At 31.8% G+C, this 72,089-nt stretch overlaps 4 protein-coding genes across 5 annotated transcripts in view; 3 read left to right on the top strand and 1 right to left on the bottom strand.

The window, feature by feature from the left end:
• Window positions 1-1,097, top strand: part of LOC141342462 (catenin delta-2) — a 72,023-nt gene extending 70,926 nt beyond the window's left edge. The window contains exon 9 of the mRNA XM_073846909.1: window positions 1,083-1,097. Coding sequence (XP_073703010.1) covers window positions 1,083-1,097 — 15 coding nt within the window. The remainder of the gene's footprint in view (window positions 1-1,082) is intronic.
• On the top strand, window positions 1,089-26,211 carry sacm1lb (SAC1 like phosphatidylinositide phosphatase b). The gene is made up of 18 exons (XM_073846706.1): window positions 1,089-1,180; window positions 3,644-3,718; window positions 3,799-3,926; window positions 5,606-5,755; window positions 7,579-7,638; window positions 7,771-7,804; window positions 9,340-9,441; window positions 9,517-9,602; window positions 11,646-11,732; window positions 13,637-13,785; window positions 13,866-13,964; window positions 14,038-14,176; window positions 17,668-17,737; window positions 17,831-17,903; window positions 17,991-18,084; window positions 19,220-19,312; window positions 20,879-20,936; window positions 22,290-26,211. Exons 1-18 carry the CDS (start codon window positions 1,168-1,170, stop codon window positions 22,424-22,426), a joined length of 1,647 nt encoding a protein of 548 aa, XP_073702807.1. The 5' UTR covers window positions 1,089-1,167; the 3' UTR covers window positions 22,427-26,211.
• Window positions 26,212-28,615: 2,404 nt separating this feature from the next.
• On the bottom strand, window positions 28,616-57,381 carry LOC141342275 (sodium- and chloride-dependent transporter XTRP3-like). Of its 2 annotated transcripts, XR_012356681.1 has the most exons (12): window positions 57,129-57,381; window positions 50,054-50,194; window positions 49,878-49,969; window positions 48,830-49,057; window positions 46,049-46,159; window positions 44,059-44,300; window positions 41,909-42,071; window positions 40,388-40,592; window positions 39,419-39,578; window positions 36,984-37,149; window positions 33,382-33,853; window positions 28,616-32,940 (listed from the first exon to the last, which is right to left on the bottom strand). XR_012356681.1 is itself a non-coding variant. In XM_073846692.1 (11 exons), the coding sequence occupies exons 1-11, from the start codon at window positions 57,250-57,252 to the stop codon at window positions 33,680-33,682; spliced, it is 1,806 nt and encodes a 601-aa protein (XP_073702793.1). In that variant the 5' UTR covers window positions 57,253-57,381; the 3' UTR covers window positions 28,616-33,679. The 2 variants fall into 2 exon arrangements, 1 of the variants encoding a protein (XP_073702793.1); XM_073846692.1 differs by having other exon boundaries at window positions 28,616-33,853.
• Window positions 57,382-64,237: 6,856 nt separating this feature from the next.
• The window catches only part of ggctb (gamma-glutamylcyclotransferase b), a 12,156-nt gene continuing 4,304 nt past the window's right edge, over window positions 64,238-72,089 (top strand). The window contains exons 1-4 of the mRNA XM_073848013.1: window positions 64,238-64,376; window positions 69,452-69,606; window positions 71,466-71,611; window positions 71,710-71,842. Of these exons, the coding sequence (XP_073704114.1) occupies window positions 64,304-64,376; window positions 69,452-69,606; window positions 71,466-71,611; window positions 71,710-71,842 (507 nt within the window). The 5' untranslated portion in view covers window positions 64,238-64,303. The remainder of the gene's footprint in view (window positions 64,377-69,451; window positions 69,607-71,465; window positions 71,612-71,709; window positions 71,843-72,089) is intronic.

Here is a 72,089-nt window from a genome sequence, read left to right as displayed (position 1 = left end):
TCCAAATTACACCCTGCGGCTCGTGACGATACATTGATGTCCTAAGACACGAAACGATCGGTTTTTGCAAGAAAATGAACAGTATTTATATAATTTTCTTTTTACCTTTGATACAAACCCACGTCCATCTGTCATGAGCACGAGTTTAGCATATCTATGATTCGACTCGTCACATGTGAACGCGCTTTGATGTAGTATACGCAAACACCGAAAGGGGAAATATGTAAAAAAAAGTCCAGGATGAGTTTGCGCAAGCAAACGTAATCTTTTTCAGCTTTAAATGGGTTTGAACAACCAGGGCAAGCGCAAGTAATTACCATTTTGAATAGCCGCTATATCCACAATCTCTTGTGCTGTGTAAACAATGAGTGTCGTATACACGCCACAGATCGCTTCCGGTGTTTGCGTATTCTACACCACAGCGCGTTCAGATGTAACGAGCTCCTGCTCAGGACACATGGACGTGGCTGTGTATCAAAAGTAAAAAAAATATATAAATACTGTTCAGTTTTCCACGCGTAATTCACGGAACCAGGAATTCATGTCTGACTGAACTTATGGTCGCAGTTCAGTCGTCATCATGTTAAGCCCGCCCACCGACTCGTGATTGGCCCGGTACATCTTGGATTTTTCGGAAATTTAAGTGAATTGAGAGTAACTAGACTGACCTTAGAAGCAAATGTAATTTGCTGCCGCTAGGGGCGCGTCTAGATTCTAGGCTATATTTATGGTAGAAAATTTACAAAATATCTTCATGGAACATGATCTTTACTTAATATGCTAATGATTTTTGGCATAAAAGAAAAATTTATCATTTTGACCCATACACTGTATTTTTGGCTATTGCTACAAATATACCCCAGCGACTTAAGACTGGTTTTGTGGTCCAGGTCACATATGCTATTTTTATATTATGATAACAAATAATACATACCAAAATTTCTAAAAGCAAAAAATAAAAATTAAGAATAAGGGAGTTTGGGAGAATAAGGGAGAATTCAGCTGCTTTAAGAATTGAAATAAAAATAGTGCATTAAATGCATTAAACAACTAATAATCCTCTCTTTCCTCTTTGTTTAAAGTCACACGACTCCTGAGAAGTTCTACATCGAGGCGTGTGACGATGGAGCCGGAGACGTCCTCGCCATTGACCGCGTGTCCACAGAAATGACCCTGACAGGTACTGAAGACAACAGGCTGTTGATGAATAGACAGACGCTATCAGTTTCTGCACACACCGAAACCTTTATCTGCTGTTAAATAGCTCACTTTATTTTATGACCATAAATGTGTCGAGTTCGAGATCTTTTGTGGTCACAGAAGCATTTGAGTGAATGGTGTGTTTCTGAGTCATTCTTTAGTTAAATATCAACTGAATTTTCAAGCCAAATTAGGATGCAAATGCAAGACATATTTAGAAATTGTTAGAAGGGAAAAAGATCATTCATTCTGCTGGGGTGTCAAGCACAGTTATATATCTAATATTAACCCAGAAAACATTTTTTGTCATTTTAACATTATGCAATATAATTAATATATTTTTTTATAATAATAATTGTTTTTATTATTATTAATTATAGTATAGTGTAATATTATAGTACTGTATAATATACAATTTTATATTATATTTTCCAAAAATGTAATAATAAATACCAATATCTAACAATAAATATCCAGTATAATACATTTATATTTTATAATAACAATAATTTTAGTTATTATAGTATAGTATAGTGTAATATAATTAATAGTATATTATATTTTCCTATCATTTAATACAAATAAATACCAATGTCTAGCATTTAAACAATAATTATACAGTATAAAACATTGAAAATAATAATATACAGTTAACAATGGTCCAACATTTAACCACATCAATTTTTTGAATAATAACATTTTAAAATATAAAAACATTATATTATATTTTTCAATATTGTAATAATAATAAATACTGATATCTAGCAATAAATGTCCAGTATAATAATTTTTTAATAATGTTTTATAACAATAATCATTTTAAATTATTTATTATAATATAGTATAATGAAAAATTATGCTATTTAAGTATGGTGTAATATAATAAAAAATTATATTATATTTATTCAATAATATAACACAAATAAATACCAATGTCTAACATTTAAATAATAAATATCCAGTATAATACATATCAAATAATATTACACACAGTTAACATTAGACTAACATTAACTAATCAATTTTAGTACAATACAATTCATTTTAATATACATTTTGAAATATAATGTAAATAAATTTATATTTTCCAATAATGTAATAATAAAAAATACCAATATCTAACAATAAATATTCAGTATACTACATATAAAATATAATACATTTTTTATTTAATAATGTATTATAATATTATTAATAATAATTTTTTTTATAACAATAATCTTTTTAAAGTATTTATTATAGTATAGTATAATAAATTATTATAATGTTATGGTGTAGTGTAATTTAATAAAAATGATGTTATAATTTCATATAATATAATACAAATAAATACCAATGTCTAACATTTAAACAATGAATATCCAGTATAATACATTTAAAATTATTATACATAGTAACATTAGTCTAACATTAACCAATCAATTTTTAATGTAAGATAATAAATATTTTAAAAATCGAGTGTAATATTATTATTATTATTATTGTTGTTGATTATTATTTAATTTATAGTGTAATAGTAATATTTTTAATTAAATGGTAAATATTACTATCATTTATTATTATTATTATTAATACAATATTATAAATTATTTAATTTATAGTGTAGTACAAAATAATTCTATTTTTCTGTAATATAGTAAGAATAAATACAAGTGTATAAATGTATAGAAATATTATTAATAATAATAATAAAGTAGTATAATAAATGTAAAATAATACGCATTAACTAATAAATATTTAGTATAATATAATGTATTTTTAAAATTAAATATTATATAAAATTATTATTAATAATAATGCATTCAAATGTTATTATAAATTATTTAATTTATAGTGCTGTATATTAAGAATAAATATGAATGTCTAGCATTTAAACAATATTTAGTATAATCCATTTAAAATAACAATGTTGTCAATATTATAATACAATACAAATGTATAATATGTGACCCTGGAGCACAAAACCAGTCTTAAGTCGCTGGGGTATATTTGTAGCAATAGCCAAAAATACATAGTATGGGTCAAAATTATTGATTTTTCTTTTAAGTCAAAAATCATTAGGAAATTAAGTAAAGATCATGTTCCATGAACATTTTTTTGTAAAATTCCTACTGTAAACCTATCAAAATGTAATTTTTGATTAGTAATATGCATTGTTAAGAACTTAATTTGGACAACTTTAAAGGTGTTTTTCTCAGTATTTTGATTTTTTGCACCCTTAGATTTCAGATTTTCAAATAGATGTATCTCGGCCAAATATTGTCCTATCCTAACAAACCATACATCAATGTAAAGCTTATTTATTGAGCTTTCATATGATGTATATATCCCAGTTTGGTAAAATTTAACCTTATGACTGGTTTTGTGGTCCAGGGTCACATATATGTTATAACTACTAATACCAGCCACTAACCATAGTATCTTGTCCTCTGTTCTCGTTCAGTGAGGAAGGACGTCCCTCCGTCAGCAGTGACGCGTCCGATATGTGGCATCATGGGAACCATACGGCTGGTGGCAGGTTTGATCTCTTCTTCTTTTTTTTTTCTTGTATTTTGACTGATGTTGTATCACAGAGTTTAATGCCTCTTGTTTTTTCAGGCATGTATCTCATCGTCATTGCAAAGAAGAAAAAGGTGGGCGATTTGCTCGGTCACGCCGTCTGGAAGGCCACTGACTTTGATATCATTTCCTACAAGAAGACGGTTCTGCATCTGACTGATACTCAGGTCGGTTCTTCAACAATGTTTTTCCATCTTGTGCGTCTCAGCTGTCACTGCAGGGAGATGTTATTTGGACTGGATGTTTGCCCTCTGGTTTTATGGGACGTTTGAGCATCTCTTTATTTAAACACAAGCAAACCACAATGTTGAACCAATGAATGCCTCAAAATGTATTTTGAGCGGCGATATTTTTGTGTTGCTGGAAATGTATTTTTTATTGGCAATTCTCAAAGGTTGTTCACTAAAAAAAGAGATTAAAGTCTAAATATTTCAAGAATAAAAATTAAATATTACGAGAATAAAAATGCAATATTAGGAGAATTAAGGTGAGATATTATGGGAATAAAAACTAAATTATATGTGACCCTGGAGCACAAAACCAGTCTTAAGTCGCTGGGGTATATTTGTAGCAATAGCCAAAAATACATTGCATGGGTCAAAATTTTTGATTTTCCTTTTAGGCCAAAAATCATTAAGAAATTAAGTAAAGTTCATGTTCCATGAAGATTTTTTGTAAAATTCCTACTATAAATATATCAAAATGAAATTTTTGATTAGTAATATGCATTGTTAAGAACCTAATTTGGACAACTTTAAAGGTGATTTTCTCAGTCTTTTTGATTTTTTTGCATCCTCAGATTTCAGATTTCAAATAGATGTATCTCGACCAAAATATTGTCCTATCCTAACAAACCATACATCAATAGAAAGCTTATTTATTGAGCTTTCATATGATGTATATATCTCAGTTTTGTCAAATTTAACCTTATGACTGGTTTTGTGGTCCAGGGTCACATATGGGAATAAAGTTTACATATTTAAAGTTTAAAGTCAAAATACAACGAGAATTAGGTCGAAATATTACAAGAATAAAGTTGAAATATTACGAGAATAAAATCGAAATACTACGACTATACTAAGTACTATAATATACTCTGACTAATACTTTGAAATACTAAGTTGAAATGCTATGAGAATAAATTCGAAATACTACGAGAATAAAGTTGAAATACTACTAATAATTTTTTACGTGTCACTAAAATGCTGTCGTAATATGTGACCCTGGACCTCAAAACCAGTCTTAAGTCGCTGGGGTATATTTGTAGCAATAGCCAAAAATACATTGCATGGGTCAAAATTTTTGATTTTTCTTTTATGCCAAAAATCATTAGGAAATTAAGTAAAGATCATGTTCCATGAAGATTTTTTGTAAAATTCCTACTGTAAACATATCAAAATGAAATTTTTGATTAGTAATATGCATTGTTAAGAACCTAATTTGGACAACTTTAAAGGTGATTTTCTCAGTCTTTTTGATTTTTTTGCATCCTCAGATTCCAGATTTCCAAATAGATGTATCTCGGCCAAATATTGTCCTATCCTAATAAACCATACATTAATAGAAAGCTTATTTATTGAGCTTTCATATGGTGTATACATCTCAGTTTTGTAAAATGTAACCTTATGACGGGTTTTGTGGTCCAGGGTCACATATATACACTACAATATGTTTGAATGCATTGACAAATGATTAGATTTTGATTGAAAGTGACATTATAAATGTTATTCTACAAGTGCATCCAAGTAAGCTGGTCTGCTTTCTCCAAATAATGTATATCTGAATGCTGCCTAGATTGAGAAACTTTGTCTTATTGAATCTAATAAAGTCTTTATGGAACTTTCAGATGCAAGACAACAAAGCCTTCCTGTCCATGCTCAACAGCGTCCTGAATACGGACGGTTTCTACTACACCACGGACTACGATCTGACGCACTCGCTGCAGCGTCTGGCCAACACCAGCCCTGAGTTTCAGGAGATGACGCTGCTGGAGCGGGTAAGAGAGAGACAAATTAATATATCTGTCAAAAAACATATCATTTAATAATACGCATTGCTTAAAGAGATCATATTAAGTTTGGTTAAACTCTTTTTATTGAGCTTTTTTTTAAGTAAACAAAACAAAAGATAAAAAAAACAAGGTCTTAAAACACAAACTAAGGCCTACAAAGGTCTTCAATCAGAGCAGAAAGGTAAATTCATGAAGTCATGGTAATAAATGTTGCATGCACTGGACGAAATTAGTATGAATTCTCAGTATTTTTGTCTTGATTTCCAGTACAAACATCCATAAATCAAGATACATCTACTGGAGATACAAAATGGACATATTAAGTCTTGTTTTCTGAAAATTGACGGACATTTGTCTTAAACATAAAGATAAGCATTTCGATCAGTTCTCATAAGTGAGACTTCTTATTTTATCCCATTTTGTTTCTCAAGTAAATGTGACCCTGGACCACAAAACCAGTCATAAGGTTAAATTTGACAAAACTGAGATGTATACATCATATGAAAGCTCAATAAATAAGCTTTCTATCTATGTATGGTTTGTTAGGATAGGACAATATTTGGCTGAGATACATCTATTTGAAAATCTGGAATCTGAGGGTGCAAAAAAATCAAAATACTGAGAAAATCACCTTTAAATTTGTCCAAATTAAGTTCTTAACAATGCATATTACTAATCAAAAATTACATTTTGATATATTTACAGTAGGAATTTTACAAACAATCTTCATGGAACATGCTCTTTACTTATTTCCCTAATGATTTTTGTCATAAAAGAAAATTCAATAATTTTCACCCATATCATGTATTTTTGGCTATTGCTACCCCAGCGATTTAAGAATGTTTTTTTGGTCCAGGGTCACAAATCTTTAGACATTTGCACTGGAAAACAGGACAAAAATACTCTCGAAAACATTACTATTATGCAATCTTATCAGAGGGTACAGTACAGTCAAATTTGAGATTTTATGCTTTTCAAGCCATGCTCTTTTGCTAATACAAGGCATTTGCATTCAAAGATGTAATGTTATGCATTGTGTTCCTTTTCATTTACTCCTAAAAAATTCTTTCTATGGTTTTAAAAAGGTTTTAAAAAGTCTTAAATTGACCTTGAACAGAAATCCTGAGTAAATACAAAAAGTAATCAAAATATATAAATAATCCCTACTGTGATTTAAAAATGAAAAGAAATCCTATAGGATGAAAAAAGTAAATAAATAAAACAAAACCATTACATTTTTATAAAAAAAAAAAAAAAAACTTTTTATTTTATTCTGGGCCTATTTAGAATTGGGTATTTTCATGAGGTATGAAATTGCATTAACCTAATATGTGACCCTGGACCACAAAACCAGTCATAAGGTTAAATTTGACAAAATTGAGATTTATACATCATATGAAAGCTCAATAAATAAGCTTTCTATTGATGTATGGTGATGTTAGGATAGGACAATATTTGGCTGAGATACATCTATTTGAAATCAGAAATCTGAGGGTGCAAAAAAATCAAAAAGACTGAGAAAATCACCTTTAAAGTTGTCCATATTAGGTTCTTAACAATGCATATTACAAATCAAAAATTACATTTTGATATGTTTACAGTAGGAATTTTATAAAAAATCTTCATGGAACATGAACTTTACTTAATTTCTTAATGATTTTTGGCATAAAAGAAAAATAAAAAAATTTGACCCATGCAATCTATTTTTGGCTATTGCTACAAATATACCCCAGCGACTTAAGACTGGTTTTGTGGTCCAGGGTCACATATGATAATTTTTTTTTTTTTTTTTTTTTTTTTTTATGCAGGCGGATCAGAGATTTGTGTGGAACGGTCATCTGCTCAGAGAATTCATTGCACAGCCTGAGGTAAACGCAGGATTGTTTTAACTGTAGCTGCTATTTTAAGACTAACCCATAAGAAATACCAAGTTTCCAGTCCTGATTTTATGTAGAAAAAGCATGAATTCTAATGTTCTGACGTTGTGTTTTCTCTTACAGCTGCACAAATTCGTCTACCCTGTTATTCACGGCTGTATCCTTTAACTAGACAAGCATTTTCAGAAATCAGATTACAATGATGTGTGAAATAGAGCTTGTGTAAAAGCATCTGTGTTCACATTTAGTAGTATAGCAGTAGTTTACCCCAAATATTCTGTCATCATTCATTCAACCTGACGTCGTTCAAAACCTCTTTGAGTTTGTTTGTTAAGATATTTTTAATTTGTATTTTTGGGTGAACTGTCTCTTTAACTGTTGCATGTGTCAAAGACGAAAAAGGGTTTAAGCATAAAAACAATAAGTGTGAGACTGCTTTAAATTGTTGTTTTTCCAAAAAAAAAAAAATATTTAAAAGTTTTCTCTTTAATTTAATTGCATTTTTGTTTTTTGTTTTCTGAGCAAAAAATAAATATCATACATTTTTCTCTAATTTATAGAAGACACCCACTAAAATGTCATTGAGTGTCATAATCTAAAAAACAAAAAACAATTTATGACATATTAAAAGACAAATTACTTTCACCCCAATTACTAATTCATTGTAATTCATTTGAATAAAAATGTGCCACTATCCTAGGTTTTGCCCATTTGTCAGTAGGAATTTGTAACTCATTTAAAACACAATCAAATTTAATATGCTTCCTTATTCTTTTATATATTTTAATATGCACATGTCAAAATAAGCATGTTGTTTAAATTTTTACATAAATATTGTGTTACACTGAATGACAATGTAACATTATTTCAACCAAATTTTGACATTTTATTCTCCAAAATGTTTTTGAAACAGTAAAAGTAGACACTTTACATTTACTGTGCTTTTTATGGACATAAAATCACTCTTTTGATGTGGACATCTTAACATCTTTGACCCATGTGCATTACATCTTTATATGCATTATATAATGTAGCGCAGTATATCTTATAAATAATTGCAACCACAGTTAAAATGCGTTATAATATTTGAAGGTTTGTTTTGATGCATTTTAGTTTGTAAAGGTGTAAAGTGCATAGAAAAGTATTTAAATGTTTTATAACTTTGGTTGCAATTATTCATGAGATCATGCAACATGTTATGGGGTGAATTACAAGGCATATTTAATGCTTAATCAATTTATGACATTTTAATATATTTGTATATAAATATATTATATTTGCCACTCTCCTAGGTTTCGCCCATTTGTCAATAAGAACTTTTTACTTATTTAAAACACAATAAAATTTAACATGCTCGCTTATTCTTTTACATATTTTAATATGTGCAAGTCGGAATAATCATGTTGCTTGAATTTTTACATAAATATTGTGTTACACTGAATGACAAAGTAACATTATTTCAAACTAATTTTGACATTTTATTCTCCAAAAACGTATTTGAAACATTAAAAGTAGACACTTTACTTACATCTAATGTGCTTTCTATGGACATAAAATCACTTTTGTACATTTCTTTTGATGTGGACATCTTGACGTCTTTGACCCACGTACATGAATACTGTATGTTTAACATCTTCAGACATACATTGACTTCCTCTTCCTCACGTCACAGTCCTTAACCTCCACTCTCAGTCATCACCATGAAGTCGTGCTGCATCAACGGTAAAATCTTCGACTGGAACATCATTTCCAGGAGGAGTTGTTTCCGCGCTGGCGTTCGCTACTACGTCAGAGGTAACACTCATACAGTTTGATATGGTTTGCCTGTTTTTTTCAGCATATGCTGCTAAACGCTTTGTTCTTTTCCAGGCATCGACTCTGAAGGTCATGCGGCCAACTTTGTGGAGACAGAACAGATTATTCAGTATAATGGAGCTAAAGCCTCATTTGTTCAGGTAAGCCTCTGAAACTGTAAAATATCGCCAAATATCAGTTTTCATGCGCTTATGTTGAGCCGTTTGTTGAGGAATTACTTTGTTCTACCAATATGAGAAATTCCTAATGTCTAAATCAGTAAATCAACCAGTTTTGGTCAATAAAGGGGAGATATGATAATTAAGGAACAAAAATATAAAAATTATTTCATATTTGAAAGATTTTAGGCTGACATCTGACTATGTTCTTGACTGGTTTTGTGAGATTCAACCTTTAATAGTTTTAGTTTCTCAAATAAATCAACCTAACCTCACTAGAGAAACACTGTGAATATGTTTAGAGGAAGCGGCACTTTTGTGGCTTTAACATATTTTTATTTATATGTTGCATAAAATATGATTTCTTTTAGTCAGGAAGTGCATTTTTTTTAAATTTCTGTTAATATGCAAACTAAAATCAACATAAATCAGACCTTTTTTATCAATAAAGGGGCAATACATTAGTCAGAAAAACTATAAAAACGAATATTCAACATATATCACCACAAACAGAAAATATACACAGCCAGTCAAAAGTTTGGACACACTTGACTTAATTTATTTTTTTATTTTTTTTCAGTCAAATATTAATTATTTTAAAAAACAATACTATATATATAAACTTTTTTTTTTTTTCGTATTTGATTTCCAAATTGTGAAACAAACTGAGAGTCATTCTTTGGCACAAATTTGTATTTGAAAATAAAATATATAAATATATTGTATTGTATTGTTGTTGTTTTTTTTACATAATTAATATTTGGCTAAAAAACAAGTCAAGTGTGTCCAAACTTTTGACCGGTAGTGTATATTATCCTCCGCCTATATTAAAATAGCATTTGCTATTTATTATAGTGATTTAAAAACATTTCAAGGTTTGTGCGCTTGTTTGTAGGGCCAAAATTTTGTGTTTGTATAACAATATGGCTATAAAATAATAAGAAAAATATTAAGAAGAAGAAGAAATTATTATTACTAAAAAAGACAAAAAATAATAATTATTTGATATTATTACGACTGTTAAAATTACAGATAAAAGCAAAATGAGAAATCTTAATATCGCAAACCAAGTGAAATTTATATTTACCGTTATAAAACTAAACACAAGGTAAAACATGCAGCGCAAATATTTATTTAATGAAATCACAGTTTTTGGAATTCGATAATTGTACTAAGCTACAATGTAATTTCAGTTTTATTTCAATTAATTGTGCAGCTCTCAATACATTTTTAAATAAGTAGGACACAGTTTACGTCCAACATTTTTAGATTGATGTGCAGAGTTGTATGACAGTGTTTCATAAATTTCTTCTATTTTACTCTTTACTCCAGTTTATTCTAACATTTCAGAAACAATATGTGACCCTGGACCACAAAACCAGTCAGTAGGGTCAATTTGTTCAAATTAAGATGTTTACATCATCTGGAGTAATTAAGCCTTCTATTAATGTTAAGATACAACTATTTAAAAAAAAATCTAGAATCTGAGGGTGCAAAAGAAAAACCAGCTTTAAAGTTGACCAAATGAAGTTCTTAGCAATGCATATTACTAATCAAAAATTAAGTTTTGATATAGTTATGGTAGGAAATTTACAAAATATCTTCATGAAACATGATCTTTACTCAATATCCTAATGATTAGATCATTTTGACTCATACAAATTTATTTTTGACTATTGCTACAAAATATACCCATGCTACTTGAGACTGGTTTTGTGGTCCAGGGTCACATATTATTAGAATATTAGGTTGTTTCTCAAGGGTACAAACGCAAATATCATCTTAGGGCATCATAAACCACAGATATCACATAAATAAACTCCTGTTTTTGACCTGAATCCATGAATGGTCAAAAAACAGATTCAGATTCAGACCATGAAGCTGTCTTTTTCCACAGTCGCCAGAGGAAACTTACTGGAATGTTCCTCAATTTTTTGTTTTGTTTGCTTTTGCCATTAGAGAAGCCTTAATTCCAGTATTTCTATTAAGACACACTGTTAATGAATGAATTTTCCATTTCCACAGACTCGAGGCTCCATCCCGTTCTACTGGTCTCAGAGACCAAACCTCAAGTACAAACCAAAACCACAGATCAGCAAAAGCGTCAATCATGTGAGATTCATTTTATTCATCTTTATTTCTGTTTTAATGGTCGGTAACAAATAAGGATGTGTATATGGTCACAATAAGGTCTCATTTGTTTATGTTAGTTCATGCATTAGCTAACAGTGAGCAATACAAATATAATTGTTCATTGTTCATGTTAGTTCTCAATGCATTAACTAATGTTAGCAGAGAGAAAATAATATTAGAGGTAGAAAATAATATTCACAAATTATTGAATGCCCTTGAAGTATTATTTATTGTTAGTTCATCTAATGTAGTTAAATAATTTTAACATAGAAACCTTATTGCAAAACCTTTTATGGTGTTTTTAGCTAAAGTTTTGAGCTATTGAAACTTAAAAAATTTGATTTGACACACAAATGTAAATTTTATTTTTCAAATGGCAATTTTTTTTATAAAAAACTGCTTCAAACTATATAAGAAGAAGAAATTATAGTAAAAGATTATGCCATTACAATCTCAGAATGACTAGCCAATTTTGAAATAATTATGATTTGATTTACGTCTTTTCTGCTCACAAAGGCATTTATTTGATGATAAATAACAGTAAAATCAGTAATATTGTGAAACATTATTGCAATTTAAAATAACTGTTTTCTGTTAATATATTCTAAAATTAATTTCAAATAATATTGCAATTTATTCTTGTGATCAAAGCTGAACTCCAGTCTGTAAACTGTTTTCATCATTGATAATAATCAGAAATGGTCGAATGATTTCTGAAGGATCATGTGACACTGAAGACTGCAGTAATGATGCTGAAAATTCAGCTTTGATCACAGAAATAAATTACATGTTAAAATATATTCAAATAGAAATTATTAATTTTAAATAGTAAAAATATTTAGTAATTTTTACAGCATTTTTTAATTAAATAAATGCAGCCCTGGTGAGCAGAAGAGACACTTTTGCCATTGTAATTATTCAGAACTTTTGGCCACCAGTGTATATTTGAATGCATTTACAGTTTTTTACAATCGTTTTTGCACTAATAACACAACCGTAACGTAATTTTCAAAACTCTAGACACATAATTCACAACCAGTGATCAAAATGCACATTTTTCAAACCACTTAACACAATGCTTTCAAATGCTTGGATACAATACATATAAGCCAAAGATCATTTGTTCATTAAACTTAAATCACCTCTTCAAAATGACACAACTTAACATCAAAGTATTACTTTTTCAATTTTTTGGGTACATAATTGCACAATAAGGACCCATTGTGTACCTTTAAAGGTACTTTTATATGTTTTGTTGCCCATGAACAAAATTGTACCTCTGCACATTACAGTATTTCAATGATACCACTGTGTCTGTACTGTTCTCAGTCTACAGTAAAAAAAAAGAAACCTGAATCACATATTTTGTACAACTATATTTAATGATTGTACTAGCAAAAACACATTGAAACTATGGGTAACTTGTGCATGGGTGATCTAAAGTAATGTTCCTATAATATTTCATAATAAATTCGTTTTTTGAAACAATGCTTCTGCTAATGCAAGGCTTCTTTAAAGATATGAACGCAATATGCAATGTTTTGAACACTGGACAGCCTGTGTTACAAATAATGACTGTTTTGAGTTTTGTATCTAGAGTTTTGCAAAATGACATTAAGGTTCAGTTATTAGTGCAAAAACGATTGTAAAAAACTGTAAATGCATTCAAATGTGTGAAATTGCAACAGATTTAAATGTTAAAATTAGCTTTTTTGTTTTACTTTTAACCACTATTATCTCAATTGTGTTAATATCTGTATCCTATTAGGAAATAATACGTTTCTATGGCAAATGTAGGCCTATTTGTTAAATTGATTAGACGGTTCTTGTATTAGTCAGATTATTATTCTGTGTTTATTTGTGTAACGTCTCTCCTCTCACAGTTGGATGGTTTCCAGAGGCATTTTGACTCTCAGATCATCACATACGGCAAACAAGTGATTCTCAACCTGGTGAATCAGAAGGGCTCAGAAAAGCCACTGGAACAGGCCTTTGCGAAAATGGTGGACAATCTGGGCAACGGCATGATCAAGTGAGTTAATGGGAGAATCTGATGATGTATCGCTGATGATACTGATGCACAAGACATCTCACATCTGTGTTCATCCGCAGATACATCGCGTTCGACTTCCACAAGGAGTGCAGTCGTATGAGGTGGCATCGCCTGCAGATCCTGGTGGACACAGTGGCAGAAATGCAAGAAGAGTTCGGGTAGGTAGTGTTTTAGATTGCATGCTAAAATTGAGATTTTTGAATGCTCTAATTATCTAATGTTTTTCAACAGCTACTTCCTGGTGGATTCAGACGGGTCGGTCCAGAAACAGCAGGACGGGACGTTTAGAAGCAACTGCATGGACTGTCTTGACCGAACCAATGTCATCCAGAGTTTGCTGGCCCGACGCTCGCTGCAGTCACAATTAGAGGTGCGTATTATGATGCGATTCGTTATTCTTACTTAGTTTATCATTGGTGAATATATTAACATTCAATATCGTTGTTAAAAAAAAAAGACTAAATGTAAACACATTTTCTGTCTGTGTTTAATTCATCTTTACAACACACTGTATCTTACACTGCACTGACTTACTCAATCTGTTCAAGCAGCCAATTCTTCCAGAAACAAAGCAAGCAACTGTCTTTATGAACGAGTCACTGAATTCTTGACTCACTTGATTAATTTAAACAGTTTATTTATTCAGAAACGAAGCGACTGTCTTTGTAAATGAGTCATTAAATAATTGACTCACTTGATTTGTTCAAATAACTGATTTATTCAGAAACTAAGCAAGTGACTTTCTTTGTGAATGAGTCACTGAATCATCGACTCACTTGATTTGTTTAAACAGCTGATTCATTCAGAAATGAATCGACTCTCTTTATGAATGAGTCACTGAATCATCGACTCACTCGATCTGTTTAAGCAGCTGATTCTTTCAGAAACGAAGCAAGCAACTGTCTTCATGAATGAGTCACTAAATTATTGACTCACTTGATTTGTTAAAATAACTGATTTATTCAGAAACTAAGCAAGTGACTTTCTTTGTGAATGAGTCACTGAATCGACTTACTTGATTTGTTTAAACAGCTGATTCATTCAGAAATGAATCGACGCTCTTTATGAATGAGTCACTGAATCATCAACTCACTCGATCTGTTTAAGCAGCTGATTCTTTCAGAAACGAAGCGACTGTCTTCATGAATGAGTCACTAAATTATTGACTCACTTGATTTGTTCAAATAACTGATTTATTCAGAAACTAAGCAAGTGACTTTCTTTGTGAATGAGTCACTGAATCGACTCACTTGATTTGTTTAAACAGCTGATTCTTTCAGAAACGAATCGACTCTCTTTATGAATGAGTCACTGAATCATCGACTCACTCGATCTGTTTAAGCAGCTGATTCTTTCAGAAACGAAGCGACTGTCTTCATGAATGAGTCACTAAATTATTGACTCACTTGATTTGTTCAAATAACTGATTTATTCAGAAACTAAGCAAGTGACTTTCTTTGTGAATGACTCACTGAATCGACTCACTTGATTTGTTTAAACAGCTGATTCTTTCAGAAACGAATCGACTCTCTTTATGAATGAGTCACTGAATCATCGACTCACTCGATCTGTTTAAGCAGCTGATTCTTTCAGAAACGAAGCGACTGTCTTCATGAATGAGTCACTAAATTATTGACTCACTTGATTTGTTCAAATAACTGATTTATTCAGAAACTAAGCAAGTGACTTTCTTTGTGAATGAGTCACTGAATCGACTCGCTTGATTTGTTTAAACAGCTGATTCTTTCAGAAACTAATCGACTCTCTTTATGAATGAGTCACTGAATCATCGACTTACTAGATCTGTTTAAGCAGCTGATTCTTTCAGAAACGAAGTGACTGTCTTCATGAATGAGTCACTAAATTATTGACTCACTTGATTTGTTCAAATAACTGATTTATTCAGAAACTAAGCAAGTGACTTTCTTTGAGAATGAGTCACTGAATCGACTTACTTGATTTGTTTAAACAGCTGATTCATTCAGAAATGAATCGACTCTCTTTATGAATGAGTCACTGAATCATCGACTCACTCGATCTGTTTAAGCAGCTGATTCTTTCAGAAACGAAGCGACTGTCTTCATGAATGAGTCACTAAATTATTGACTCACTTGATTAATTTAAACAGCTTATTTATTCAGAAATGAAGCGACTGTCTTTATAAATGAGTCATTAAATCATTGATTTACTTGATTTGTTCAAGCAGCTGATTTATTCAGAAACTAAGCAAGCAACTGTCTTCATGAATGAGTCACTGAATCATTGACTCCGTTGATTTGTTTAAACCTGTTTCATTCAGAAACAATGCAAAGTGAATGTCTTTATAAATGAGTCACTGAATTCTTGACTCACTTGGCTCGTTTAAACAGCTAATTCATTCAGAAATTAAGCGACTCTTTAAGACTGAGTCACTGAATCATCAACTCACTCGATCTGTTCAAGCAGCTGATTCTTTTAGAAACTAAGCAAGCGACTGTCTTCATGAATGAGTCACTGAATCATTGACTCACTTGATTTGTTTAAACAGCTGATTCATTCAGAAATAATGCACTGAATGTCTTTATAAATGAATCACTGAATTCTTGACTCGTTTAAACAGCTGATTCATTCAGAAATTAAGCAACTTTTTATGACTCTTTTAGTCACTGAATCACTGACTCATTCAGTCTGCTTAAACAGCTGATTCATTTAGAAACAAGTCTTTGTGAATGAGTCACTGAATCACTTGATTTGTTTAAACAGTTGATTCATTCAGAAATAATGCACTGAATGTCTTTATAAATGAATCACTGAATTCTTGACTCGTTTAAACAGCTGATTCATTCAGAAATTAAGCGACTCTTTAAGACTGAGTCACTGAATCATCAACTCACTCGATCTGTTCAAGCAGCTGATTCTTTTAGAAACTAAGCAAGCGACTGTCTTCATGAATGAGTTACTGAATCATTGACTCACTTGATTTGTTTAAACAGCTGATTCATTCAGAAATTAAGCGACTCTTTAAGACTGAGTCACTGAATCATCAACTCACTCGATCTGTTCAAGCAGCTGATTCTTTTAGAAACTAAGCAAGCGACTGTCTTCATGAATGAGTTACTGAATCATTGACTCACTTGATTTGTTTAAACAGCTGATTCATTCAGAAATAATGCACTGAATGTCTTTATAAATGAATCACTAAATTCTTGACTCGTTTAAACAGCTGATTCATTCAGAAATTAAGCGACTCTTTAAGACTGAGTCACTGAATCATCAACTCACTCGATCTGTTCAAGCAGCTGATTCTTTTAGAAACTAAGCAAGCGACTGTCTTCATGAATGAGTTACTGAATCATTGACATTTGTTTAAACAGCTGATTCATTCAGAAATAATGCACTGAATGTCTTTATAAATGAATCACTGAATTCTTGACTCGTTTAAACAGCTGATTCATTCAGAAATTAAGCAACTTTTTATGACTCTTTTAGTCACTGAATCACTGACTCACTCAACCTGTTCAAACAGCTGATTCATTCAGAAACAATGCAAAGTGAATGTCTTTATGAATGATACACTGAACCATTGACTCACTTAATTCATTTAAACAGCTAATTCATTCAGAAATGTAGCGACTCTCTTTATGATTGAGTCACTGAATCATCGACTCACTCAATTTAAGCGGCTGATTCTTCCAGAAACGAAGCAAGCAACTGTCTTTGTGAATGAGTCACTGAATCATTCACTCACTCGATTCATTACAAACCAAGTCATTATTTGTGCTCTGTTTTGCCAAAAGAGAAAGACTGTATGTTTAACATGTGTATGTGATTAAAGATGATTTTTTAAGCTTAACTCATGTTTGATGTCTTGTTGATCTGTAGAGGATGGGAGTTCTTCATCTGGGGCAGCGGATTGAAGAACAGGCGGATTTTGAAAAAATATACAAGAATGGTAAGCAAACATTAATGCTGATTGATAGTCAGTAATCTGGCTCTTTGAGACCGCCTCATTGAGACTGTTTGTGTTTCTGCTTTATTCTCACAGCATGGGCGGATAACGCCAACGCCTGTGCCAAACAGTACGCCGGAACAGGAGCCCTGAAGACCGATTTCACACGGTAAGCAGGAACATCTTCTGCTTTGCCTGTGTTTGAGATGAATGTTTAGATGGTTTGTGGAAGATGATTGGTTCTCTGTGTTTTTAGGACAGGAAAGAGAACGCAGTTGGGTTTGCTGATGGACGGATGGAACTCCATGATCAGATACTACAAGAACAACTTCTCAGATGGATTCAGACAGGTCAGAAAAACAGGGATGAACGAGCTCATCACATTCAAACCTCCTTTAGATTAAATGTGACTTTGGACCACAAAACCAGTCATAAGGGTCCATTTTTTTGGTGTATGGTTTGTTTTTGTAGAAAACATGGAAACACCAAATACGCTTTAATATGTTATGCATTTTATTAGACAAATGGGATTTAAACTCAATTGTGAAAAAAAAAGATTTTTTTTTTTTTACATTTAAACTCAAAATTGCAACAAAAAAAATTGTGAGATATTAGAACTTAAAATTGCGAGAAATACATCTGAATTGTTGGATATAAACAGAATTGTCATTTTTTTTTTTTTCCAAATGTTTGGATTTAAATTTAGAATTTATGAATGAGAAAAAAAAAAGAATTGTGAGATATAAACTTAAATTTGTGGGAAAAAGTCAAAGGTTTTTGGTTTTCAACTTAGAATTGTTTTGGGAAAAAATGCCAAATTTTTGTTTTTAAACTCGGAAATGTGGAGAAAAATACAAATGATTGGATTTAAACTTAAAATTGCAAGGGGAAAAAAATGCCACAATCTTGAAAAAAATTGTTGTGGGCTAAAAACTAAATCTTGTAAGAATAAAGTAAAACTGAAGGTTTAAAAAATCAAAAAAATTGCTTTTAAAGTTGTCCAAATGAAGTTCTTAGCAATGCATATTACTAATCAAAAATTAAGTTTTGATATATTTACTATAGAAGATAAATTTACAAAATATCTTCATGGAACATGATCTTTACTTAATATCCTATGATTTTTGGCATGAAAGAAAAATCTATACTTTTGACCCATACAATGTATTGTTGGCTATTGCTTCAAACAGACCTGTGCTATTTAAGACTGGATTTGTGGTCCAGGATCACAAACAGTATTTTATTAAATATTACTTTATTTTTTATGATGTAATAAATTTTGTATTTATGTTTTTGTATTTATTCAATTTTTAATTTTTATGTTTAAATTAAATGTTTGATTTTCTTCTGCTATTTTACTCACAAACCCTCAGTTTGTAAACTCTTCTCTGGGGAATAAAGTCATTAATGAAGTTGCTGCAGTAGGAACGTTGATTGATTATTTGATAGGCTCATAGGTTTTTATTATTTTCTGTCTTTATTCAGGACTCCATTGACCTGTTTCTGGGTAACTATGCTGTGGAAGAGGCAGAAATGAACACTCCTCTACACGAGCCCAAAGACTGGAAGTTCCTCACGGTAAGCTGTAAACCCAGAAAAACATGTTTTCTTTGCAGTCAATGTCAGATTAATGGGTCACTGTGTCCCAGAACACACTGACCTTCTTGTCTTAGACGTCTTTGGCATTTGTTTTCAGCAGCAGAATACAATAGAATTTAATTAAAGGCACAATATGTAAAATTTTTGGATTAAAATATAGAGAAAAAAACCACTAGAACAGTGTTATATATTTTACTGACTGTATTTTCAGTATCCCAAATATTTCCAAGACTGAGAAAAAAAATCCAAATGTTTGGATTTAAACTTAGAATTGCAAGGGAAAAAAGGCCAAATTTTTGGATTTAAAAAAATTGAAAAAAATTGTCGGAGGCTTAAAAACTATATATTGTAAGAAAAAAGTAATATTGCAAGAAACAATTTTTTTCCACAATTTTGAGTTTAAATGAAATAAAGATTTTTTTTTTTTGCTATTTTTGCACAATTCTGTTTAAATCTAAAAATGTTGCAATTTTGCAAATTTCGTAATTTGAGTTTATATCTCACAAATCTTTTTTTCCTGCAATTCTGATTTTAAATCCAAAAATGTGTCCTTTTTTTCCTTGCAGTTTTGAGTTTATATCTCACAAATCTTTTTTTTTTTTTTCAAAATTCTGAGTTTAAATTAAAAAATTGAAAAGAAATGTCTTAGACGTCTTTGGCATTTGTTTTCAGCAGCAGAATACAATAGAATTTAATTAAAGGCACAATATGTAAAATTTTTGGATTAAAATATAGAGAAAAAAACCACTAGAACAGTGTTATATATTTTACTGACTGTATTTTCAGTATCCCAAATATTTCCAAGACTGAGAAAAAAAATCCAAATGTTTGGATTTAAACTTAGAATTGCAAGGGAAAAAAGGCCAAATTTTTGGATTTAAAAAAATTGAAAAAAATTGTCGGAGGCTTAAAAACTATATATTGTAAGAAAAAAGTAATATTGCAAGAAACAATTTTTTTCCACAATTTTGAGTTTAAATGAAATAAAGATTTTTTTTTTTTGCTATTTTTGCACAATTCTGTTTAAATCTAAAAATGTTGCAATTTTGCAAATTTCGTAATTTGAGTTTATATCTCACAAATCTTTTTTTCCTGCAATTCTGATTTTAAATCCAAAAATGTGTCCTTTTTTTCCTTGCAGTTTTGAGTTTATATCTCACAAATCTTTTTTTTTTTTTTCAAAATTCTGAGTTTAAATTAAAAAATTGAAAAGAAATTGCAATTTTTTTCACATTGTAAATTTAAATCCAAAAATGTAATTTTTTTATTTTTTTACAATTCTGGGTTTTAAGTCCAACAATTCCGTTTTTTTTTTTTTTTTTTTTTTTTTTTTTTTTTTTCAATTTTAAGTTTAAATTAACAAAAAATTCATTTTTTTCCCCTCGCGATTAAACAATATTTAATATGTTGCTAACAATTTTTCACTATTCTGAGTATGAATCCAAAAAATTCTATTTTTTTTTTATTATTATTTTTCTAAATGTATGTTACTGATCTTATTAAAAAAACTAAAATAACTAAATCTTCCTTTTTTCATGTTTTCAGCTGCCGATCATCATGGTTGTTGCTTTCTCAATGTGCATCATATGTCTCCTGATGGCTGGTAAGAGACTGATTTATACGAATATTAAGAATATGAATAGTAACCTTATAAAGTCTACTGTATCATGTTTGACAGGCCTCTAATTGAACATGATCAGCTTTGCTGTTGCACACAATTTGCTCCATCTCTTCTGTCGTCTGATTGATAGTTTTTTTTTATGCAGCTATAATTGTACAAACGTCCACATTCAGCTGCTGATTCACGTGTCTTTTTGCTGTCACATCTTGACTGATTTTGATCAAGTAAATGTAAGAATAACTGAATCCAAAATTTTGAGCTTATAGCTGACAATTCATATATATTTTTTTAAGTTTAAATCTAAAAATATTTAATTTTTTTTTCATAATTTTGAGTTTCTAGCTGACAATTGACTTTTTGCAATTGAGTTTAAATCCAAAAATTAAGATTTTTTTTCTTACAATTTTGAGTTAATATCTCACAATACATTTTTTTTAAAGTTTAAATTAAAAAATGTGGATGTTTTTTTATCTTACAATTTAGTTTGTTTTTCATAATCCTAAATTTAAATCCAAACATTTTTTATTTTTTTTTCTTACAATTTTGTTTGAATATCACAATTAAATTAGGGTTTTTTCACAATTCAGTTTATATACAAAAAATGTAGACTTTTTTTTTTTTCCCTCACAATTTTGTTTATTGCCCGCAGTTTTTTTTCATGCAATTCTAAGTTTAAATCCAAATATTTTTCCTTTTTTCCTTTTCGATTTAAAATTTTTAGCCGACAATTTTTTAATTTTAAATCTAACAAATTTTTCACAATTTTAAGTTTTTAGCTGTCAATTGAGTTTTAAATCCAAAAAACTCCCTAAAGCAGTTTTTCCTCCATATTCTCACTTTATCAGACTGTATGAGTCATAAAAGCCTGATGGATCAAATATGATGGTAACACTTTACAATAAGGTTCATTAGTTAACCACATTAGTTAACATGAACTAATAATGAACTGCACGTATACAGCATTTATTAATCTTTGTTAATGTTAATTTCAACATTTACTAATACATCATTAAAATCTTGTTAACATTAGTTAATGCAGTGTGAACTAACATGAACAAACAATGAACAACTGTATTTCCGTTAACTAACGTTAATGAAGATTAGTAAATACAGTAACTAATGTATTGCTCATGGTTAGTTCATGTTAGTTAATACATTAACTAATGTTTAACTAATGAACCTTATTGTAAAGTGTTACCAATATGATACTCAACAAAAAGCAGATTTTTAGATTTTGTCATGACTATTTTTTCATATGTCACGCTTTACAGGGTTAACATTAGTATTTATGTAATTATTAGTGTGTAAACAGTTGTTTATTGTCATATTTCCCAGGTGACACGTGGACGGAGACGCTGGCGTACGTGTTGTTCTGGGGCTCGGCGAGTGTGGTGACGGGCGGCGTGATCCTCTTCAACGGCCGGGATTTCGTCGACGCACCCAAACTGGTGCAGAAGGAGAAGATGGACTGAACCTGCGTGTGTGGGAAGCAGCTTGGTCCCGCTGAGTCTTCATCCTCCTCCTCCTCATCTTCAGTCCTGTCCTACTCTCAGCCTCGTCGGGCCTGGAGCCTGTACTGACACCGGCGCGCGGCGGGAGGAAGAGGAGGGGGACGAAGGCCGTGGGCGGGGCGGGACGCGCCGCTGCTCTCCACACGAGGATCGTATCACGCGGGACCATCCCACAGACATCCCATAATTCCGTCGGCACACGGGCGGCTTCACAGACGCACCGCTGGAAACCGGTTTGACGCGTGGACCGCGAGTGGCTTGGGCCCGTCCTCGTGGTTCACTGCACGCAGCTCTCGGACGGTTTGTGTGAAAGCAAACGCCTTTGTATCGGATCTGCCGTCACCTCAGAATCATTGTCTTGTTTTCTAATTAAAAAAACACAAAATGCGTTTAACATGAACATGTAACACTTTACAAAAAGGTTTCATTGGTTAACTACATCAGTAAACTAAAATTTAACAGCAATGAAATTAATTTCTATCTGTATTACTACATTTTCTAAAATTAAAAGTTGCTTCTGTTGACAACTAGTTAATGCACTGTCAACTAACATGAACAATTGGGTTTTTATTAACTGACTGACAAAGTATGGAAGTCCATTTCCACCACAGAATAAAAAAAGTGGCTTTTTATCAATACAATATTTTTCTAGAATTTATAGACTGTAATTCAGACTTTTTCTCGTAATTCGGAGCTTATATCTATGTTTCAATCCAAACTTTTGGACCTTACTTTGAAATTTTGAGTTTATAGCTGACAATTCTGACTCTTTCACAATTCTGAGTTTAAATTACACAGTTTTAAGATTTTTTTTGCTATTCTGAGTTTATATCCACAAAATTTTAACTTTTTTTCCACATTTTAGAGTTTATATCCTACAATTCAGTTTTTTTTTTCTGCAAGTTTAAATCCAAAATTTTGGACTTTTCTTGCAATTATGAGTTTAAATAAAAAAAATAGACTCTTTCTCACAATTTTGAGTTTATAGCCGACAAATAACTATGTCTCGCAATTTTGTGTTTATATCTCAATGCATTTTTCGCAATTTGCAGTTTAAATCCAAAAACTTTTTTTACTCTGAATTTTGAGTTTATATCTCAGAATAAATTTTTCACAATTCGCAGTTAAGAGATTAAATGTCACAATTAAATTGTTGGTTTTTTGCAGTTCTAAGTTTAAATCCCCAAATTTTTTGAATCGGGTGGTTGAAATTTTTTTGGCGGTGGGTAGAAAAAAATCGGGGTAGTGGAAAAAAAAAAATCTGGGTGGGTAGAAAAAAAAATCAGGGTTGGAGAAAAAAATATTTTTGCGTTCTCTCTCAAAACCAGTTGAGTTTGGACAAACACCTCCCGTTTACTTTACAGCTTGCAGTGCTTCATACAGCTCACAAATGTTCACAATGGAGCAGTTCATAGAGCTTTATTTTAAACTTGGACCCAAGTGTAAAGAAATACAGTCAGTGCTTTGTTCAAGGCACGGCTTTGGGTTATTCTAAAACGCAAAAGACCAAATCCGGTGCACAATTTATTAATAATTTAAATTACGCACAGGAAACACAGACGAGCCGAACATGAACGGAACGTGCAAAAGTTTCACGTGTTTAAAACATTAAAACATGGCTTAATGGATTACTTGTCTGTACCTATTTTTAATAAAATATAGGATTAGTTTTTTTTATTTTATTTTACAGTCTTATTATATTAAGCCATGTTAAGTAAGGTTTTATATGGGGAACAAAAAACGCTTATCATGAAACTCAGCATCTGCTTGCATGTGCTATATTTTATATTTTTATATAATTTCTATAGCATATTTGGTCTTCTTTATCACCGTCTTCATTAAGACGCGCATTCTTTATGGGGGGAAACCCCTAAACGTGCAATTGAACACTTTCTGTTAATATTTTGTATGCTGTAAAGGTCATCTGGTCATCCAGTGTTTTACATTAAGCGTTTTAGAATGTCCTAATACCGTGCTTTGAATGAAGCACTGACTGTATTTCTTAATAATAATAAAAATAAAGCTCTTTGAATCACTCCATTGTGAACATTTGTGAGCTGTATGAAGCACTGCAAGCTGTAAAGTAAACAGGAAGTGTTTGTTACAACTCAACTGGTTTTGTGAGAGAACGCAAAAAAATATATATATATATGTATATATATAATTTTTTTTTTTTCTCCAACCCTGATTTTTTTTTTTTTTTTTTACCTCCTACCCAGAAATTTTGCAATTTGCAATTGAGTATAAATAAAAAAATGTTTTACTTTTTACTAGCAATTGTAAGTTTATATCCAAAATTTTTTACTTTTTTCTCATAACTTGAGATAATTATTTTTTTTTTTTTGCTCTGAGTTTAAATAAAAAAAAATACTTTTATCTCTTTTTATATATATATATATATATATATATATATATATATATATATATATATATAAATAAATATATAAATAAATAAATTTACTTTTCTATCTCTCTCTCTCTATAAATATATGTGACCCTGGACCACAAAACCAGTCTTATGTCGCTGGGGTATATTTGTAGCAATAGCCAAAAATACATAGTATGGGTCAAAATTATTGATTTTTCTTTTATGTCAAAAATCATTAGGAAATTAAGTAAAGATCATGTTCCATTAAGATTTTTTGTAAAATTCCTACTGTAAACCTATCAAAATGTAATTTTTGATTAGTAATATGCATTGTTAAGAACTTAATGTGGACAACTTTAAAGGTGATTTTCTCAGTATTTTGATTTTTTTGCACCCTTAGATTCCAGATTTTCAAATAGTTGTATCTCGGCCAAATATTGTCCTATCCTATACATCAATAGAAAGCTTATTTATTGAGCTTTCATATGATGCATATATCTCAGTTTTGTAAAATTTAACCTTATGACTGGTTTTGTGGTTTTAAGTTTTGCTTTTTCTGAGTGGTTTATAATTTTTTTATTAGAAAACAAGACAAACACAGATTTGTTTTTGTGGCAGCTGCATGCGACAGCACTTAATAGTGAATTTGAGACGGACCCAACGGTTAAACAGACTCATTTTATCCTCCTCTTCATGATCATGGTCTTCCTCAGTCAGTGATTTTGGAGTTTTTACAAACAGTTTCTAAGAAAGATTTGGTCCGCTTTGGTACTAAATGAACTGATTCATATGAATCTGAACTTGGGGCCAGTGTCTCATTGTCCAAAGGAGTTTCCGCGTGCCATCTTCAGACGGACGGAGCGAACGAACGATGCCTTACATTTGCGATGCTCTTCATTTGATTCCTCTGTGTCTCGCTGCTTATCAGAGAATGTACAAGTAATGTCTATTATTGTTATTAAAGTCATCATGATGCTTGTGTGGATCACTTTCAGTCTGGCAGAGCACAAATTGTTCCTGAAATGTTCCGGTGACTGGAAGGCGTTTGCATGACATTCCTGGCTCAAATTTCATAAGGTGTGCTTTAAACCTGCATTGAGCTCAAATGGAATGGAAATAACAGGCTGAAAATGCCTGAGCGGATCAGCAGAGACGCGGGAGATCGACCAATTAAGAGCGGTTTCTCCACGTGAACTCAGCGGCCAGAAGACTTCAATGTGAGATTGGATTAAAAAAAACTTCACATACAAATTACTATTCAATGGAAGCTTGTTTTTGTTTCTGCTGTGGAATAAATGTTCTTATTTCTCAATATATTGGCTCACAAGACAGACAGATAAACAGTAGAAGAGTAAATAAAAAAATAAATCCAGTTAAATTATTGCTCAAATTATTTTGTCTTTTGACTTTTTTTTTTTGTACTTTAGAGTAAGTGTTTGGTTTGGTTTTCACATTTATTTATTTTTTAATTGTATTTAAGTAGTTTGTCTCTCACAATTCCAGCTTTATTTTCTCAGAATTTTTTTGTATTTTTATTTTTACTATTTAGAATTGTGAAGGGAAAAAAGTGTACTTTTTTTTTCTTCAGTTTGAATATTTAATTGGTTTTCATTAAACATTTAAAAAGTTTCTGTTTTAAAATTATAATATTACATTGTTATGGTTTAATTCTTTTTTCGTTTTTATTTTGGATTTTAAAAAATATATTTTATTATTTTATTATTTAATTTGTTTATGTCTCACAATTCCGGCTTTAGTTTTTCACAATTTCTTTTTTATTAATTTTTCTATTTTCTATTCAGAATTTTGAGAGGAAAAACATGTTTATTTATTAATAATTAGTGTTTTGACTTTGTATTTTTACATTTTTTTTTATTCATTGTTTATTTTTTGTCTGTTTCTACATTTTATGATTTAATCCATTTTTAACTTTTTTATATATTTTTGTCTAGTTTTTTTTATTTATTTTTTTCATTTTATGATTTAGTTCATTTTCATGAAACATTTACAATAGTTTTTATTTAAAAATTTAAATTTGACGTTATGATTTAATTAATTTTTAGTAAAAAATTTTATTAAGTAAGTACTTCATGTCTCACAATTACGGCTTTATTTTCTCACAATTTTTTGGTATGTATTTGTAATTTTTTTATTGTTTTTTACATTTTAGAATTTATTTTAAAATTATAATTTTATATTATACTAAGTGTTTTGATTTAGGTTTTCACATTTATTTTATTATTTTATGTCTCACAATTCCAGCTTTATGTTCTCACTTTTGAGGGAAAAGTGTAAATTGTGTAAAATAGTCAAGATTACATTTTATTTTTTACATTTTGCTCCAGAAATAAGCTTCCATAAAATTATTTACAAAATTCATGACACAAATGAGACATTCAATGTGTTTATGCTGCATTCACTATTTTTGATGAAAAATGATTGTGAACATGTCTAAGTCTGAAAAATAGACAAAAATCAGCAGCATAAACTATCATTAACAATATGATTTCAATTTAATTCAGTCCAAGTCTCTTGAAGTAATATGATGAGAAACACACTGAATTTTAAGTCAATGTTTTACTCCGAAACACCACATGACAAAACTAAAATATAATGTTATGATTCATGTTGATGTTTGAAACGATGTAGAGTTGTGTATGTTCAAACAATACTATTTAAAAATCTAGAAATTTATTTCAACTAATAACTTTTGTATGATTTACAGCCTTTGTTTTATCAACTTAAAGTGTAGTTTCCATGCATGACTTGTTTTGGCATAAAATACATACTTGAAGATTAAAAAATTCACAGAAATTCATCTGAAAAAAAAAAAAAAGAAGATATATATATATACACTGCTGCTCAGAAGTTTGGGATCAGTAAGACTTGAAATGTTTTTAAAAAAGTATTTTCTGCTCATCAAGGCTGAAAAAAACAATGTAATATTGCAAAATGGTATAACAATATAAAAGAATAGGTTTTATTTTAATATACTTTAAAATATTATTTATTCCTGTGATGCAAAGCTGAATTTTCATCAGCTGTTACTCCAGTCTTAAGTGTCGCAGGATCCTTCAGAAATCATTCTATCAATGTTGGAAACAGTATTTTTATGGAACCTGTTATTCTTTATTCAGGATTCTTTGAGGAAAAACAAGTTAAAAATAACAGCGTTTATTCAAAATATATATATATTTTTTTAACCATGTAAATTTATGATGTTTTTTTTTTTTATCTGAAATTGTATTAATTTAACATCCTTGCTGAACGAAAGTATTAATTTCTTTAAAAAAAAAAAAAGAATAAAAATGTACTGACCCCAAATTTTTGAACAGTATTTTATATTGTTAGAAAACCTTACTATTTTAAATAAATAAATAAAAAAAAGAAAAAACAGTTTTTAACATTGAGAATTAATAAATCAGCATATTAGAATGATTTCTGAAGGATCATGTGACACTAAAGTCTGGAGTAATGATGCTGAAATGTAGCTTTGTATCACAGAAATAAATGACATTTTAAAATATATTCACATGGATAAGTTACTTTGAATTAAAATAATATTTCACAATATTACTGTATTTTTCTGTATATTTGATTAAATAACTGCAGCCTTGATGAGCAGAAGAAACCATATTAAAAAACTTTGTGTGTGTGTGTCTGTGTGTGTGTGTGTGTATATATATATATAAGTACTCCAAAAAAAAAAAAAAACCTAAATAAAACAAATTTACAAAATTAATTTTCTTCTAAAATAACATGAACCACAGTCAAAACATATACAAAGTTTACATTCTCAATCGGCTGCACTGTTCACAGTCCAGATATTGAGGGTTTGGATCTTTATCTGCTGTTCATATACACACAGTTGAAGTCAAACGTTTACATACACTTTGCAGAATCTGCAAAATGTTAATTATTTTAGCTAAATAAGAGGGATCATGCAAAATGCATGTTATTGTTGATTTATTACTGCCCTGAATAAGATATTTTACATATAAGATGTTTACATATAGTCCACAAGAGAAAATAATAGTTGAATTTATGAAATCTTTTAGATCTCACAAATTTTTTGAGTTTCCAGCATTTTAGTGTATTTGAACCCTTTCCAACAATGACTGTATGATTTTGAGATCCATCTTTTCACACTGAGGACAACTGAGGGACTCATATGCAACTATTACAGAAGGTTCAAACACTCACTGATGCTCCAGAAGGTAAAACCATGCATTAAGAGCCGGGGGTGAAAACTTTTGGAATTTGAAGGTCAGGGTAAATTTGACTTATTTTGTCTTCTGGGAAACATGTAAGTGTCTTTTGTAGCTTCTGAAGGACAGCACTAAATGAAAAAAAAAAAATGTAGGCAAAACAAGAAAAATGTACACATCTCCATTCTGTTCAGAAGTTTTCAACCCCAGCTCTTAATGCAGGGTTTTTGCGAGATTTCTACGCTCATAACTAAGACTTTTTAAGACCAAATATGGGTTAGGGCAATGTCTATAGTAACTCAAACTATAAAAAACAATTCACAGTTCAGATACAAGGTTTCACAAAAACAAAAACTTAAATTATACACTTCACATTTCAGCCTTTAAACTTTTTTTTTTTTTTTTTAAGAAAATGGACTCAGAATAATTAGTTATAATATTAATTTAAGCAATTATAAATAAAAAATTATTACATAAATTTTACCATTTAGATTCAAAAATAAGAGGCTTGCTGAAAATACAGATCCATTCTCTGCCAGCAGGTGGAGCTTTTGTAACACAAGAAGCATAATTCCCTGTAACGGAAGTACGCAAAGCATGCTTATTTAATGAAATTATAGCCTTTTGAAGTCATATTTGCAACGATAAATCGATGGAGAATCCATGCAATTTTTAGACCAAATTTTAGACCTCTTTAAATCATAATTAAGACTTTCATGTACAATTTAATATTTAGTATGACCTTAAATTTGATTAAATTAAATGTAAGACTTTTTAAGGACCCGCGGGAACCTTATTAATGCATTTTTTTTTCCTTCTGGAGCATCAGTGAGTGTTTGAACCTTCTGTAATAGTTGCATATGAGTCCCTCAGTTGTCCTCAGTGTGAAAAGATGGATCTCCAAATCATACAGTCATTGTTGGAAAGGGTTCAAATACACAAAAATGCTGGAAAACCTAAAGGATTTTTAACTGTTCAGGACAAACAAGGGACTCAGGAACCAGTGTTGTTTTTGACAACCATCTTAGATTTAGTCTTAGTCTTAGTCTTTTGGACTAAAATGCTTCTTAGTTTTAGTCAAATTTTAGTCACTTCTATATGTGATAGTTTTAGTCCAATTTTAGTCGACGAAAAGTCAAAAAGGTTTTAGTCTAGTTTTAGTCAAAAAAAAGGGAAAAAAGTAGTCTTTTAACAAATTATTGTAGGTCAGTAAGTATTTTGTTGTTGGGTAGTGTCACTTATAAGTTCTGAAAATAGAAGATCTATAGTTCAACACAATGTGAGCTTCCGGATCGACTATTTTCACCAATAATTACAATAATGAAGGAATGTTTTAGAACATAAAAGACAATCAAGGATGGAATGCTAAAACGGCTTGCCATAGTAGTATAGCAAAGAGTATTTAACCTCTTAAACTCTGCGGACCCGCCGGCGGGTCCAAAAAGTGTTTCAAAATGTTGCTGCTTCATTTACACGACCTTCCTCACATAGTATCAGCCCAAATATGGTCTCATTTGAAAGCTTAGAGTCTCCTCTTTACGAGGAATACCATAACTTCTAGTTTTATGATTCATAAAGTAGTAAAATTATGCTTAGAATTTATGTTGTTCCACACACAAATTTCCGCCTAACGATTGTGAAGAATTCTTACAAAGAATGTGTTTTTCTTATATTTTTCTCAAAACAGACAAGTCATATATCACAAGAAAGCTCTCATTCTCAAGAATCTGACCATATAAATCATTTTATTGTGTGACAAACACAGATCGAATAATCTTCAATTGAATCGCGATGTCAGAATATAATAAAAAGTGTTTCAAAATTGTTTCAAAATGTTGCTGCTTCATTTACATGACCTTCCTCATATAGTATCAGCCCATAAATGATCTCATTTGAAAGCTTAGAGTCTCCTCTTTACTAGGAATACCATAACTTCTAGTTTTATGATTCATAAAGTAGTAAAATTATGCTTAGAATTTATGTTGTTCCAAACACAAATTTCCGCCTAACGATTATGAAGAATTATTACAAAGAATGTGTATTTCTTATATTTTTCTCAAAACAGACAAGTCATATATCACAAGAAAGCTCTCTTTCTCAAGATTCTGACCATATAAATCATTTTATTGTGTGACAAACAGAGATCAAATAATCTTCAATCGAATCGCGACGTCAGAATATTACCTCAAGAGTAAAATGACATATTCTATAACTTTCCTCCATATTCTACTGCTTCAGTTAGCCGCAAATAGCCACAAACTAAACAAAAAGCCATTTTATCTTTTAGATTAGGATCTCTTCTTTCAAACGAGACCATTCTCACGTTTCTGCGTTGCTTCATTGCTGAGAAATCCGTTGTTTTGCCAGACGCGCTTTTTCCTCCACTTGCGCTTTTATGTGTGTGCGCTCTGAGCCGCTCAAGCAGCTGCGTGTGTGTCTGCGGCCGCACTCAGAGCGTCTCAGTAGATCAGATTACACTCTCCGGCCGCCCGCTGTGCTGAACACAGCTGTGAACGATGACACAGACGCATATCCAGCGCGTAGAAGAAGAAGTGTCATGGAGAGGTTCCGGGTCACACAAGATGCTTCGACGGTTCGGGGAATTGTGGGATATGTAGTTTTTGGACTCTTTGAGTGTAGATATAACGTCTCAGAGGAATATAGCGGTCGCCATTATCCAAAATAGACGCTAAATGAATAAATAACGGGCCGTTTCCATGGAGAGCAGAGGATCTGCGGCTCATAAGCGCGTCTATAAGTATTCCAGCGCTTCTATTCAGGTTTGTTTTATTCCTATAATTACTTTGAAACGTAAAGGACACCAAAACAATCTGCTAAGCTATGTATTGAGTGTATATTGAATGTTGACAATAAAGTACAGTAGGTGTTTCAGTAAATACACAGGCAAACATAAAAATGAAACATAATTCAGTCAATAATCATGAAAAGTGCTATGGTACATAGTAAAATAGTATTCTAAGGGGTAATATGCTTTATAAAACCTGTTTTTGCTAAGAAACAGAAGTATACTTTTAGGGGGAAAAAAGTGGGGAAATGGGGGTAAAAGGGGCAATGTGACTCCCTTTGGTTATAATTCAATAACTTTCAATTAGAAACTGTTATATGAAAAATTACCTAGTGGAATCAAACAAAACAATTTGCAAAGAACTGAGACACCTAAATCCTGAGTTATAGACTTTCAAAAAAAAACTTTTGAAAAAAAAAATCAAAAAGCGCCTATGTTTTTTTTGTTTTTATTGTAATATTTGAAATCTATATAATGTTATTTATAAAGAATTACACTGATATTATGTAGTTTAAAAGGTTTTCTATACAATGAAACCATTTTTTTTAATTTCCTCCATTGTATGTGTATAGGGGAACCATTTGAATTTAGGTTGGCCAAATGCAGGCGGAAATCCCCCAAATAGCCGCAGAGCTTAAGGGGTTAATGCTAAAACGGCTTGCCATACTAGTATAGCAAAGAGTATTTAATGCTAAAACGGCTTGCCATAGCGGCAGATACTTTTTAAGTTTTGATTGGCATGCACAATAAGCGGAAATGTCATGCATTTTAAACGTCTGACGGACCACCCACTAACATTTTCGTCTATTCTCGCCTCGTCAACGAAAACTCACACACGTCTCGTCATGTTTTAGTCATCAACGAGCCATTTTTATCTCGTCATCGTCTCGTTATCGTCATGAAAAAAAGTGGCGTCAACGAAATGATTTCGTCATCGTCATCGGTGACGAAAACAACACTGTCAGGAACAACTATCACTAAACAAAAACAGCTGTGGATCATTCAGGTAACAACACAGTGTTAAGAATCAAGCTAGCGTAAACTCTTGAACAGGGTCATTTTTATAAATTCAACTATTCTTTTCTCTTGTGGACTATATGTGACCCTGGACCACAAAACCAGTCATAAGGTTAAATTTGACAAAACTGAGATTTATACATCATATGAAAGCTCAATAAATAAGCTTTCTATTGATGTATGGTTTGTTAGGATAGGACAATATTTGGCTGAGATACAACTATTTGAAATCAGAAATCTGAGGATGCAAAAAAATCAAAAAGACTGAGAAAATCACCTTTAAAGTTGTCCAAATTAGGTTCTTAACAATGCATATTACAAATCAAAAATTACATTTTGATATGTTTACAGTAGGAATTTTACAAAAAATCTTCATGGAACATGAACTTTACTTAATTTCTTAATGATTTTTGGCATAAAAGAAAAATCAAAAATTTTGACCCATGCAATGTATTTTTGGCTATTGCTACAAATATACCCCCAGCGACTTAAGACTGGTTTTGTGCTCCAGGGTCACATATGCGAACATCTTTTATGTGAAATATCTCATTCAGAGAATAATAAAAAATAATGCAGCTCTGGCCTGTGTGGTGCCAGACGTGTCCATTTCCCAGGAGTCTTTGCATGGTCTAAACCAGGGATTATCAAATCTGGACCTGGAGATCCATAGCTCTTACCCTAATCAAACACACCTGAGCATGCTAAACAAGGTCTTCAGGATCATTAGAGAATAACAGGTAGGTGAGTGTGATCAGGGTTGGAGCTAAACTCTGCAGCGCATTGGACCTCCAGGGTAAGATTTGGGGGACCCTGGTCTAAACGGTAGACGTGGCGGTGTTAACGGCGTGTTGGCGGAGCGGTGTTCCTCGCTGTTTCCTCCTGCAGGCGGTGTAGAGAGCGACGATCGGCACACAGCTGAGAGACGAAACCAGCAGCAGAGCGATGAATGCCTGACCGTACACCGGATACTCCTGCACCACAGACTTACCCTGAACAACAACAACAGCTTTAATATCATCATATCAGGGGCCTCATTTATAAAACTTTCTTACGCACTGATTTGATCTTAAGCCCCGTTCACACTAGCAGCGACTAAGCGACGCGATCCCATTCATTTCAATGGAGAGCCAGCGATTTCCGGCGACTAGAGCGACAGCGGCCGTCAGCGACCGTTGGCGACCGGATGTGGGCGTGTCCAGCGACGCGACAAAGTTCAGAATCTCTAAACTTTATGCAAATGAAGAGCGACTTTCGGGAGCGACAGCCAATAGGAAAGAAGACGATAGTGCTCGTGATCATTCTCCTTTCAGCTCCAGCAGTGATTGTCCTGTTTTATATGACATGTCCATGCCCACATACAAAAATAATGTCAACTGCATTGAAATGAATTGTAACCTGCTTGTCTTTGTTTCTAAAGTTGCTTTGGATAAAAACATCTGTTAAATGACGTTACTAAGCAACCAGTAATGAGAACGCCCACTAGCGACCTCATCGCCAGCCTCTGGCGACATGCAGCGACAGAAGTCGCGTCTAGTGTGAATGGGGCTTTAGAGTGTTCGTACGATCAAATCCACGTCAAAGTACAGATTTATAAAAACCGTCTTTTTTCGAATCCACGTCAGATTCCAGCTTGGCGTACGACCGTTTCCTTGTGGTAATGCCTGGTATTGCAGATAGTTCAGCCTCACTATAATTTGATTTCTTGCGCTCCTTTTTACTTGCCATTGTCACAGAGTTTGTGCTTTAGGAATGAGCTCATTTTATATGTTAATTAATTAAGCAGGGGCGTTTCGACGGCGGAACATTCGGCTGCACACAATTCCACGATCATTTGTGATTTATAACCGAATGACTGGCGTACGCATGGATTTCGTGGTACGTTCGTTTTCTCTGAATCGCTCTTACGATCGAATCAGAAAAGTTCTTAGATAAAATCAAGGATGGTTTCTACGCAAGTCTTTATAAATGAATATCTTCTTAAGAAATAAATTGTGACCCTGGACCACAAAACCAGTCTTAAGTCGCTGGGGTTTGTTTGTAGCAATAGCCAAAAATACATTGCATGGGTCAAAATTTTTGATTTTTCTTTTATGCCAAAAATCATTCAGAAATTAAGTAAAGATCATGTTCCATGAAGATTTTTTGTAAAATTCCTACTGTAAACATATCAAAATGTAATTTTTGATTTGTAATATGCATTAAGAACCTAATTTGGACAACTTTAAAGGTGATTTTCTCAGTCTTTTTGATTTTTTTGCATCCTCAGATTTCTGATTTCAAATAGATGTATCTCGGCCAAATATTGTCCTATCCTAACAAGCCATACATCAATGGAAAGCTTATTTATTGAGCTTTCATATGATTTATAAATCTCAGTTTTGTCAAATTTAACCTTATGACTGGTTTTGTGGTCCAGGGTCACAATTAAGAAATTTCTTAAGATAAATTCTAAGAATGTTCTTAAGTGCAATTCTCGAAAAAATCTTAAGAAGTTCTCAAACATGTTCTTAAGAGCATCTTAATTTTTTTTTCTTAAGAAAAAAAAATGATACATCTACCGATACATGAATGCATGGCTGAAGACGCATTTATAAACACTTCAACGTCTTTTTTTGCGGTTTCTGCAGATTATCCTAATAATCATAAGCACGCACATTTTCGTTTTTTTGACTGGCGCTCGGCTTCGTGTTTTTGAACCGTTACTTTAAAAGGGTCTGTCTTAAGCTTTGGCGATCACTTTTGTGTTGTTTTTGTTCCCTCTTCCGAATGAACGCTTCCCGGGATGTGTGTGCGCTGATTATGTCGTATTTATCGGCCAATTAAAATAAAAAAAAATTCAATTAAACCCTATCTGACTCGATTTTGTAGAGTTGCTACTAAGTTTTGATGTCGGCATAAAAGTAGGGTCATACATACATAGGCTAATCATGACAGATCATTGTTTACATTATCAGTCATTGCTGTCACTTCTGCGAACTCGTCTTCATCTCTATTAAGAGTCCTACTATGTATTATATGTAGCTAGTAGTGTTGCAATGCTTAAATATAACATATAAATTAATTAAATAATTCTACCTATTTGGGATTTAAGACAAGTCGCGGGCTATCCTACCTTTAAGAAGTTATTTACGATGGTTTTTAAGAAGATTCTTTTCAAGAATTTGAATTTTCTTAATTTTTGTCTTAAGAACAATCTTAAGTAAAAAGATAAGAATATTCTTAAAACGATTTTTTTTGGGGGGGAATACAAAATAGTCTTAACTTTTTTTCTTATTTTAAAAAATAAGAATAAAATGGCAGTTAAGAAGAAAATTCTTCTTAAGAATGTTTCGTGAATCTGGCCCCAGAACCTCAAACCTGCTTTACCTGCAATAGAAATTACAATATACACACAAATATGAAACAAATGTTTAGTAGACTTCAAGAAGAGAGTCTCTCTGTTATGCTAATATTCCAATAATAAAATAACCTTTTAGCAATTTTTTTTTTAATTTTTAAATAAAATATTAGTGTTTTATTTTGATTCATTTTATTTTTTATTTTAGTTTTAAAAGATTTACTCATTTTCACTTTCCTTTTTTATCTGATGTTTAGTATTTATTTCAAATTTTTCATTTCAATTGAAATTTTGTATTTTTTTTTTTTATTGTCTTAGTTTTAAATTATATACATTTAAAATTTTTGTAACTGGTTTAATTTTATTGCGTTTATTTTGAAATTTTCAATTTAAATAAAACATTTAAATTAGAAAAATTAGTAAAAAATTAAAAAATAGAATAAATGTAAAATAAAAACAAAACAAAAGACTTACTAAACATTTGTTAAATTTAAAAACTGTAAAAAAAAAATAAAAAAAAAATAAAAAAATAAAACGATGTATTTTCCTATTAAATTTAATTTATGTTTAGTAAGTGTTTTTGTTTTAGAAGTATTGTTTATTTTGATTTTATTTTTTATTTAGCTAAGGTTTAGTACATTTTGTAAAGGCATGTTATTTTAATGAAAGTTATTTTTAAATAATTAATTTTTAATATGCACGTTTATGATTTGATTCAATCTTAGCAAATGCTTTATTTTAATTGTACATTTGTAAGATTTGATTAAGTATTAATGTGGTACCAGATGTTTGTCCCAGGCCTGGTAAGTTGGCGTGCCGCCCTGGATGTAGTTAATGATGTAGAAGATGAAGAGGCAGAAGAGGAGCAGCGGACTGACGGCGGCCCACATCACCTTCCAGTACCAGTTCGGCCGATGACCCAACATGTCCTCGATGTCCTTCTCAAACCTCAAAAAAAAAAAAGAAAGGAAATTCTGACATTTAGTCTAAATAAAATAAAATAATAACAAATAACAATATCAAACAACTTACTAAAAAATTAATGAATTGTAATAGAAACAATTAAAAATTCTTAGTGAAAATAAATAAGTTATTTAAAAATATAAACAATAATATATATATATATATATAATAGAATAAATAACTTGCAAATACAAACAGTCAAAAACACTTAAATAAATCATAAAAATGTGTTACCACCAAAAACTATCAAAATACTTAAATATAAATAATACTAATAAAAATAAATAAATATTTTTTTAAATAATTGTGAAAATGAAAAATAATAAATTTTAAAATAAAAACAAAAATGTTTTTAAATTAATATAAAACATTTATAAAATAAATAAATAATTGTAAAATATAAACAATTGAAAACACTTATTTGAAAAAAATGGAAAAAAATTTAAAAAATCATCAAGAATGATTACTAAAATGAATTAAGAAATTGTAAAATGAAAATAATGGAAAAGAATATATGTGACCCTGGAGCACAAAACCAGTCTTAAGTCGCTGGGGTATATTTGTAGCAATAGCCAAAAATACATTGTATGGGTCAAAATTATTGATTTTTCTTTTTTGTCAAAAATCATTAGGAAATTAAGTAAAGATCATGTTCCATGAAGATTTTTTGTAAAATTCCTACTGTAAACCTATCAAAATGTAATTTTTGATTAGTAATATGCATTGTTAAGAAATTGATTTGGACAACTTTAAAGGTGATTTTCTCAGTCTTTTGATTTTTTTGCACCCTCAGATCCCAGATTTTCAAATAGATGTATCTCGGCCAAATATTGTCCTATCCTAACAGACTATACATCAATAGAAAGCTTATTTATTCAGCTTTCATATGATGTATATATCTCAGTTTTGTAAAATTTAACCTTATGACTGGTTTTGTGGTCCAGGGTCACATATATATAAATGTAAAATTATATATTATAAGTACAAACAATAAAAAAACTATAAAATCTGTACAAAATTAAATAAAATACATTTTTAGATAAAAAAAAACCTATAAAATAAATAGCTCTAACAGTTACTAAAAGTAAAATAAATTACACAAATATAATTTTTTTAATTATAATAAAAACCATCAAAAATGCTTACTAAACACTTACTAAAAATGAAATCATAAAAATGTTCAATAATTAAAAGCTTAGAATAAATGTCATAAAATCCAACATGTAAAGTAAAAAAAAAAAAATTCTAATAAAAATCAAAATACTAAATTGTATAATTAAAAACTATCAGAAAAAACCTTACTAAAAAGGAATAAATTAAAAATGTTAAATAATTTTGAATATTATAATAGAAACGATCAAAAATGCTTACTAAAATGAATAAAAGAAAACAATAAAAAATATTAAAATAAATATAAAGACTTAAAATGTATAAATCATTTTTAATTTAAACAATCAAAAACACTTATTAAAATTTAAATCATAAAAATATAAAATAATTTAAAACAATATATAATAAATACAATCAAAAAAAGCTTACTAAAACTAATAAAATAAATTTAAAAAAATTAAATGAATAATTTTTTTTTATAAAAATATAAACAAACAAAAAAATCTGTACAAAATTAAATAAAATAGTAAATACATTAAAACAAAAAATACTGGCCAGAGACCAGAGGAATTAATGTAAGATGAAAATAAAGAATTAAAGCAAGAAAAAAAAAATATATATATTTTTTTTTTTAATTGAAATCTTAAGAATATATATATTAAATATTCTTAAGATTTCAATAAAAAAAAAAATTATATATATATATATATATATATATTAAAAACCACCAAAAATACTTACTAAAACTAATTAAATAAATAAATAATAAAAATAAAAATATATATTTTTAGTTAAAATAAAAAAATATAAACAAATTTTTTGAATAAAAATCTGTAATCACATTTTACATTTGCCTCAATAAAATAGAATAAAACAAAATTAAATATCAGTACAAAATAAAATAGAATTCCAATAAAAATACTAAAACAAACACTCCTTGCGAACAGTTCTTCATTATTATATTAACTGATTTAATATTTTTTTTTATCAATTATCAACTATTTCCCTGAGCACAATGTAATTTTATCAGTATAAACACTAACAATAAGAAACATTAATTATGCACACTAGTTTTGCACACTAATTTTTTATTTCTTTTGTGTAAATTGTTTTTAAATGCCATTAAAGTCATTGAATTGTTCACCTTCTAAGTCCGTAGACGTAACACACACTGACAACTTCAATGAAGACGATGAAGAGCAGCGACAGCGTAGCCGCGTATTCGTTAAAGATGGCGAACCAATAGTTTCCCGATCGGCTGGTGAAACCGAAACCCAGCAGCAAACAGAGAAGACAAACCAAACCTGCCACACACCCGAGGAAAAAATGTACGATGAAAACTAACTAAAAAACAAGATCAACACTTATTAAAAATAACTGTAAAAAAAAAAAATATTAAATTAAAAATATAAATTATCAAAACACAAAACACAAAAAAACTACTTAAATCATAAAAATGTAAAATAAAAAATATTTATAATAAATATAATCAAAAATACTTACTAAAATGAATTAAAAAATTTTAAACGAAAATAATTAATTTAAAAATAAAAACTATAAAAATCTTATTAAAATAAATATAAAAAATAATAATTTTAAAATATAAACAATCAAAAACACTAAAAATTTAATAATGTTCATAAAATGTTCAAAAGTTTAAAAATGTATAATAAAAAACATCAAAAACTCTTAGTAAAACTAATTAAATATAAAAAAGTAAAATGAAAATATATAATTTTAAAAGGATCAAAAATGTAAAATTAAAAATATAAACAACCAAAAACACTTATTAAAAATAATGTAAAATTATTTTACACTAATTATATTTAAAAAATGTAAAATAAAAATAAATAATAAAAAATTGTTTAATTTAATTCAATTTAAAATTAAAAAGATATAAAAAAAAATACAATGATAAAAAAACATGCTTAAAATAAATTACCCGCATATATGATGTTACATTATGTTTTAGTTAAATCTACATTATTTACCAGTATGAGGTGTGCTTGAGGCAGTTTCATGCTGGTTTAGCTGGTGTAATAATAAACATCTTTAAAGACTAGCGCTGACTGTCTGGGTCTGTCCTGAGGTTCAGGAGCTGCGCGTCTCGTACCGTTGATGGTCTCGTTGCTGAGTGTGCGGGACAGGAGCTTGATGTCTCCAAGCGGCGTGATGATGGCCGTGACGTTTCCCAGCATGCTCCCCATCCCTAAGAGCAGCAGCATGGTGAAGTACAGCACCGACCAGAACTGAGACAGCGGCATGTTCTTAATGGCCTCGCTGTACACGATAAACGCCAAACCCGTGCCCTCCACCGCCTGCACAAACAACACTTCACTCATATGGACAAAATATATGTACAATATGTGACCCTGGACCACAAAACCAGTCATAAGGTTAAATTTGACAAAACTGAGATATATACATCATATGAAAGTTCAATAAATAAGCTTTCTATTGATGTATGGTTTGTTAGGATAGGACAATATTTGGCTGAGATACATCTATTTGAAATCAGAAATCTGAGGATGCAAAAAAATCAAAAAGACTGAGAAAATCACCTTTAAAGTTGTCCAAATTAGGTTCTTAACAATGCATATTACAAATCAAAAATTACATTTTAATATGTTTACAGTATGAATTTTACAAAAAATCTTCATGGAACATGAACTTTACTTAATTTCTTAATGATTTTTGGCATAAAAGAAAAATCTAAAATTTTGACCCATGCAATGTATTTTTGGCTATTGCTACAAACATACCCCAGCGACATAAGACTGGTTTTGTGGTCCAGGGTCACATATATGCTAAACATATGTTGTAAACAGCTTAAAAATAATGAATAAATGTCAAATATAACATTTAAAATATAAATGTAAAATTTTGTTCAAACCCTCATACACCATATACTAGAAAATGTAGAGGCATGAAAATATATTTTCAATGATAAAATATATTTTAAAAATACATTGCAAATATATAAGTCACACACATTTATATTTATTGTATATCTTATATTTTGGCTGTATGAGAAAAAGAAAAACAAACCAAGAAATATGGCAATCTGGGTGGGAAAAAATGCAAAAGATTTAATATATATTTTTAAATAAATGGATGATATATAAATATAATGTTTAAATTAAATTATTATAAATATATATAAATATATAATACATATAAATATTTAAAAAAATTATAAATAATTTAATATATAGTTTTTATTCATTTTATATTATTTTATATGTATAATATAAAAAATATTGCAAGTAAAAATCTATAAATAAAAATATAGTACATTTAAAAAAAAAAAAAAAAAATATATATATATATATATATATATATATATATATATATATATATATATTTTTTTTTTTTTTTTTTTTTTTTTTAACAAATGGCAAAAAATATGTTTAAAAATAAAGGTAGACTTAAAAAAAAATTATATATATATACACACCTATTTTGGCTATTTTTTGTATATTGAGGAATATACAGTACTTAAAAATATATCAGACAAAAAAAATGTTTTTACAAATTGCGAAAAAACAAACAAACCTACAAATAGAACAAAAGTGGAAACAGAGTAGAAACAAAAATGTTAGAAGTGATGTGGGTGATAAGCATCTCAGTTTACCGTATCTAGTTCAGCCTCCAGACTGCAGTCCTGGATCTTTGAAGCGATGGTCGCAAACCTCTCAGGATAAGTGACGTTCAGATAACTGATCCACGCCGTGACGTTCTCAGCGCTGATGGTTTCCTCCGACAGATCGAACGTGTTGAGCATCAGCAGCCTCATCCTGATCAACACAAACAATCAATCTGTTCTTAGAAGAGCTTCATCTGTACTGCAATAGGAGTTCACTAGATAAAACTCAAGGTTGGCTTGAGAATGCCTAGCTTGAAAGTTTAAAGCAGCTGTAAATGTAAGATAGATTAGATGATTTGCATGTTGCTAGCATCATTAGAATGTAGTTAGAGTGTTTCCAACATCTCTAGCATGCTTAACATGTTTCTAACATTATTAACAAGTTACTAGCATGTTGCAAGCTTGTTTCTGGCATATCTAGCAAGTTACTAGCATGTTTCTAGCAAGATTAGCATGTTGTTCATATGTTTCTAGCATGATTAGCATGTTACTAGCATGTTGGTAACATGACTTGCATATCACTAGCATGATTAGCATGTTAGTAACAGCAAGTTGATGGCATGTTTTAACATGATTAGCAAGTTGTTAGCATGTTTCTAGCAAGATTAGCATGTTGTTCATATGTTTCTAGCATGATTAGCATGTTACTAGCATGTTGGTAACATGACTTGCATATCACTAGCATGAATAGCATGTTAGTAACAGCAAGTTGTTAACATGTTGCTCGCATGTTTCTAGCATTATTTAACAAGTTGCAAACATAGGAAGTTGCTAGCATGTTTTTAACACGATTAGCAACTTGCTAGCATGTTTCTAACACAATTAACAAGTTGCTAGAATTTTTTAGCACGATAAGCAACATTTTTCTAACATGACAGAAGGTTGATGGCATGTTTTAACATGATTAGCAAGTTGTTAGCATGTTTCTAGCAAGATTAGCATGTTGTTCATATGTTTCTAGCATGATTAGCATGTTACTAGCATGTTGGTAACATGACTTGCATATCACTAGCATGATTAGCATGTTAGTAACAGCAAGTTGTTAACATGTTGCTCGCATGTTTCTAGCATTATTTAACAAGTTGCTAGCATGTTTTTAGCACGATTAGCAACTTGTTAGCATGTTTCTAACACAATTAACATGTTGCTAGAATTTTTTAGCACGATTAGCAACTTGTTAGCATGTTTCTAAAACAATTAACATGTTGCTAGAATTTTTTAGCACGATAAGCAACATTTTTCTAACATGACAGAAGGTAGATGGCATGTTTTAACATGATTAGCAAGTTGTTAGCATGTTTCTAACACAATTAGCAAGTTGCTAACATGTTTCTAGCATGATTAAAAAGTTGCTGGTATGTTGCTAGCAGTTTCTAGCATGATTAACACATTAGTAGCATGTTGCTAGCATGAATAACGTTACTAGCATTATAAGCAAGTTACTAGCAGGATTCTAGTTGCTAGGTTTGGCTAGATAGATAGATTTATTAAAAATATAAAATAAAATAGAAGTTTGAATGGCTTAGATATAATACATGGGAAGGGAAGCTTCATTTAGTCTCTAGGGATCCTGGGAGTTCAAATAAAAATTTTGACAGTTGGAGTTTGAAAAGTGTTGGCTCATTTGAACATTCCATCAATGTAAGTCTATGGGATTTTTATGATTTTTAATCCTCAATTTTATGAAAACAATTTTCATAATTTTTTTTATGAAAAGTCTGATCAGTTAGAAAAAAAAAACACACTAAGTGAGATCAGTCTGAAGAGCTGGGCTGAGTTTGGTCGTTGTAGTTTGAAGATGCTAGGAGGAGTAGCGTTCAGAATTAACAATAAGCTTAAGTAGCAGATCAGTATGTTAGCTTTCCCAAGCCAACCTGAAAACCATCATTATTTTACCAATTCATATTTATTACTCTCTCTGTAGTTCTGTGAATAACTGACGCTTCATACTCTGAATACTTTCCATAGACGACATTCCAAAAAACATTCTGAAAGACTTCCTACGAAATCAGTTTAATTAAAAAGGAGCCAACAGCACATTCAGTGTAATGTTTGACGGAGTAATGAGTGAACTATAGAGATTTGTGTTTGTGCATCTCTTGATGAGATGACAGATTGACTAAAGCTGATGTCTGTACCTTTCCAAACAGCTCTCGTAGTTGAATGTGGCCTTGAAGCCGTAGATAGCGAAGGTGACAATGCTGGCGAAAACAGACGTGCCGCTGTTGATGAGCGAGACGACCACCGCCTGCCTCTCGAAGTTGTTGTTGTGATGATTGTAGCTGGCGAACGCGATCAAGGAGCCGAAGCCCAAACCCAGAGAGAAGAAGATCTGAGTGGCCGCGTTGATCCACGTCTGAGGATTCGCCAGCTGCTCCAGCTGAACAAACACACACATACAGTGTTTAACACACACTCAGCTCTAATCGAACGCTCAATCAGGTGTTTCTTACTTTAGGTCTGGCATGACTAGTGAGTCACTAGCATGCTTCTAGCATGATTAGCCTGTTACTAGCATGATTAGCATGTTATTAACATGTTGTTAGTATGTTTATAGCATGATTAGCAAGTTGCTAGTATGTCGCTAGTATGTTTCTAGCACAACTTGCAAGTCACTAGCATGTTACTAATCTGATTAGAATGTTACTAACATGTTGCCAGCATATTTTTAGCATGATTAGCAAGTTGTTAGCATGATTAGCAAGTAAAAAAAAAAAGAAAAAAATATATATATATATAATTTTGATTGATATATATATATATATATATATATATATATAAATCAAAATTACGACCTATGCTGTCAGTGTCAAATGCCGAAACATTAATTCATGCCTTCATGACTTCAAGGGTAGATTATTGTAATGCTTTATTGGGTGGTTGTTCTGCACGCTTAATAAACAAACTCCAGCTGGTCCAAAATGCAGCAGCAAGAGTTCTGACTAGAACCAGAAAGTATGACCATATTAGCCCGGTTCTGGCAACACTGGACTGGCTCCCTATAAAACATTGTAAAGATTTTAAAATCTTGCTAATTACTTATAAAGCCCATAATGGTTAAGCTCCTCAATACTTGAGCGAGCTCCTATCGCAGTATAGTCCCTCACGTCCGCTGCGTTCTCAAAATTCTGGCAATTTGATAATACCTAGAATATCAAAATCAACTGCCGGCGGCAGATCATTTTCTTATCTAGCGCCTAAACTCTGGAACAATCTACCTAACACTGTTCGGGAGGCAGACACACTCTGTCAGTTTAAATCTAGATTAAAAACACATCTCTTTAACCTGGCTTACACATAAAAACATTAACACATTCCTATAATTCAAATCCGTTAAAGAATTGTTAGGCTGCATTAATTAGGTCAACCGGAACCGAAAACACTTCCCATAACACCTGATGTACCCATTGCATCGTAAAAAAGAATGGCATCTATGCTAATATTAGTCTGTTTCATTCTTATTCCGAGGTCACCGTAGCCACCAGACCCAGCCTGTATCCGGATCAGATGGTCACTGCAGTCCCCCGGATCCAGTCCGTACCCAGCTTCACCACCTGGAGATGACTTCAATAGCCATGAATGTCAACCAGATGAGCTCCAGAGACCGATCATCACTAAAGACCTCGCCAACCTAGACGGCCATCGGCCCTACACCACAGGAACCTGATGAGTTCTCTACAATCGGACATTGGTACAAACTGCTGGTTTGGTCTGGCCAGAGGAGAACTGGTCCCCTGACTGAGCCTGGTTTCTCCCAAGGTTTTTTCTCCATTTCTGTCACCTGTGGAGTTTTGGTTCCTTGCCGCTGTCGCCACTGGCTTGCTTAGTTGGGGATACTTTCCAGCGATATCGTATACTATTTGAACTGAACTGGATGATGATATCACTGAATTCATTGATGAACTGCCTTTAACTGAAAATTGATTGTTTACAATAATACGTTACTTACACACTATTGTGCTGTTTAAATACTGTGAAGTTGCTTTGACACAATCTGTATTGTTAAAAGCGCTATATAAATAAAGGTGACTTGACTTGATTTAGCATGATTTCTAGCATGATTAGCATGTTGTTAGCATGATTATCTAGGTTCTAGCATTATTAGCGAGTTGCTAGCTTGTTTCATACTTTAGGTGTGAACATGTACTTGACTCCATTCCAGGCTCCGTGAAGAGTGATGCCGCGAATCAGATAGATGATCAGAACCACATATGGAAATGTAGCTGTAAAATACACCACCTGCGGATGAAAGTTAAGAGTCAAAGCTAAAGTTTGGATTTGTTTTAGAAGAGCAGAAAGGAAACAGACAATGAAGAGAAGACAATGGTTTAGAACTAAATTTGAGCAATTAATGAGGGATTTATCTTTAACAACATCATATTAAACACTTAATGGGGCTTGTTTACTAACCGTGAGTAAGTACACATTTGTGGGTGAAATCTGCATGTTAACCTTTTCACACGTGAGTTTCAAATATTCCATCTAACCCCAAAGAGTGAGTTTTTTTAGGCGACCGTTATTTTAGAATGTTTCGCATTACTGTTTCCATGGCGACGCGTCATGTGACACACCGCAGCCACAACAGCACTGTAAGACACATGGATCACTTTTATTTCGTTTTTCCTTTTTTATTATTAATATTCACAAGCATGCTCACTATATTATGAAATATCTTATATTCCGATTTCGAATTATGTGCAAGTAAATGTATTTAAAAGTTCAACATTTTTTATAATGGCCGCGTTAGTTAATCTGTGCCGGGTGATGGGCGCCGCCATGTTTGTTCGCGCTGAATCCGAGCTGTGGGATTTACAACACGCAAATTCATCCACTCCTCCCAAAAGACATTAAAGAAAGTCTCTGGGGAGCTGGGAGAAGAGGATAGTGAACTTTATAGTTACCTACACAATCTGTATGTGATATCAATAAAATATGTTGTCAGAATATATTTGTAGGATTATTATTGCCACTTCCATAGACATCAGTGTGTATTTTACAAACTATAAATGTATGGTTTCACTAATACGTTGTGTATTTAAATGTCTGAAACCTAAAATAAGCGTTATATGGTTGAAAACACTGAATAGTTGTGCTAATATGACAAGCACTCAGTGCGTCCGATCTGGCGTTCGAATCCCAGGGACCTTTCCCGATCCTGCCCCCCATCTCTCCCACTTTGCTTCCTGTCAAGTCTGATCTGTCCTATCATTATAAAGGCAAAAATGCCAAAAATAAATCTTTAAAAAAAAAAAGTAGTAGTAGTAGTAGTTTTTATGCCAATTTTAAATTTATTAAATGTATTTTAAATGTGTTAAATGTATTATACAAATAATTTCATTATCATGTATGTAAATTAAATTAAATATATTTTACATGAAATCTAAGTTTTTGATAATATTAGTAAAAAATATTTAGTCAAAAAGCAGTAGTAGTAGTTTTATATTTGATGTCATTTTAAGTGTATTAAATTTATTTTAAATGTGTTAAATGCATTTTATGTAAATAATTGCCTTTAAATTTATATAGATGTTTGTTATTTGGTAGTATTTTTTGTTATGTTTATTTTTAAATGTGTGCATTATGCTAAAGTTTATCTTCTCACTCATTTTATTTGTTATTTGTTATTTATTATTATTATTATTATTAGTAGTAGTAGTGGTAGTAATAGTAGCATTTTATATATTTATGTATGTTTTCATGAATTTTGTCAGAAAGGACTAATATAGAAAATGCAATTTTTGTTATAAAATAATAACAAATGTTATTTTCCTGTTTATTAATGTTTTTACTCCTCAAGTGTACAGTTTTTGGAGGATTTAGGATATTTTTTTTAATATATATAAATTAATAAATTAATATTTTTTATATGTTTTTATACAAAAACAGCTTTTTTTGTAAAATTCCCTTTCATAAAAAACCCACATGTCTAAATTTCATTCATGGGGATAAAATGGATAATTTCACATGGTTTAGTGTAAGATTTTTGCCCATCTTTTGGAAAATCCAGTTTTAAACGTAAAAAAAAAAGACTTTTACCAGTAGGTGGCTGCAGAGCTCCACTATATGCTTTTTGCTATTTGACCACCTGAAAGATATCTTTTCACAAGTTTTTTTTCAGTTGAGTTCATATCTACATATCATGAAACACACAGGACTACATTTGGAGACCATAAAAACTGCTCTCTTATAATTTGTCAAAAAAAAAAGAAAGAAAAAAGATGTTGTTGTTGCATTCTTATGTTCATGTTGTGTACTGCTACTCAATATGTAATAGAACTGGTTTTTGTTTCAGTACAAAAAATGCTTAACTTTGACAAAAAGCATTTTTTATTGTTATAATTGTGATTTCATAATATGTAGATAGGTACTCAACTGAAAAAAACTTGTGAAAAAATATCTTATTGTTGGTCAAATAGCAATTAGTTAATAGTAGTGCTCTGCAGCCATCTAGTGGTAAAAATTACATTTTTTTACTTTTAAAACTGCATTTTCCGAAAAATGGGCAAAAATTACACTAAACCATATCAAATTATCCATGTTATCCCCATGAATGAAAGTTTAAAATGTGGGTATTTTGTAAAGTAAATTTTACATAAAAAGCTGTTTTTGCATATAAAACTATTAAAAATAAATATTTATTTAATAATTTATATATATTTAAAAAATAGCATAAATCCTACGAAAACTGCACAATTGTGGAGCAAAAACATTAATAAACAGGAAAGAAATTATTATATATTTTTTAAAACTATTATTTTGTTACAAAATTTAAGTTTTGTTGCCTGGGGTCTCTAGAGACCCCAAAGACCATGAGTGTGATTCCAAAACGAAGACCGCATATGAAGCTCCCTGTTAATGTTCCAGAAAAATTATATTAAAAAGAAACGCGTATGAAGCTGTTATTCTGACCATGCCGGTGGATTTAACTCCTCTGACGATGAAGAGGTAGACGATGATCCAGGCCAGCAGCAGACACAGCGCCTGCCCCATGTGAATGCCTCCATTCTCATCGATGGACGACGAGATGTTCAGCGTCTCACGGTAGAAGAAATACTGAGTGGGTGACGCCACCTCACACTCCTCCAGATACCCCGTCCGGTTAGCATTGACGGGACAATCAGCCCACGGCAGCACCGACTGCAGCAACACACGACAAAACATGAAAATTTAGATATTTCTAATCCACTTTTAACCTGGAAACCTGCTAAACATCAAGACTGAACTACTGCTTAACTTCAAGTAATTGATTGAACTGAACTGATTTTTAGAGAAAAAGCTAACAATACAATGTTTGGTTTAAAATTATCTATTTTTTATGCCAAAAATCATTAGGATATTAAGTATCGTTTGTAATGTTTCATGAAAATGTTTTGTAAATTTCCCTACCATAAATATATCAAAACTTAATTTTTGTTCACTGAACTTAATTTGGACAACTTTTAAAGACGATTTTCTCAATATTTAGATTTTTTTTTGCACCCTTAGATTCCAAATTTTCATAACAAACCTTACATCAAGGCGAAATAAAAAGTAAAGGCAATTTCAACTTCTCACAATTTCGATTTTTTTACTAAGAATTGCAAGAAAAAAAAGTCCAAATTATGAGATAAAAAGTCAGTTTACCCTTTTTCACTTATCTTGCGGTAGAAACAAGCTGAGAAAATGCTACGTAAATTATGTGTTTGCCTAATTATATGCACATCCCATTTGCTATTATTAAAATTACACTTCACAAATGCACAATCATATACATGTATAAGATAAATCTTGACTGATTTAATGATGCTTTCAGCTCTCAATAAGAGTGCAATCCACATTTTACCACAATGAAACCAATTCTGCAGAATTTCCTCTAAAACGGACACATAAAAGATCATTTTTTTAAACATTATTCTTTGAAATTCAATATTAGAGAAATGTCTACCTTCTGTTGAATTAGATTTGTCAGCAAACTGACCTGAAATGAATGAAACAGATACCAGAAGCTCCAGGCATTGATGACGTTGTAGTACAGACACAGGTACATGGAGGTCACAACACTGGCAATGCCTGTAATGATTATTTGATCACATAAATGATGATATCAGCTGATGTTACGGAATGAAAATGTTCTGTAAATGAAGGGTGACTGACCCAGTCCACCCAAATATGGGCTGATTGCTGTCCACGCGCCGATGCTGCCCAGGCGCATCTTCTGACCGATGGCCAGCTCCATACAAAAGAGAGGAATCCCCTCCAGAACCAACATCAGCAGATATGGGATCAGAAAACCACCTGGACAAACACAAATACATATGATAAACTAAATTTATATATATATTTATATATACTGTATAGATAGATAGATATAGACACACACTGAAAAATTATGTTGGATTAACATAAAAAATATATACATTGGTTGCACATATGTCTTTTATTACGTTCTCTCAACATAAATTATCTGTTAATGTTACGTAACTTATGTCTGTCAAATGAACATGATTTTTTTATGTTGATTTTATCAATTTTATGCCACTTTACCTCCTGTTGATTTAACATGATTTTGTTTTTTTTTGTAAACTATTTGTTGATTTTGTAAACTATAATAAAATGTACAATAAATCCAGACAAAATAAATAACAGAATAAAAAATCTTTTGTAAACTATAAGTACTACTTCTTTAAATAAATAAAAGTGTTTTAGCAACCTTAATACCAGTCAAACATTTCTGAATACTAAGATCTTTATTGTTTTTAAAGAGGTCTGTTCTGCTCATCAAGCCTGCATTTATTTGATCCAAAGTACAGCAAAAACCGTACAATTTTGAAATATTTTTACTATTTAAAATAACTGTTTTCCATTTAAATATATTTTAAAATATAATTTATTCCTTTGATTACAAAGCTGAATTTTTAGCATCATTACTCCAGTCTTCAGTGTCTCATGATCGTTCAGAAATCATTCAAATATTCGGATTTGATGGTCAAAAAACATTTAATATGTTGAAAACAGCTGAGTAGATTTTTTTCAGATTTCTTTGATGAGATTTATCTGAAAAAGAAATATTTAGTTACATTATAAATGTTTTTTCATCACTCACTTTTGATCAATTTAAAGCAATTTTGATCCATCAAAAAAAAAAAAAAAAAAAAAAAAATGTACTGACTCCAAGCTTTTGAATGGTATAGTGTTTAATGTTACAAAAGCTTTTTATTTCAGATAAATAAATGCTGATCTTTGGAACCTTCTATTTATCAAAGAGCCTTGAAAAAATGTTCTCAACTATTTTAAATATTGATAATAATAATAATAATTATTATTAACCATCTTATCACCATAACGCACACATACACTGTTACCTAATACTAAATACTAGGGAAATTACTTTTATTTTTCAAATTTTAATGTCATTTTTAAAGAGTCAGATCAGAAATAAATAATTAAAGTAAGAAATTCAAATATGTACTTTTTTTTTTTACAGTTTGGTTATTTTATTTTTAATGCAATATTATCAAATTGCTTTTATGTTCCTAATTTTAAATTGGGATTTTCTTAAGAGTCAGATCAGGTTCTAGTTATTTATTTGCTTACTTACTTATTTATGTATTTATTCATTTTAAAAGTGTAGTTGTTACTTTTATTTTATAAATGAATAGCAATTGCTGTTTTAATCATTTTAATGTGTCATTTTTTGAAAGAGTCAGATCCGGTAGAAATTGATAAAATTATTACAGGCCTTTATTTAGTAGTTTACCGACTCCTGAAGAGCAAGAGTGTAAAAGTCAACAAACACAGGAAAGACAAATGTCTCTGGACTGAACTCAAGAGACACCGCGAGACGTTTGTACAGAAAGTCACAGAAGCGTCAGAGATTTATTGTCCTTAAACTTCCCTGAGCGTCTCATCCACATTCCCAGCACATATTATTTGCTAAACGTCTCTGGTTATGCATTCAGTGCATCTTTAAGGAACATCACCTGAATAACAATCACAAACCTTTTGTTTGCCGTGTAGCAAAGTGATCAAAGTACAAATGTAAAGGAGGGAAAGTTATGCACAGTCAGTCACAGCCAATGGTTTGCATGATGCCATCAACTATTCCTAAACTCCCACTTTATCCACAATAATCCGGTTTGTTGTGAGGATTAGAGAGGGTTCGAGCCACTTAATCACTTTCATATTTACACTGTTTGCAAATAACTGAACACTTATGAAATATCATGAGGTCTATTTCTTTTTTGGTTCTGAAATCTGATTGGCTCACCATTTGCATCACTGCACTTGAGGTATTTCTCATAGTGAGTGTCACGGTGGACACCCAAACACACTATAATTTTATAAACTAGATAAAGTTTGTCAATACAAACTTTGGGTTGGTTTGAGAAAGCAGAGCCAGAAAGTTTAAAGCAGTTATAAAAGCTTGAAGTAGAAATTTTGGCAGAAAAATTAGATGATTGACATGTTGCTAATCATGCTTCTAACATGTTGCTAGCATGACTGACATGCCATTTGCATGTTGTTAGCATGACTGACATGCCATTTGCATGTTGCTAGCATGACTGACATGCCATTTGCATGTTACTAGCATGACTGACATGCCATTTGCATGTTGCTAGCATGACTGACATGCCATTTGCATGTTGCTAGCATGACTGACATGCCATTTGCATGTTGCTAGCATGACTGACATGCCATTTGCATGTTACTAGCATGACTGACATGCCATTTGCATGTTGTTAGCATGACTGACATGCCATTTGCATGTTGCTAGCATGACTGACATGCCATTTGCATGTTGTTATCATGACTGACATGCCATTTGCATGTTGCTAGCATGACTGACATGCCATTTGCATGTTGCTAGCATGACTGACATGCCATTTGCATGTTGCTAGCATGACTGACATGCCATTTGCATGTTACTAGCATGACTGACATGCCATTTGCATGTTGTTAGCATGACTGACATGCCATTTGCATGTTGCTAGCATGACTGACATGCCATTTGCATGTTGCTAGCATGACTGACATGCCATTTGCATGTTGCTAGCATGACTGACATGCCATTTGCATGTTACTAGCATGACTGACATGCCATTTGCATGTTGTTAGCATGACTGACATGCCATTTGCATGTTGCTAGCATGACTGACATGCCATTTGCATGTTACTAGCATGACCGACATGCCATTTGCATGTTGCTAGCATGACCGACATGCCATTTGCATGTTACTAGCATGACTGACATGCCATTTGCATGTTACTAGCATGACCGGCATGCCATTTGCATGTTGCTAGCATGTTTATAGCATGATGAACATGTTGTCAACATGATTAGCATGTTGTTAGCATGTTGCTAACATGATTAGTATATTTCTAATATAATTAACATGAAGTTACTGTGTTCCTAAAATGATTAACAAGTTACTAGCATGATTCTAGCATAATTAGCATGTTACTAATGTGTTGTTCACATGACTGAAATGACTGACAGCATGATTAGCAAGTTGCTAGCATGATTTGTATGTAGTTTATCAACTTCATTAACATGTAGTTAGCATGTTGCTAACATGTTTCTACCATGATTAACAAGTTACTAGCATGATTATGACATAAGCATGTTACTAGCATGATTAGCAAGTTACTAACATGCTGTTGGTATTTTTCCAAGTGTTATTCTTAGGAAAATTATAAGTCTGACCAGTTGGAAAAGAAAAGACACACTAAGTCAATAGCTAGGCTAAGTTTGGTGGTGCTAGCAACTTGCCAACAATGCTATAAACATCCTAGCAACTTACTAATCATGTTAGAAACATTCTAGTAACACACTACATTTACATTTACATTTATTCATTTAGCCGACGCTTTTATCCAAAGCGACTTACAATTGGGACACTAATTTTGCTAGAAACAGACAATCAACATGCTATAACATCATAGCAACCCTAATCATCCTATAACATGCTAGCAACATGCTAATAACAGGCAAACATGCGAGAAACATGCTAATCTTGCTAGAAAATATTAAATGCTAACTACATTCAAATCATGCTAGCAACATGCTAACCATCTAATCTATCAATATAAAGTCTAACACTTCAAGCTTTTACATCTGCTTTAAATGTTCAGTCTAGGCTTTCTTAAGTATCTCATTAGTATCTTTATGAGCAGTCTTTTAATTGCAACAGTTTTGATATTTCTAAGATTGAAAAAGAGAAAAATCTATTAATTTGCTTAGAAAGTTTGCAAATTTTAATTAAATGCAAAACCAAATTGTTTTTTTATTTTTTTATTTTAATAAAGTGGATTTTTAAAAATATTTTCTAAGATTAAAGAAGAGAAAATAATTATTAATTTGCTTAGAATTTTAGCAAATTTTAATTTAATGCAAAACCAACCTGTTTTTTTAAATTATTATTTTAATAAAGTGGAGTTGTTTTGATATTTCAAAGATTTAAAAAGAGAACAATTGTTTTGATATTTCTAAGATTTAAAAAGAGAAAAAAAATCTATTAATTTGCTTAGAAAGTTTGCAAATTTTAATTAAATGCAAAACCAAATTGTTTTTTATTTTTTATTTTAATAAAGTGGATTTTTTTAATATTTTCTAAGCATTTGCTTAGAATTTTTACAAATTTAATGCAAAGCCAAACTGTTTTTATATTTTAATAAAGTGGAATTGATTTGATATTTCTAAGATATAAAAAGAGAAAAATCTATTAATTTAATTTAATTCAAAACCAACCTGTTCTTTTTTGTTTATTTTAATAAAGTGAAGCTGTTTTGATATTTCTAAGATTTAAATAGAGAAAAATCTATTAATTTGCTTAGAAAGTTTGCAAATTTTAATTAAATGCAAAACCAAATTGTTTTTTATTTTTTATTTTAATAAAGTGGATTTTTAAAAATATTTTCTAAGATTAAAGAAGAGAAAATAATTATTAATTTGCTTAGAATTTTAGCAAATTTTAATTTAATGCAAAACCAATCTGTTTTTTTTTAATTATTATTTTAATAAAGTGGAGTTGTTTTGATATTTCAGATTTAAAAAGAGAACAATCTATTCATTTGCTTAGAATTTTTACAAATTTAATGCAAAGCCAACCTGTTTTTATATTTTAATAAAGTGGAATTGATTTGATATTTCTAAGTTATAAAAAGAGAAAAATCTATTAATTTAATTTAATTCAAAACCAACCTGTTCTTTTTTGTTTATTTTAATAAAGCGAAGTTGTTTTGATATTTCTAAGAGAAAAAAAGAGAAAAAAATCTATTAATTTGCTTAGAAAGTTTGCAAATTTTAATTAAATGCAAAACCAAATTGTTTTTTATTTTTTATTTTAATAAAGTGGATTTTTTTTATATTTTCTAAGATTAAAGAAGAGAAAATAACTATTCATTTGCTGAGAATTTTAGCAAATTTTAATTTAATGCAAAACCAACCTGTTTTTTTTTTATTATTATTTTAATAAAGTGGAGTTGTTTTGATATTTCAAAGATTTAAAAAGAGAACAATCTATTCATTTGCTTAGAATTTTTACAAATTTAATGCAAAGCCAACCTGTTGTTATATTTTAATAAAGTGGAATTGATTTGATATTTCTAAGTTATAAAAAGAGAAAAATCTATTAATTTAATTTAATTCAAAACCAACCTGTTCTTTTTTGTTTATTTTAATAAAGCGAAGTTGTTTTGATATTTCTAAGAGAAAAAAAGAGAAAAAAATCTATTAATTTGCTTAGAAAGTTTGCAAATTTTAATTAAATGCAAAACCAAATTGTTTTTTATTTTTTATTTTAATAAAGTGGATTTTTTTTATATTTTCTAAGATTAAAGAAGAGAAAATAACTATTCATTTGCTGAGAATTTTAGCAAATTTTAATTTAATGCAAAACCAACCTGTTTTTTTTTTATTATTATTTTAATAAAGTGGAGTTGTTTTGATATTTCAAAGATTTAAAAAGAGAACAATCTATTCATTTGCTTAGAATTTTTACAAATTTAATGCAAAGCCAACCTGTTGTTATATTTTAATAAAGTGGAATTGATTTGATATTTCTAAGATATAAAAAGAGAAATAAATACATAAATTTGCTTAGAATTTTTGCTAATTTAATGCAAAACCAACCAGTTTTTTTATTTGAAAAAAGTGGAGTTATTTTGATATTTCTAAGTTATAAAAAGAGAAAAATCTATTAATTTAATTCAAAACCAACCTGTTCTTTTTTGTTTATTTTAATAAAGCGAAGTTGTTTTGATATTTTTAAGATTTAAAAAGAGAAAAAAATCTATTAATTTGCTTAGAAAGTTTGTAAATTTTAATTAAATGCAAAACCAAATTGTTTTTTATTTTTTATTTTAATAAAGTGGATTTTTTTATATTTTCTAAGATTAAAGAAGAGAAAATAACTATTCATTTGCTTAGAATTTTAGCAAATTTTAATTTAATGCAAAACCAACCTGTTTTTTAAATTATTATTTTAATAAAGTGGAGTTGTTTTGATATTTCAAAGATTTAAAAAGAGAACAATCTACTCATTTGCTTAGAATTTTTATAAATTTAATGCAAAGCCAACCTGGTTTTATATTTTAATAAAGTGGAATTGATTTGATATTTCTAAGGTATAAAAAGAGAAATAAATATATAAATTTGCTTAGAATTTTTGCTAATTTAATGCAAAACCAACCAGTTTTTTTATTTGAAAAAAGTGGAGTTATTTTGATATTTCTAAGATATAAAAAGAGAAAAATCTATTAATTTGCTTAGAATTCTTTCTAATTTAGTTTAATGGATATATATTTTTTTTTAATAAAGTGTAGTTGTTTTGATATGTCTAAAAAAAAAAGAACAATCTATTCATTTGCTTAGAATTTTTACAAATTTAATGCAAAGCCAACCTGTTTTTAAATTTTAATAAAGTGGAATTGATTTGATATTTCTAAGATATAAAAAGAGAAATAAATATATAAATTTGCTTAGAATTTTTGCTAATTTAATGCAAAACCAACCAGTTTTTTTATTTGAAAAAAGTGGAGTTATTTTGATATTTCTTTGATATAAAAAGAGAGAATCTATACATTTGCTTAAAATTTTAGCAAATATCTCATAGCACTTGTTTTGTTCTGCTGCTGCTGTTTCCAAGCTCTCTATTAAAGACTAGTTCAGAAAAACAAACATTTACATGCAAGCATGAGGAGATGAAAAGTAAACGACAAATCCTCTCACCTCCTCCATGCATTTGGCAAAGATACGGAAAACGCCAGACATTCCCGAGTCCCACAGCATAAGACACACACGCCAGGACAAACTGCATGGGACTGTCCCACGACGGACGGGCTTCCTTACTCATGATGATGGTAATGTCATTCAACTCAATCTGAAGAAACAAACACAGTGGAACAGTTTAGTCTGCCGTCTGAAAGACACAAATCCCAGGAGAGTCTGGGAATATTTCAAAGTCCAGAGTGTAAATCTAGAGTTGAACTTGCAGTGTGAAGTGGGAGTTTTCTAATGAAGCTGGAGGGAGGGACGCAGAGTTTAACTGGCTGAATTTACGTAATTCAGGTGAATGTTTAATTGAGTCACTGGTTGTAGTGTTTTATCTCCTCAAACATTCATTATCACGTCTTTTATTGCTGAGTTTGTGAAAATGTCAAGAACATGCTGTAAAGATTGAGTCCATCATGCAGTAATAAAACAAGCTGTGAGAAGTTTACTATAGCACAAATGACACAAATTTATTCACAATACAGTCAAAAAAAATAAAATAAAAAATGTGCTCACCCTCAGGCCATCCGAGATTAGGATGAGTTTGTTTCTTCATCATATTTGTAGAAATGTGTCATTCCATCATTTGCTCACCAAAGGATCCTCTGCAGTAAATGGGTGCCATCAGAATGAAAGTCCAAACAGCTGATAAAAAAAAATCACAATAATTTACAAGTAATCCACACCACTCCAGTCCATTATTTAACATCTTGAGAAGACAAAAGTACTAAAATATTAAAAGTGCATAATATATGTGACCCTGGACCACAAAACCAGTCATAAGGTTAAATTTTACAAAATAAATAAATAAGCTTTCTATTGATGTATAGTTTGTTAGGACAGGACAATATTTGGCCGAGATACATCTATTTGAAAATCTGGAATCTAAGGGTGCAAAAAATCAAAATACTGAGAAAATCACCTTTAAAGTTGTCCAAATTAAGTTCTTAGCAATGCATATTACTAATCAAAAATTACATTGTGATATGTTCACAGTAGGAATTTTACACAAAATCTTCATGGAACATGATCTTTACTTAATTTCCTAATGATTTTTGACATAAAAGAAAAATCAATAATTTTGACCCATACAATGTATTTTTGGCTATTGCTACAAATATACCCCAGCGACTTAAGACTGGTTTTGTGGTCCAGGGTCACATATAATAAAGCTTCCTCCAGTGAAAAAGTCCAGATTTAAATGCATATATACAGTCAGGCACGAAATTATTCATACCCCTGGCAAATTCTGACTTAAAGTTACTTTTATTTAACCAGCAAGTATTTTTGAACCAGAAATGACACAGGTGTACAAAGAGGCATCATTGTGGAAAAAAAAATATTCCTCAGCTTTTATTTACATTTGAACAAAATGTTGCATGTGCAAAATTATTCATACTCTTTGCAATTGCACAGTCTATGTGAAAATCCAAAGTTCTATACCATTCCAAATAGTCCAAGCTGTTCTAAAGCATCCTAATTACCCTGAATCATTGGGAACAGCTGTTTTAATCAACTCAACAGGTGAAAAACTGAAGCTTTCTGCTGTTGGTTTGTGGACAGTCATGGCTAAGACAAAGGAGTTCACTGAGGACCTGCGGCTGTGCATTGTGGCTGCTCACAAGTCAGGAAAGGACTATAAGACCATATCTAAATGTTCTGAAGTGCAAAGTATTATTAAGAAAAATCTCAGAGGACGTGGTCGGAAGCCAAAAGTGTCACCTGTGCTGGCCAGGAGGATAGTGAGAGAGGTAAAAAAATTAAAAAAATAAACCAAGCATCACCACCAAGGCCATCCTGATGAATCTGGGCTCTGCTGGTGGCAACATCTCAAGGCAGACAGTCCAACAGACACTGAACACCGCTGGGTTCCACGGACACAGACTAAGGAGGACACCACTTCTCCAGATAAGGCACACAAAAGCCCACTTGGCCTTTGCAAATGCTCATCTGGACAAAGAAGAAGACTTCTGGTCTTCTGTTTTATGGTCAGATGAAACAAAAATTATTGTTTGGCCACAATGATGTAGACTTCATTTGGCGTAAAAAACCCTAAGAACACCATCCCCACTGTCAAACATGGTGCTGGGATCCTAATGTTTTGGGGGTGTTTCTCAAGCGGTGGACCAGGGAACCTAATCACAGTAAACGGCATCATGAAAAAGGAGCAATACATCAAGATTCTCAACAACAACATCAGGCAGTCTGCAGAGAAACTTGGGCACCAGTGGACATTTCAGCACAACAATGACCCAAAACACACAGTAAAAGTGGTGAAGAAATGGTTAGCAGACAAAAATATTAATGTTTTGCAGTGGCCCAGCCAGAGTCCTGACTTGAATTCAATTGAGAATCTGTGGAGGGAGCTAAAGATCAGGGTGATGGCAAGGAGACCCTCCAACCTGAAAGAGTTGGAGCTCATCGCTAAAGATGAATGGGCATAAATACCAGTGGAGACATGCAAAAAGCTGGTCAGCAATTATAGGAAGCGTTTGATTGCTGAAATCGCCAATAAAGGCTTTTCTATTGATTACTGAGAAGACTATGAATAATTTTAGACATGCCACTTTTTGTTCAAATATAAATAAAAGCTGAGAAATATTTTTTTCCACAATGATGCCTCCTGTACTTCGTCTTATTATCTTTTGGGAGAAGCCTGTGTCATTTCCGGTCAAAAATAAACTTGCTGGTTGAATAAAAGTAACTCTAAGTCAGAATTTGACAGGGGTATAAATAATTTCGGGCTTGACTGTGTGTGTATATATATAAAACCAAACAGAAACAAGAGAAAACACCACACAAACAACATAAAACACTGGCAAAACAACATGAAACACTACGCAAACAACAAAATACCACACAGTTGTCTTTTACATCAAAATCCATCCACATGTTTGTTTAGAGCTGTTTTTTTTTATCTGTGCAGATTTCTCTCCTGGTTCACACTAGACCACTTTTTCACTAGAGGAAGCGTTATTATGAATTACTGACTTAGATTTTAGTTTAAAATGTCTTGATGGATTTGTTTCAGCTTTTGTCTTCTCAAGATGTTAACTGATGGACTGTAGTGGTGTGGATTACTTGTGGATTATTGTGATGTTTTAATCAGGTGTTTGGACTGTCATTCTGACGGCACCCATTCACTGCAGTGGAGCAAGAAATGGAATGAAACATTTCTACAAATCTGACAAGGAAACAAAATAATCTACATCTTAAACTTGCAACATTGTCTCAAGTTGTCTAATGCATGCAACCAACAAGCCTGTTAAAAGCATGTAAATCAAGCATGACGTAACTGCCATGTTATGAACTTCAGTGACTGTCACCATCTGTTCAGGCTTTGTCATCACCAACCTTCATTCATTTACATATTTCCCAGCATCCTCTGTCCCATCACTCTCACAAGCCTCAGAAACGTACTATAAGTAAATAAACAGCCAGGTGTCGTGACCCCAATCCGGGTGACAAAGGTCATGAGGTCACACACCTATTTACCTTTTTTTTAAACATCTTTTTAAGCTACACTCTTAAAAATAAAGGTGCTTCAATAGGTTCTTCAAGTGATGCCATAGAAAAAACATTTTTGGTTTCACAAAGACCATTTCTTGCTTACCTTTTTATAATATTTGCCACAAAGAACATTTTGTGAAACAGAAAGGTTCTTCAGATGTTAAAGGTTATTTATGGAACCATTTAGACAAAAAAGGTTCTTCTATGGCATCGTGAAGCACCTTTATTTTTAAGAGTGTACTGCATAGATTTCCTCAAATAATCTGTGAACTGACAGGCTGTGGATGTTGTATATATTGTGCTGAACAGCTGACAGTGGAAAGCATGTTTTGTTTTCGCAGGTGATGACTTTATTAGATCAGAGAAAGCTCAGGCCTGTTTTACACATCCTTTTTGCCTTTTCAAATCGGGAACAGACACTAAAGGGAAACCTAAAGGGCGAATCACACAGTGTGAGCGATGTGGAGGGTCACAGCGGGCGACTCAGCTGTATAACTGCATGCAGACTTGTTTTTCCACATGCATCCCACTGGATGGACACCCAAATGCGTGCATTTGCTCCAGGACTGACCCTCCGACGTGGCGTTTATTTGATATCTCAGCAGCTTCAATGCGAGTCCCGCAGTGGTGACGTTCAGATCAACGCTTGGAATTATTCTGGAACACACAGAGAAACAACTTCTCACAAACAGATGGAGGATCCAGCGTGAAGCCGCTCAATGGGAGGCACACAAACATCTCCGGACATAACAAGTACATGAACGGAGGAACTGTATTCAACTGTAAAGACTCACGGTAAATGTCCTGACAGGCTCTGACGTGCTGCCGCCAAACCACAGCGAGAAAGTGTGACCTTGTGACCTTTGTTAAACAGAAAACATCAAAGAATGTCACTTCACATCAGCTAAATAATTAATGATTGGTTCATGCATCTGCATTTAAAGGAACAGTTTAGACATACATTAAAATGTGCTATAAATGTGTTTGTTTCTTCATTATATTTGGAGAAACGATTTTCGATTTGCTCACCAATGGATTTGAATGGGTGCCGTCAGAATGAGAGTTCAAACTGCGGTAAAAACACCACAACAATCCACACCAATCTAGTCCATCAGTTAACATCTGAGCTATTACTTTATGACACTTAGATAAACTGCGGTTGCAAATCTGTCAGATGGCAATCACATGCACTGCCGCTCAAAAGTTTGGGATCAGTAAGATTTTTAATGCTTTGTAAAGACTTTTCTCCTCATCAAGGCTGCGTTTATTTGATTAAAAAGACAGAAAAATCTGAAATATTCTGAAATATTATTGCAATTAAAAATAGTCGTTTCTATTTCATTATGCTTTAACATAGAATTTATTTCTGTGATGCAAAGCTGAATTTTCAGCATCATTACTCCAGTCTTCAGTGTCACATGATCCTTCAAAAATCATTCTAATATACTGATTTATTAGTAATAATGGAAACAGTTGTCCATAATCTATAAAAACACTGTCACAAAACAAAACACCAGGTTTTTTTGGAACCTGTGATACTTTTTTCAGGTTTATTTAATGTATAAAATGTTAAAAAGAACAGCGTTTATTTAAAATAAAAATATTTTCTAACAATATGCACTATATATACACAATAACAATATACACTTTTCATAGTTCGTTTTTTTTTTCTTTCTTTCTTTGAAAGAAATTAATATTTTTATTCAGCAAGGATGTGCTAAACTGATAAAAAGTGAAAGCACAGACTTATATTGTTACAAAAGATTTCTGTTTTGAATAAACGCTGTTCCTTTGAACTTTTTATTGATCAAAGAATCCTGAAAAAAGTATCACAGGTTCCAAAAAAATATTAAGCAGCACAACAGATTCCAACATTGATAATAAAAATAATAAATCAGTATATTAGAATGATTTCTAAAGTATTATTTGACATGACTGGAGTAATGATGCTGAAAATTCTGCAGAAAATTCACAGAAAATAAATTAGATTTTAAAATATATTAAAATAAAAATTTTTTTTGATTTGCAATAATATTTTATAATATTACCTTTCTGTATTATCAAATAAATGGTACTTTGATGAGCATAAGAGACTTAAAAAAAAATACTGATCCCAAATATTTGAGCAGCAGTGGACAGAATAGAAGTTGATATTTAGGACAAAAAGGACAATCTGAAATAGTCATTAAGTTTATGTATTGCTCAGAACTCACTGCAGAAACCACAAGAGAGACCCTGAAGTGAAAGGAGACATCAGATAGTTATTTAGACATTAGTTCTGCATGCATTTCACAGATTTGATGCCAATAAATCCAGTTACGAGTCCTTCATCAAAAAAGCTTAATGCATAGTGCTTTCAGTAGTTCCTGCCACTGGTAAATGAAATATTCATTGACAAGAACAAATTAAATCCATGCATATCAAGTCATTAACCATGCAAAACTTATCAAGAGTTGTTTATATTCTGGTAATTGTGCATTAAGTGCACGGTTTGTCTAACACTGCCATCTATTGGCATTGCAACTCTGAGTACATGTGGGTCAAAGATGTCAAGATCAAAAGAAATTTACAAAAGTGACTTTAATAAGTCCGTAGAAAGCGCATTAAATGTAAGTAAAGTGTACTTTTAAGGTTTCAAATAAGTATTTGGAGAATAAAATGTCAAAATCTGGTTGAAATAATGTTAAATTGTCATTCAGTGTAATAATATTTGTGTAAATAAAGGAATTTAAAGGAAAAAAAATAAAAACAAAAATGCAATTAAACAGAAAACTTTTTTTTTTCTTTTTGAAAAACAACAATTTAAAGCAGTAATTACACTTACTGTTTTTAATGCTTAAACCCTTTTTCATCTTTGACCCATGTGCTGGGGTCAATGATCATAATGAATGCATTTCAGATTTGTCTTATATTTTTAACAAAAAACGACATGCTTTATTAAGTAAAATTAGTATTTATTAACATTTGCTCAATAAAACAGGGTTTATCATATCTTTAGAAGTGTTACAACCTTAAAAGGTAAATAGTCAGAGAGGGGCAATCATTTGACAAATGCAAACATTCTGGCAAATATTAACTGCTCACAACAAAAGACTTAAATTAATAACTTTGTTTTCAATGCACAACACTTTAGTTTAATATGTCACAAAAAATAGTTGTAGAAATTAGTGCATTTCACAATTAATTGCAAAGAAATGTTGAGTAACAGAACTAAACATGATTTTTTAAAGTATAAAATCTGGTCAAACATAATTAAAAATTCACATATTTTTTTTTACATTTTATTTATTTATGTATGCATTTATTTTTTTAAATGCAGTTTCTGTTCAATTACTACAAAATGCATGTTTAGTAACCTTATGTGACATTTATTCATGTAACTTGTACAAAACCTGTTGACTTTCAAAATTTCACATCTGGTTCAGATTCTATGTCTATGAAAAGGAAAGTGTGTGAATGAATCACATTAGCTTTGACAAAATCACAGTTCAACAAATGCATTTTACCAGTCGTGGTCTGATGAGATCAAAAGGGCGGGACGGTCTCCTCCTCCCAGGTCCAAGTGTCCTGCTCCAGCCGTTTCTCCTTCCACACAGAACCAGCTGAACCCTGAAACGAACAGCATGTCCTCCTGCCAGAGTCTCGTCCTCAGCCTCACGCTGCTCACCGCTGGATTCAACCTCATGAGTTCAGCAGGTGAGTGATGAAACACTTCACATCTCATCAAACTAGTGCGACTCTGGAAAACAGTCAACTTTAAGACATTTCCATCTACTTGATCACTGCTCAAGGCCAGTTTTTCATTATGTAACCTTCATGTTGTGTTCCAGTCTTTTTAACCTGGAGAGGATTTTTATTATTTTTTTTTCCTGAAAATGCTTGTTAATGTTCTCGCATTGCACTAACACTTAATGATATCGATCTGATACCAAGTAAATACAGGGCCAGTATTGCTGATACTGATACTTTTTCCTTTTTTAAATGACAAATTACACTTTCAAAATTAACAATAACTAATATTGATATAAATAGAATATTGGATTCACCGTAAAGCTGTGTGGATATTCTTTGCTTTTCTGAAAGGAGTTTGCAAGCAGAGAAGCCCAGAATATGAAAGCAATGCATAAAGTTTCATGTGAAGTATTTTCCTCCCATAGAGTTATGAAGAATGAATGAACGTGGCTTAATGCATTAAGAAAGTAACATTAAAAGGCTAAACTTAGTATACTGATGATGCAAAATATATATATATGCATATATATATATATATATATATATATATATATATATATATATATGATTAAAAAGTTGATCAAATATTTAATCCAAGATTTTTTAATAATATAGCGCAATGAGGGATTTATAAGCATTTTTTGTAGGCCAGTCATTTTTGACAACTGTAATTACCCCAAAAAACTACACAAATTATCAAGATTTTTATTAAGTTGTTATATTATCCTGTAGTGGTGGGCGGATCGATCCGAATAGCGTTAGTATCGATACCAACTTTTAGATTCTTTGACCTGCTTCGCACAAGTTGTTTATGAATCATTTAGAAAGTAAATCTATTTTTGGAGAAAACAAGTGTTTTTTGACCATGCATACATGTAAACCCGTTTTAGGATACTCATAAAACAATATTAACAACCTTTAAAATAGCATAATAGGAGCACTTTAAATAATTCACCTTTATAGGCTGTTTGAGCCTGAGCTTATTTATTTTAACGACTTTATGCACTTGCTATACTGTATAATTCAATGTGGTTAAAGTACTACAAATTATTATACTAGTAATTTTATAATAAATCGACAAAAAAGATGTCTTGAAAAAACTAGGGAGCTGCAGCCATTGATTGATCCTCTGCTGCCATCTTCTGGTTATATGGGTCATTTCATGTCATTTTCATCTTTAAAATACGTTTTCTGTGAAAAGACATTTTTTTCCATGTCTTTATGAATGAAAAGTGAATCTTTGAAGTGAATTCTATTGCACAGCTTTATAAAAATAATAAAGGCTTTCAAATATTACAAGATTTTATAAATGAGTTCATGACTATGAAGTTACTGATTATTAAGAATACGATTAAGATGTCCTTGAAGAGAAGTATCGCTAGCTAGATAACGCTTGCCTAAACATGTTATGATAGTGTTTAGCTGCCAGCATTTAAATGTACACCTTTTTAATGATGTTGTTAAATAATATGAAACCAAATGTTCATGCCGCTATCATTATTTACATTGTTGCAATTATTATTTTTCTCAGTTTCTGATAAGAACGAGGCAGTAGAGGAGTCTCAAGAGTGTCCACCTACATCTAGCACATCTAAAATGAGCTTCAGCGTAAGTTTATGAGCTGGCTTATGCATATGGCTCTGTGCATAAGGTTAATTGCTGTCTGTCCGATATAAAGAGACAGATGGTGAAAAGGATTGGTAAATGTTATCACTTTTAAGTAGGAAAAAAGACAAAGATCAACAGAGCCATTAATAGCTACATTTGGATGATGGTTTAATAAGTTTATATATTATTATATATTCTTTCTATTACACTACAGAATCTAAAAAAGCAATAGCATGCACTACAAGGGAGGATTTTTTTGTAAATTCTTTCAAGGCGCCTACATTCAGCTTTCGTTACTTTTAAGTTCAGTGGCAAACCAAGGAGCGGAAGGGACAGTTCTAGATTTTAGTGGAGCTAGGTCATCCAAAAGATTACAAAGAGTTACATTATAGCTTGAGAGTGTCTCATCAGGGCTCAGAAGGTCAAGTGCGGAAAAGAGAGCGGAAGCAGCAATAGTAGCAGAAAAATGGTCAGTGGTTACAGATTTTAGGTTATGGTAAGATATAGTAGATTTAGTTTTTAGTTTTACAAGAGGGAGAGAAAAACCAAAGACAATACGTTTATGATCAGAGATGCCTAATTCATGAGCAAGAGCACTAATATTGTCAAAACCAACAGTGCAAAGCAAGTCAAGAGTATGAGAATGTAAATGCGTGGGGAAAAAATCAAGATGCTGAAAAACATCAAAATAATCCAAAACAGACAAAACGTCTTTTGCAATATTACAATACATTAAAATTAGCCAGACTCATTAAATTGACCAAATTTGGCCTTTTTATGCAGTATCACTGCCTTCAACCATTAACGTTAAACGTTTTCTTTATAATGGTTTTCTATAAGAGGAAAACGTTTAACATATCAATATCCAGGGCTGCTTGCTTGCATATAGTTTGCAACATCAGTATACTAAGTTTAGCCTTTTAATGTTACTTTCTTAATGCATTAAGCCACGTTCATTTATTCTTTGTAACTCAATGGGAGGAAAAAACTTCACATGATAGTTTACACATTGCTTTCATTTTCTGGGCTTCTCTGCTTGCAAACTCCTTTCAGAAAAGCAAAGAATATCCACATAGCTTTAAGGTGAATGTAATATTCTGTTCATATGGACATTAGTTCTTGTTAATTTTCAAAGTGTAATTGGTCATTTAGAAAATGAAAAGGTATCAGCATCTGTAATACTGGCCCTGTATTTACTTTATTTTTGCAGTATTGCACAACCCTACCACTCAAAAAAGAAAACAACTGTGGAGAACAGAATAGCTCTGGATGAATAGTATTCACTATTGGAAAAAACAGTTACCAAATGGGCACTTATTCATGACACAGCTTAGTTTTCTTAAAGTTACCTCTCAAGTAGCCTTTGTTTCAAATGTTTGTAGGCACTGCTATCGTTGAGACAGAGGAAGTGAGAGTGTATGGAGCAGAGCAGATGTTTACATCAAAACAAATCATTTTTATTTCTATAAAAAAAGCAAACGGCAGTGGGGGCAGTGCAGCGGTGTACAAGTAATGTAATCGATGTTCGGCCAAACCCTGTGTAACACCCACAGCAAAGGTAAAATCCCACGAGATTTGTGTGAAGTCCCACATGAGTATTTTCCACTTTACTACAAGTTATAGCACAAAATAAGCATAAATAAACATCAAAAGGTGTTGAAAGATTCAGTACAACTTACCAAAATGTGTCATGTCGCATGTAATCACTCAGTCAGCATTTCAACTAAAAGAAAACATCCAATAAAACAGCCTGTGAACAATGTGACACTTAAACATTGGATTTACCTCAGGAAAGTTATTCTTCACGGTAGTAAGCTATAAAAAACACCAAACTGGGCTTAGATACTGTTTATTATGTATGCATTTTTGAATAAATCTGTCATGAGGACAAGCTTTCATGAAATCATATGTGCAAATTGAGTGCATACAAAGATTTTTGAGTGTGATTATTACATCTATAAATAGCACTGAATACAATGGTTTTGTTGTTCATTTTAATCTCTGATATTGTGTACCAAATGAAAGGCTTTCTGTATAGTTTACAGCATTAGTTTGGAGATTTTTTTTCTTAAGAAAACTAAACTATCTGTATTTGTAGATATCATTCTAAATAATCGGCTGAAAAATTAAGTATTTGCAAGTCTCTAGTAAATTATCAAAAAAAAAAAATTTAATTGAGCTTAATTATTTTTGATATTACTTGTATAGTCAACTAAAATGCAATAAAAAGTTGGTGAGGGTGATTGCAAGTATTGATCTGATACCAAGTAAATACAGGGTCAGTATCATCAATACAGATACCGATACTTTTTCCTTTTTTAAATTGCCAATTACGCTTTGAAATTTAACAATAACTAATGTTGATATGAACAGAATATTACATTCACCTTAAAGCTATGTGGATATTCTTTGCCTTTCTGAAAGGAGCTTGCAAGCAGAGAAGCCCAGAATATGAAAGCAATGTGTAAAGTTTCATGTTAAGTATTTTTCTCCCATAGATTTACAAAGAATAAATGAACGTGGCTTAATGCATTAAGAAAGTAAAATTAAAGTGCTAAACTTAGTATTCTGTTGATGCATACTATATGCAAGCAAGCAGCCCTGGATATGAATGCAAAGTGCATGCATGTTAAATGTTTTCCTTTGATTGAAAACCATTATAACGAAAACGTTTAATGTTAATGGTTGAAGACAGTGATACTGCATAAATGGCCAAATTTGGTCAATTTAATGAGTCTGGCTAATATGATGCATTGTCTTAAGTGGACAGCACAAACAATTTATTTGACCATTTATTGTACTGTTATTTTTCTCATGATTTTCCTACCAAACAGCCCCTATTGAAGCAGAAGCCTTCACAGAAAAAAAAAACTTTTGTATTAAAAAAAAGGGGGATAAGTTGTTGCAACAGTAGCGGATTTCTACCATTCCACCTTTTGCTGTAGCCAAAAGTACTTGGAGCCTCTGAGTCATGATGATTTTGCTAAAGACTAATTGTCATTAGACTGAAATAATTTAATCTGATTACCAAAAGTCTTAAAACAGTGACAATGATATTCAGATGAATTTCATGTTCCTTTTCTAAATGTCCTAATGTAAAATATTGCCTTAGGTATGTAAACTGCATTGCTTTATGGGTGATGTTTCACTACAAAAAGGTTATTCCTGCCACTTCCACTAGAGGGCCGGTTGGGTACGTTTTTGCTGATAGAGGTTAGGATCAGATGAATGCAGGCAGGCTGAACAGCGGTTTGACACACAATGGATTTGCATGAGAATGGAGCACTGCTGAAAGCTCAGCTAACAGAGCTGTTTTCCATTTCATTCGCTCTGCCTCTGAGCCCTGCTGACCTGACTGCAAGCAAAGCTGTCCCGCTTCCATTTCCTCACCCTGTCCCTCCTCTTCCTCATCCTTGTCCTCTTCCTCCTAGTCCCTCTGCCCTCTGACGACTCAATGATGGACAACATTAATGACTACCAGAATGGATCCACATTCCTGTACTTCGCTTACGGCAGTAACCTGCTGAAGGAGAGACTGCAGCTGAAGAACCCCTCAGCGACCGTCTACTGTGTGGCCAAACTCAAGGTATCTATCTATCTATCTATCTATTATATATCTAGCAATCTGTCTGTTTATCCAACTATCTCACTGTCTTTTATCCATTCGTCCATCCATCCATCAGTCTGTTTGTCCATCCATCCATCGTTTATCCATCTGTCCGTTCGTCCATCCATCCATCCATCCATTCATCCATACATACATCCGTTCATCCATCCATCCATCCATCCATCCATCCGTCCGTCCATACATCCGTTCATCCACCCATCCATACATCCGTTCATCCATCTATTTATCCATCCGTGCTTCTATCCATCCATCCCTTTGTCCATCATCCAACCATCCATCCGTCCATCCATCCATCCATCCATCCATCCATCCATCCATCCGTTTTTCCATTCAATCATCCAACCATCCCTGTTTATCCATCCGTCAGTTCATCCATCCATCCATTTTTCCATCCTACTGTTTATCTATCCATCTAGCCATCCACCAGTCTGTTCATTAATCTATTCGTCCGCCCGTCCATCCATGCATCCATCCATCCGTCCATCCATCTATCCGTCCGTTCGTCCATCCATCCGTCCGTCCATCCATTATTCCATCGATCCATCTCTTTGTCCACCATCCAACCATCCATCCATCCATCCACCCATCGATCCACTGTTTTTCCATTCAATCATCCAACCATCCCTGTTTATCCGTCTGTTTATCCATCCGTCCGTTCATCCATCCAACCATTTATCCATCCTAGAGTTTATCTATCCATCTAGCCATCCACCAGTCTGTTCATTAGTCTGTTCATCCGCCCGTCCATCCATCCATCTGTCCATTCGTCCATCTACGCATCCATCTGTCCATTCGTCCGTCCATCCATCCAACCATCCATCCATCCGTTTATCCATCCATCCATCCGTCCGTTCATCCATCCATCCATCCATCCGTCCATCCGTCCGTCCATCCATCCGTGCTTCTATCCATCCATCCATCTCTTTGTCCATCATCCACCCATCCATCCGTTTTTCCATTCAATCATAACCATCCCTGTTTATCCATCTGTTAAGCATCCGTCCGTTCATCCATCCATCCATTTATCCATCCTACTGTTTATCTATCCATCTAGCCACCCACCAGTCTGTTCATTAGTCTGTTCGTCCATCATCCACCCATCCATCCATCTGTTTTTCCATTCAATCATCCAACCATCCCTGTTTATCCATCCGTCCGTTCATCCATCCATCCATCCATCTATCCATACTACTGTTTATCTATCCATCTAGCCATCCACCAGTCTGTTCATTAGTCTGTTCGTCCATCATCCACCCATCCACCCATCCATCCATCTGTTTTTCCATTCAATCATCCAACCATCCCTGTTTATCCATCCGTCCGTTCATCCATCCATCCATCCATTTATCCATACTACTGTTTATCTATCCATCCAGCCATCCACCAGTCTGTTCATTAGTCTGTTCGTCCATCCAATCATCCATCCGTTTATCCATATATCCAATCAACTGCTTATCCATCAGTTCAGCCATCCATCCAACTTTTATCCATTCATTCATCCATTTATCCATCTCTCCAACTGTTCTTCCATCCAGTTATCCATCTACCCATCCATCCATTAATTTATCCAGCCATTTATCCATCCAACTCTTCATCCATCCATCCGTCTGTCCATCCATCCAACTGTTCATCCATCCATCCATCTATCTAACTGTTTACCCATCCATTCAGCCGTTCATCTGACTGTATATCCATCCATCATCCTTCCATTCATCAGACTGTTTAACTTTATCTATCTATCTATCTATCTATCTATCTATCTATCTATCTATCTATCTATCTATCTATCTATCTATCTATCTATCTTTCTTCTCCAGGATTATAAACTGGTCTTCGGGAATCATAAAGGACTAGCGAGTCAGCGCTGGCACGGTGGTGTTGCGACTATCGAGCACAGTCAGGGTGATGAGGTGTGGGGCGTCGTGTGGAGGATGAACATGTCGGACCTTGAGTCCCTGGACCGGTAGGAGCTTTCAGACCCCAAACACACACACAAATATAAATCACAGATTTTCATGTAAAAATTAGGCTTATAAGTGAGTGATGGATGTTTCTCTACAGCCAGGAGAATGTGAAAATGGGCACTTACAGTCCAGTGGAGGTGGACGTCTACACCAGCGGCCAGAACCTCAGCTGTCGGACGTACATCATGAACAGCTGCATTTATGCGCCACCCTCACCGCAGTATCTACAGGTACAGCCTCCTGTATGCTTTAAAGGTGCCATAGAATGCATTGATACAATATTTTCATTTGTTCTCTGATATCTACATAGAAGGCATAGGAAAGGGCAAAAATTCTTCGGAAACGGCTTTACAGGTCCATTTACAACCCTAGGATTTGTCCCTAGAATTAAATGATCTGTTATTGCCTTATTTGGAAGCTTCATGAATAATAATGATGAGCTCTGCTCTGATTGGCTGTTTCACAGAGCGGCTCATT

This window comes from Garra rufa, chromosome 9 (genome assembly GCF_049309525.1).
Source record: "Garra rufa chromosome 9, GarRuf1.0, whole genome shotgun sequence".
NCBI lineage: Eukaryota > Metazoa > Chordata > Actinopteri > Cypriniformes > Cyprinidae > Garra > Garra rufa.
This window is presented reverse-complemented; position numbering and strand designations above follow the sequence as displayed.

Excerpts from the sequence above, each read along its gene's own strand:
- sacm1lb (XM_073846706.1), top strand. Across the intron at positions 17,904-17,990 it reads CTGAAGACCGATTTCACACG|GACAGGAAAGAGAACGCAGT; the intron begins GTAAGCAGGAAC and ends CTGTGTTTTTAG. Across the intron at positions 20,937-22,289 it reads CATATGTCTCCTGATGGCTG|GTGACACGTGGACGGAGACG; the intron begins GTAAGAGACTGA and ends CATATTTCCCAG.
- LOC141342275 (XM_073846692.1), bottom strand. The coding sequence starts at position 57,252 with ATGAGTAAGGAAGCCCGTCCGTCGTGGGACAGTCCCATGCAGTTTGTC. Across the intron at positions 37,150-39,418 it reads TACGTCTACGGACTTAGAAG|GTTTGAGAAGGACATCGAGG; the intron begins GTGAACAATTCA and ends TTTTTTTTTGAG. Across the intron at positions 33,854-36,983 it reads AGGCCTGGGACAAACATCTG|GGTAAGTCTGTGGTGCAGGA; the intron begins GTACCACATTAA and ends GTTGTTGTTCAG.